Here is a 66453-nt window from a genome sequence, read left to right on the forward strand (position 1 = left end):
ATCGATTGCAAAGTCAGCTAGCATTGTATAAAATATCACTAGTATTTGATCAGTAGGTTAATATTTTTTATTTTGAATAGTACCTCTTCTGTTTTCTTCCTATATGAACCTACGCACGTACTTTGTATACGTACAAAAAGTTGGCTGCTCAATAGATTAAAGAAAGTTAATTTTCATATTTTGCGTTCTTTTTTATACCACTGAGGTGGCAACTAAGCATAGCCTACCTGGTGGTAAGTTATATTAAAAAAAATATATTAAAAATATGTGTACATATTTAAAATCCACAATCGAGATTCAACGCAACACAATTATAGGTAAATAATATCTACATACCTAATTTTTATTGCCAACATTTCGACGTGGGTTGCACTGCGTCATGGTTACAATAGAGACTATACTGAACGGCGTCTTCTTCTAGCAGCCCGCGCAATTTCTTCGATTGAAGAAATTTCAAGTAAGACTTTAGTATGACTATTTATGAAATATTTTATCTTACATGATTATATTTATTTTTTTTTTTTAACAACAAAATTACCTTTTGTACAAATTTTTTCTAACACTTTTCCTAATTTTAATTTAAAATAAATTTAACAGCGTTGGAAAAAAAGATAATTCATGAAACATTTAATCGTATTTTTAAAATTTAATTTTATTTCTTATGAGAACAAGAATTCCTAGAATTTAATATTTAATGTGTGAAATAGAATTAGTAAATATACTTGATTATATTATGAAGAACAATATTTCTTTTTTTTTTATTTTATATCTTATCACTCCTTAATCGAATGTTTGGTAGATTACCGTGAAATCTAAATTTTCTTAGTTACAGACCAAATTTCATGTGTTTGATGAAACACGTTCATGCAAAAGTCAACAAGCTGAGCCTACTTATGTAACATACTTATAGATACCCACGAGAAAGGAAGAGGTGCCTCATTCCATGCCAGGATCCCACGTATGTAAAGTAGTAAAAAAAAAGAACTAACATAATACTCATTTTAGTTCCTAAATCACTTTATAGTCCATTATTAGCTTTTAAGTAATACAAATTATGTAAAAAATTAAGATTGACTTGAATATTGAGTAGCTTTCAGATGTTATAAACTTTTTTTTAGTTTTATATATATATAATCCATGATTACATAGCTAACAAATACCAATAGACATATCTACCTGTTTTCATTTATTTTTTCTTTATAAATTCTTAACAAAACATTTATTTGTTTAAAATTTCACGACCAGAATTTTTTTCTCCATAATTACTAAAAACTAACCAATGTGGTTACGCTGTATAAGCTCTAAAAGCTGCAACATACAAACAGACGATATGCGTATGACATATTTTTGGAGTAACATACCAGATTAATAGAATTCCATGTTTTCTGAAGGAGAGCGGAAAGGTTTATAAGGCACTGCACACACTGGGCTATTTGTGGAAACGACTACATTATAATGGCCGCCACCAATCACTCAGTCAAGCTTTCTACATATGGCTTATGGTTCTATACATGTCGTCGTACTGTTACAAATACGATTTTTTTATTCTATTTGTCTTATTTTAATCTAAGACCGTATCTAGGTACTCATCCATTTATTCTTTGAGACATGAAAGTTCTACGTACTTTCAAGATTTTGCTTGACACGAAGACTGGATTATTGCGGCAGCAGTAAAATCATCTGTCAGCAATACTAAAAACTATTATTGAAATAACCAATATTAAAATTTCTAAATAATATTTGCAAAATAAAAGTTAAAAAGCAGCAACAAACAACTTTACAGGTGGCGAAATCAAAATGGTTGATTGGTGCCGTTTAGCCATTAATTAATTTATGTTAATATGAAACTCTTTAATAAAATTTATGAAAATCTCATCTAAAATTTATGATAGTGGTTATCATCGTCGACGGTCGGTTGATGTCGTCGGTGGTACGGTGTGCGGGCGCCCTTAGACAATACGATTTATTGACGCAACTAGTTCATTATACTTGACATACACACGACACGGGTTTGCTTACTTTTGATTTGCCAATAAACAATAACGGGATTGATGATTCAAAATCTGTAAATAACCATCAAAAATATTACGAACTGATATCACATGATGTGTCAATTTTTCTTGAGATATTTTAGATAATTATATGGTTATTTATTGGGTTTAATGTGAATCCATTACGCGAATTTAGCCTTTAGGTCGTTCTGCTTAAAGTCATGATTAACATAGTCATCTCAGCTTTGGCTAAAAGCGTAGAAATTTGCTGGTATTTTTACGGAGCGACTTCACTGTACCGAGGATTTGTGTATATTGTAAAGGCACGACCACATATTCCAAGAAGTCGTGGGTGGTCAATTCTTCAGATTCAAAACAGCTTTAGCATAGAGGTCTATTTGTGGCATCTATTGTATATTAAAGGTGTTTGTATATTTGATTTTTTTTTTCGTTTTAGTTTTGACAATAGTTGGTAGCATGGGCATGGCCAATTTTGACTGTTTTGCAGTTGATAGTCTGTCTGCTTGTTTGCTTGTCTTACGTTAATGTTATAATATACAAATGAATAAAGAGCCTCATTACTTAGTACTTTTACTACTATTGCAACTCTAAAAGACATCAGAGATCATAAAAAAATATATTTGACAAATAGCTTAGCTTTGTGCCGGTTTCAATTTCTAAACCTCTTAGTTACTAATTTGATTAACAATGTCCATTACATCATTAATAAAAATAAGGCCATTATCAACCGACTTCAAAAAGGAAGAGGTTCTCAATTCGGTTTTATTTTTTTATGTAAACGGATTTGGAAAATTCTTTTTTATCTGTAAGAGCATACTAACAGATTGGTAATTTAACTGATTTTGTTAGAATTAAATTTGTTTTTTTTTTTGTGGGATAAAATCTATAATTATGTTTTTTTCATTTTTCAGTTTCTTTTGCGTGTTATTTTATTTGATAACTGAACGTTCGTATGGTTGATTGATACATAATTTTTTTAAAAGTTGTGTGCGCCATGGAAATGTGCTTTACTTATGTTAGTATATATATGAAAGATAAATCACTATTTGGGAAACGCATAATCGATAACTCGTTTTTTTCTCTTCAAAGAAATAACAGGTTCAATTCACTATAACATTCGAAAAAAATCAGACTATTTCAGAACTTTCTTCATTCGGAAATAAATTAAAATTGATGATATTTGAGCAAAGATTTTTATTACTTCATAGTAATTTGTAAAGTACCTAACATGCAACTAACACTAAAAACATGCTTACTATGCAAATACAACATTGCTTATTTATTTTCAAAGATTGAAATAGAAATTATATAACAGTTAACATTATACATTCTAAAACTTCTCACGTGGCGTAGCATGGTTTCTTTAAAGGTTGTTTAATTAGATTCTAGTGCAAATCAGTGTCGTTGACAATCTTATTTATAGACAAGGATCGTAACTCTGTTCAACTAGATCGAGACAAAACATTGACCAGTCAATGTTTTATTTTGGAACTAATTTGTAATCACGTCAAATAGGTGCTAATATAAAGGTAAGATACCGTTTATGTGAAATATATTCAACGTGATCCCAATGCATTGCGTCTATTGTCATACTGCTGAATATCATTCAATATTCTGCCTCCATGTCTTTTACTCTCTAGTTTCTTATCAATATTAAAAGTTTCAAGTTGTCTCTACGAATAATTTAGTCGATGAAACTACTATTAGTAAAATAAACAGATAGCACTAAAATACATGCAATGTTATGTTTTATATACCTATAAGCTGCTGATCTCTACCTGATGAATAATTAAATGTCTTACGCAAAAAAACCGACTTCAATCGTGGCAAAACCAGTTATTAGTTAGTTTAGTTTTTAAATTAATTAAAAACTAAACTATTGGACCAATATTGGTAAAATTTTTGTGGGACCAATCAATTCAGATAAAAAAAAATTCTGTGGGACCAATTTGTAAGTATTTCAGATAAAAAATAATTTTATAAATTTGATTACAAGTGTCGGAATTATGAGATAACAAACATAGAAAATACAACCGAATTGAAACACTTATGGCTTTATCACAGTGTAAGATACAAATGGTGGACCACTGCTTTTGTCGTGACGCATTATTTTTTCCAGACATGTCCTTTGGATGACTGGTAGAATAGATATTTTTTATACTACGGTTTTACAGTCAATGCAAGTATAGATTGAACTGTTTTAACAGCCTAGACTACTAATACCTTGTACTTAAGTAATGTTAAACGATCCAGATAACACGTGCAATCACTTGAGAGCCGAAGCCATGTAAAGGGAATAAACTCCAACGAGAGGGCAGTTTAAAATAGCAAGCAATGTTATCGCTCTCGCCACCCTATTTCATTGATTAAAGTTCAATTAATACGAGAGTACCTACGGAATTCGCTTGTTTTCTTTCATGCGTTTAATCGTAAAGAAATAATATATCCGTAAGGATTTTATGTCACATTAAAATTATGGAGATTTGTTATGTTTGATATCTTACTAGTAGACTTTTTATTTTATTAGTACATTTCATTTTTATTGTTGAACATTTGTCATCCAATTATGGTATTACTTGCTTTGACTATTTTTTTATTACTATTGTATTATTACTGTACTTTTATACATAAAATCCAATGTTTTATACCCAAAATCATAGCAAATAAAATTATTATTATTACTAATCACTACTATTACTGCTTATTACCGTTACTGCTGTGTGATCCCGATATAGAATAGGCTACCCCTTCCTTTTCTATGGGTGTCTTAAAAGGCGACTAAGGTCACTTAATGGTCGAGAGATGAACTGCAGTGTCCCTCTTAAAACATCACCAAAAATCAAACTCCGATTGCCAACTCGTCTGCCTAGCGTAGTAACTACTGACAAAGCTCCGCTTTATGTGAAGGTTGATATAATAATAATAAACTGTAATTAAATCATTATAAATTTAGATTCATTTTTATCTTTTATATCCATGGGATTTCGTCATTTTCCAGGTCTATATTTATAAGAATAACAGAAGACATATCTAATGCTCAGCCAGTCCAGGATAGGCCACCCTCTTCTTGATAGAAAGAGAAACCAGGAAGTAGGTACATGTAAATTTTAATAGGACGGTCCAAGTGGTTATTAGGTAGTAAAAAAGAGCTAACGCCGCGTCTCCATCAAACAGATGTTTATACCAAAAATGTAGAGGTTGTAAGACATGAATATTCGTTAGTGTATACATCACAAAAACTATTTCTATGAAAATGTATGGCGCAATAAATACATGTTGTAAACAAAACATGTTTTGCGCGTGGCATGGTAACGAGAGCTTACAATTGGCATGTTAATAGAAATGTGATTTTCATAGGATTCTATAAACCAAACATTGACTTCGTATTCAAGAATATAAAAAAAATATTTTCAATCGAAGATGTTATTTTACCCTTTTTGTAAAATAAAAGAAATAAATGACGTGCCTGAACTACCTACACAAAGTATTCAAATATATAGTGCGATTCGTTAGCCAGTAAAATTATACTATAGTCAAATAACAAATCTAACGACTTTCATTTTTTTAAATTTATCAAAACATAAATCCTATACTTTGCATCCATAAACTTAGTTTGCTTATATGTAACACACAAACAAATATGCACATTGTGTATGTATGTGTGTATTTATACATACACTTGTAATGTACTTAAAAACATTTACTTATTCTTTTGCACATAATACTCATAAAATATGTATACAGGGCGGACTTAAAGCCTGATGACATTCTTTACCAGTCATCCTTTACATTAAATCATTACCTCTAGGCTATAAAAAGAGAACTCCCTTCTTTTTAATCGAATTAAAAAAAAGATGTTTTCAAATCGGAGGTATTTTTATGCTTGTTACCTCATAACGCTGTCAGTTATATACCGATTTGGATTTTTTTCTAAAAGAATACACTTACAGATTGATCCTGTAGAAATTTTATCAATATCGATTTAAATTTTTAGTTTTGAAATCAAAATATCTGGTTTAGCTATAATTGAACAAAATTTTTATTTATAAAACATAATCCTATTAAAGTCACATTTGTTAGTTATTATTTTTTTTTTATTTAACCGAACAACTTCCTCTTAATGTTTTTTATATATCCATCCATAACCTTATTTGCCTTTAGTCGTAACAAATTAATATAAATTTATATTTTAATAAAGCTCTACGTAACAGGCCTGCGTGTAACGTATAACACAAACAGATGTGTTTTTAAGCCTACGCTCGAGGACTACGCTTTAAGTACCTACGCTTATACCAGTGAAGAGCGCCTAGAAACAGTTATATAAACTATATAAATCTATATATTGGCGTTCTTTATTTATGTATCTATTCAATTATTTATTTTATGTTAATTTGTTTTTCTTATACCTGCAATTATATATATTTGCTCTAGTGTTAGGTACATATTTAATATATATGTAAAGGTTTGTATATAGTTAATAATTTCATTTATTAATTTGATAATAGGTACTTGTAATTATTTTCCTTAATGTTTTACTTTCTTTATTATACAATATTATCATACCTCATATTATACTCATCGTCGTTTATCCTAAGGTTGTCTTGAAAAGATTGCTTTCAGCAATAAAACCGCCTCACTGCTCTTCTACAACTGTATCGTTACATTTATTGTCTTGCTTATTCCCTATATTGTATAATGCAAATAAAGTATACTCATTTATTCATTAATAAATCGTACATCATACGTATTTCAATTGTAAAAATAATACAATGAAATACCCCATTAAAATGGGCGTTAGGCGCATTATGTGACTTTATCGTCACGATGTAATAAGGAAGCAAAATGTACCTATAAAAGATAGCAATGGATAAGGGCGTAGGTGTCATTTCTGTATCAGAGAAAGGGCAATGCTACTATACAAGTGATGAAACTATTCAATTGTCATTAAAGTGCAGAGTAGTAATAGATGAGCAGTGTTAATGAACTATGACATAGTACAATATGCTTTATTGTTATTGTGTATAACACTACCAGGATCCTGTGACTTCGACATTTTCAATTAAAATAAAAACCCTAAAATTGTTAATTCGAAATACAACCAGTACATGTATATGAATATATCAAATTTCTCCTTAATTCTGTTTCAAAGTTTGTTACGTATAAATTATTTGAATGAAATTTAGTGTACAGTTGGGCAATATAGTTTATTTATTTTTTGAAAAATTTAATTAACAATATATATAGACTTCTTTAATAAAGACTTGGGGGTCTAGCTCCCGGTTTAATTTTCCGTAGCCGCGAGTTCAATTTCCGCATAATACAAACATTTGAGACCATGAGTATGTCTGTTATACTGGTCTGAGTATTTTCTACGCATGTAATAAGTATGTATTTTTACTAAAAAATATATAAGTATATCTACCAGTTTTCCAGTAGCCATAATACAAACTTTACTTATTTTCAGACTAGATGGCGCTGTATTATATCATCATCATCATCATCATCATCATATTTGCCGTTAACTGTCTACTGCTAAATATAAACCTCCCCCATAAGAGGGGTTCACTTCATCCCTCGAACATTAAGTTCCTTTAGGCGCCCCTTACGACACCTACAGGAATGGATGTGGTGACCAATTCTCGACGTATTATGTATTCATTATGATTACATACTTTTTCCATGTTTAAGAAGGAAAAGTTGCGCTATTAAGCTAGTTCTAAATAAGGAGGACATTTCCTAAATTACCAAACGTGCTAATATGTACGACAACGAACCATTCAACTATCGTTTGACATTAACCCACGTGGACCGAAGTATTTGATCATGTTCTCAATAATGTCGAAGGCATTTCTGTACCGATAAATAAATTTCTCGAATTTTCCAAAGTTCATCGCTCTCGATGTTCAAACCACCATACTAGAATTTGGAAGACGAATACGAAATACTTTTGCGATCTGTTTTCTTATTGACAATGATGAATAGTCTTCGGCTAAGACTGATCATTCATATTAAGTACCTAGTTATTTATTAAATATTAGTTGCTTCGTCTTTACGAGGCTGTAATAATTTGTGACATTTTTTTATTCAAATTATATTTTTGATCTTTACGATTTTTTTAGTGGGTGATAATGTAATGATAACCCCACCCGCGCTATCGGTATACACCGGCAGGGCACCAGGGAAGGATAATAGGTGAAGATGAAGCAGGTCAGTTAGCCCATCGTGACGAATTCAACAAGAATTGTTCACGATGGTTTCCAGGGGGAACCACGTGGAGGTCGACCTAATAGGGTATATTGTTAGCAGTTGGGGCTATCAAACTCCATTGCTAACAATCCCTTTCCTCCCTGATTTTTACAGTTGGAATATTAAACTTAGGCCCGAACGAAAGCTATGAATTTCCATAAAGATATTATAATAGACACAAGGTCAATAAAATAGAGGCTTTACTAAATAAATAATTATAACTAAAAATAAGTATGGTTAAATTATAGACAAACTTAGAAAACGCCTAGTTAAACTATTATTTTTACTATACTATATACATTGTGACATGATGCAGTTTTACTATCTTACACTAAAAAAAGAACAAGTGATTTATTTTTTGCAGTCGAACACCCAATAATCATGTACTATCTTACATTAAAATATTTAAATCCGTAAATATTTTTGACAGCTTATCCTGTGATATACAGATGATGGCCCTTACATTTTCGAACTTAATCAAGTTATGTATTCACTGAAACAGATAAGGGTATATTTGATTCACGATATGCAAGAAATTTAATTAAATACTTTGTGATCAAATAGACATTTCCTATTAATTTAAATATAATAGCGATAAATATTAAAGTATATTCACCCCGTTACATAGATACGGATTCAAAACTTAATAATCATTTAAAGTTTCATGACCTTTGAGGCAATAAATTCAGTTACTAATATTGGAGTTTATTTATAGAAATTGAACAAAACGGGATAATTTGTAAACATTTGTAGTATGTTTTTAAGCAAATGTTTAGATACATTAAGTAATGCAACTTTCACGTGTTTACCTTCCATAAACTAATAAGACTTAGTAGGTATCAGGTGGTATATATTGATATCACACCGTGCAATCATGAAAATTGCACGATGCAGAACGTTGGCGTACCCATTAATACCATAAAAATGGATTCTAAGCCACGTGTGTCCATCGACTTCCTACAGCACGTTAATAACTTGCACCACACTTTTTAGAGGGGCTTCACAATTCGTAAGCCTTCGTCTTGCCAGTAATCGATACCTAGAACAACGTACCCATCCACTTGAAATTCCTAATACTTCGGACTATGTCTATCACTTTTGGCACCAAAACCATAGGCAAAATTGCGAGCATACTCATAAATTTACAAAATAAAACATCTTATTAGATTAATGGCTTTGCTATATCATTATTACAATAAATAAATCCATCATAACATTAAAATATAGGTAATTAGAACGGAATAGGTGAATTTATTCATTATAGCCACAGATAAGTGCTCCATCAATATCAATCGGTTTGTTTGTTTATACTGTTCCTATTTCGAGTGTCGTTTGACGCGATTACTTATTCAAATTTTAAACGATTCCACGATTTTGGATTATTTTTGGATGCATATAATAACAATTTGCTCGAGTTTGGTAGTTATCCAGAATTAGATTGGATATGGACACTTAAACGAGCGTAGGTATGTAAACGGAGATTTCCATGAATTATGCACAGATTCTGTTGAAATGTGGTAATCGTACTTCTCTCTCTTTCTACTAATAATTGAATTAAATTAATAGAGGAATTATTCAATATGATGCCTGCGGCCACTTTCTATCATCGTACAGCTCACCATCGACAGGGAGTTCACCCTCATACCTTACAACCTAAATGGTCGCGTACAACGCAGTTTCATAGATGTTTTCTCCCACGAACACTCAGGTTATGGAATGAGGTCCCTGCCGAGGTTTTCCCAAGAGACTACAGCATGGGGTTCTTCAAAAGGGGGGTAAAGAGGTTTCTTCAGGGTCGGCAAAGCACGCGTAATGCCTCTGGTATTGCAGGCGTTCATAGGCTACGGTAACCGCTTACCATCAGGTGGGCCGTATGCTTGTTTACCACCTCAGTGGTATAAAAAAAATATATGATTGTATAAAAATATAATAGATATAAAAAATATATTCACCAGTATGATTTTTTTTTAATACTAATAATTGTCTACTAACTAAACTCGGTTGAGCCCGTATCTCAGAGAATTTGGATGTCTGTTACGCAATCAACCTTTAACTAGTTGGATTAAGATAGAAGTCAGTAGTTGTGACGTTGGTAATCCTAATCATTATATAAATGGAGAATATCACTTTTCACCAGATGGATCGTCAGCTTGTTTACCATTCAAGCTGCGGTAAAGGATCAGAGCTTCGTATCATCATAATCATACCGTATCAACTGTTAACTGAAAATAAACCCTCCTCTACGGAGGGGGGAGGGGGGGGGGGGTAGTTGCCAGTAGTTGCCACGTTTAATAGGCGGGTTGGCAACCACAGTTAAACTTTGGTGATGTTTTAAGAAGGACATTGCTGTCCATCCCTTGACCATTAAGTTGCCTTAATCATCTCTTCCAACGCCAACGAAAAAGGAAGAAGAGACCCATTCTAAATTCACATGCTTATTATATTTTGTACAAAAGTCGTCCGCATAAGTATTTCAGTTACTGCTATAAAGCAACCGTGGAATATGGCACTGAAATTAGGGGATATGGAGGCATAACACCATAGTCCTCTTGAGTGGCAGTGTATAAAACACGCCATGGGTATCACAGAATATTCTTTGACGTCCATAGTTCACCATTTTAAGTTTCATGAAAAACAACTTTTTGTACCAATTGTTACGTGCAAAACCGCTGATTATATAGGTACCCATTAAACAATTCTTCGTATAGAAACTCGCTAATATAAATGATTATACATAAATATTATTTCCGTCATTTATCTTTTGTCTTACCGAGACATAGTTACATCAGGCAGATCAAGGAAGGAGTTGGTGTCGTGTCGTATCAAGAGGTGAAGAGACTCCCTGAAAATCGTAGTGAGTGGCAAGAGCTCCACCGACAGATACGATAGATAGATCTTTTGGTATTACTGGAATATTTTATATATTAAACGTCCAATAGAATGTATGGAAATATAAAATTTATTATTTAATTTCAATTTTATACAATTAAAGACAACATTTAGCCTGTGACGTCGTACGTGGTTGTAAGTGGTTTAATTTTGTCGTATCTCAAGGTTAATAAACAAGTAGACGTCACATGTCAAAAATATTCACTGTTAAATTTTGCAAGTTTTTGACAGTTTATGAGCTTCATATATAATATATTGTCGTCATCATAACATGATACGTATTATGGATTATATAACACTACTAGTAGCGATGTCACATATTGCCTGGCATAGAATGGGCCACCGTTCCGTGGGTGTCGTAAAAAGAAACTAAGGATACTTAGTGGTCTAAGGATGGGGACCAGTGTCCCCCCTCTTAAAATAACATATCACCAAAGGTTAACTGTAATGTCCAAGCGTGGCAGCTATTGGTAAATCTCTTCTTATGAGGAAAGCCAATAGCAATGGATAGTATTTTTTTATGAGTAAAAATGGAACATTAGCGAGGTACCAATGAAGGATGACAGGTGAGAATGAAAAAGCAGATCAGTTAGCCCATGGTGATGAATACACCTGGGATTCAGCACGATGGTTTCCCCAAGAGGAACAATGTAGAGGTCGACCTGAGAGAGTATATTGCTATTAATGGGGCTATTAGACCCCATTACTAACAATCCCTTCCCCCCCCCGCAGTGAATAGTTTTTTTTTAATGGGTAATAATAGTATGGTAACCCCGCCTGCGCAATTGTTATACACTGGGGGGGAGGGCACCAGAGAGGGATAATAGGTGAGAATGAAACAGGTCAGTTAGCCCACCGTGACGAAGCTAACAATAAATCAATCACGATGGTTACGAGGGGGAACCACGAGGAGGTCGACCTGAGAGGGTATATTGCTATCAACGGGGCTATTAGACCTCATTACTGACAACCCCCTTCCCCCCCTGCAGAGGATAGTTAACGTCCCATATAATAATATTAATAAAATAGGGTTGCATGTAAAGAAAACTCACAAATAAAAATTGCCAACTAAGGTTGGGGCTAACTGAAAGCAGGCAACCTAGGTACACTATACCGTTTATATCTGTAACTTTAATACTAGGCTGTGACATTACACAATTGACAACCAGTTGGTATTTGATATTTCCGCAGCCTAATAGAATACTATCTCTATTGCATAGGTAAGTTTAAATAATGAGGTTTAAATTTACTAATTCGCTGATTCAATCGGTCACACCATTTTATTATCTACATATGAACAGGAAGATTAGTACTGATGCTTATTTATAACCGAAAGCAATAAAAATCGTTTACGTTAATAACCACGAAGTCGTTAATATTAGAAAAATAATATTTAATTACTGATATCAAACACTTCGAGTGGTTAATTAAAAACACCAATGGACATATATTCCACAAAACTGAAATAAACAGAAAGATAGCGCCAGCAATAATTTTTACATATAGGTAATAAATTAGTAATAAAGTTAAAACTGTACATTAAATATTTTGGGAAATGTAGTCTATAAGTACACATTATATGCGATACTGAACTGAAAACGAAGGTTTATTTGTGTTCACATGTGTATAACTACAAGGCCTGTATGTGTGTGATATTTTTTTGTAGTATAGGAAGTAAACGAGCATTCGGCTTACCCGATGTTAATTGATTACCGTCGTCAATAGGCATTCACAACATCGGAAATAATGCAGGTCTGCTACCGGCATTTAAAAAAAGAATATGCTCTTTTCTTAAAAATTTCAATGTCGTATTTGTTCGGAAATACTGCTACTGGGAGTTGATTCTATACTTTGATTGTGCGTGAAGATAAATTTTTACAGTGCAATGACCTAAAATATACTATGAAATTCTCTATAAGTTTAAAAAATACCCGGAAATATGTTACAGCTTTACGTTTGTATAAATAATATTGTAAATAAATAATACCAGTACTCAAAATATTTTTGAAGTACAGGAAATTAATTTAAAGGCGTCCTACTTTTAATTTGTTTACCCTTAATAATAATTAAACAGGTATACATTCAAACAATGTTTCTGAATTCCTTTACATTACTTGTTATTGAAGAAACTGAAGTATTATTTTAGCGAAGTTTCTTTATAGGTAAAAATACATAATAGAACCTGTGGGTAATTGTACTAAATGATATTCTACTTAGATTGATACAGAGTAGATACAGGATAATACCACTACTAAATAATACTGGTAAAAAAGAAATCTATTGTACCGCTACTCCACTACCAACTAGCAAACCTGCCAAGTCTCTCAGGTCATCTATAAATAGTGAATACAATACATCAGAAAAATCAGTATTCCTTCGACATCCGATTTTTTAATCGGATTTGTAACTCTGCATATGAATGAAATAATCCGACGCTATTGCTATACATAGGCAGCAATCAGTAACGAATGATAACTGTGCACCAAGTCAGATCAGTTGACCCATCTTATGGAAAATTCACCAGAAATTCAGAACAATGATTTTAATAGGGACCACTTGGAAGTCGACCTCAAGTGAACATTTTTACATATTTTGATACATGAAAAAAATTTGTATAAATATCAGTATCATTATTTTCATCAAAATATATCACGGTACATATAGCAAACAGAACATGTTTATGCCATATATATGCCACATGTATTACTGAAATCGGTGGTTACCCTCAAGTCCTTGACCTCTTCTCCCCGTGGAGCCCAGGCAACCTTTTTGTCATTATGTCCTTACTGTCTTTTCGGATTTACGTCTACTTATTTATTCATTCAAGAATTATCTATAAAGTAAAATAGAATTTTCCACGCGATGACAATTTATGCAATATCTGTCAATACACTTTTGTAACAGACGTTAACAATTTAGGTAGGTATTTATTTCATACTCAAATAAAAATAAACTACGAACAATTTTTTCTTATTAGACTAGACATAAAATGCAAATATTTCTATTTCTATTTTTTTTTTCTCTAAAAAAGGTATACTAGGCATTGGTACAAGTATAAGTAATAGGTCAGTCACCTTTGCAAAGTTTCTAAGCAAGTACTTAGGCATTCACGTGTAAATGGAAATCGTAAATTAAATGAAAGTGCATAACAAAATGGCTTTAACTTCAAAGGCTATCCGTAAATTTCTGCGTACAACCATTAAATAGATATATGCATTTTTAGCATCCGTTTGAACTGAAATAAACGTTTAAAATTATCAAGGCGAATGATCATATTCGGCCTTCTGGCGCTGACCTAGACTTGTCAAAAAATAATATGGCGGCTAACGGATACGGTAGATACAATTTGGCTTCATATTGCCATTAGTCAAAGAACTAATACAGTGGCCTTAAAATTCAAGATGAACAACCAGAGACTTATCTAACGATGCCAATATTGGACTCATTATAAAACAGTTCCAGTGATTCTAATGTTTAGGTCAGTGATAAATCTTCAGACTTAATGTTTTCGGAAGTGGTATTAGTCTACATAGATGTTTGATGAGGTATTGGTATAAAAATTTCAGCTATTAGGTGCCAGTTACTAATCAGTATCATATTCGTAATATAATAGAAATGTAAATGTTATTACTGTACTTATATAAACCATTGACACTAGTTGGTCACATTCTAATACAAGTAATTCAGTAAACGAATACCTAATTCAAAATTTTGTTCAAAAAAGAAACATTGTAATATAATTTGTATGGCACCAATACTGGAGTAAATTCTATTGTTTGCAAAAAAAAATCATAATTAAGTTTTGTTCCACAAAACCGACTTCAATTGTGACAAAACCAGATCTTTTGATTTTAGAACTAAATTACTGCACCGATTTTGATAAAATTTATTTTAAAGGGATGCAAATGATATCTATTTTATCCTACAGTATCAGACATCAATGTTAAAAGCTTTATTTTTTTAAACAATTTCTCCGCCTTTTCTAGAGGAAGATTTTGTACAAAAGTCATGTGCATCTATCCCATTAGGTCTTACAGGAGTCAGCACTTTATCAGGTGAGTCATGAACTCGATTGCCATTTTGTCTCGTAACCAAATTCAACGGATAATTCAATCTGGCTACTTATTTTCCAAAAACGATGTGTTTAACTAGTGTTAGACACAACGTATATATATATAACGTATATTAATAATACTAAATATCCGATTAAAATTTTAGAACACATTACCAGAAAATAACGCCACACTTCCTAAGTGAGCTCTTATCTTTTATACTTTATATCTTCGATATTTTTTATTTAAGATTTATATTAATTTTATTATTATTTAAATGTTCTTTCAATATTTTAAATCTTTTAAGAGAATAAAAAAGTCCTTTATATGTATATGTCACAGGTTACTTCACTGTTCCGATATTTCTTCAAATATATCTATCAATAAAAAAAAATCTTGAAGACATTGGCCGGAAACGTTATGTACACAGTACTGCCATAAACTTGTCAATCCCACAAATATAATAATTATTTCTTTAAATAACATTACGTCAACGCGGCTCAATATAAATTGGCTATTAATAAAATTCAATATCTACTTATACCGCCACATCATTATTGTATCATCACTGCTATTAGTACCAGGAAAGGACATTTATTATCTTTCTTCAATTATATTACGTAAATATAAAATCTAAAAATGTATTGTAAATATACCACAAGAGATAATTTCCTGTTTTTTATAAATTGAAAATTACTTGAATAAAGGTAATTGTTCAGAAAAATAGAATTTATGTAACTAGTCTGGCCAAAACGTTTCTTTTTTCAACTTTTTCATTATTTTAAATTTGGAACACGTTTATTATTTTAAAAACTTCTTTAATTTTCACGCCATTTCACATATTTTTTCGTGTTCATTATCAAATAACAATATAGAATGGGGTGTTAAAGAAAATAGGATTGCAGTGATCGCCTTGCACAAAGCGGGTGCAAGGCGATCGTATTTCAGACACTTCAAAAGCTTGGTATCAGCCGTATGTTCGTACTATCAACAGATACAACAACACTTCCTCTGTCGAAGACCAAAAAAGATCGAAGGCAGCCGCGTGCTGTTAGAAGTGCAAAGACTGTTAATGCTGTTAAAGCCAGAATTCGTCAATACCCCATTAGGAAGCAAAAAATATTATCGCTAGAAATGAAGATTCCCGCTCTCTCTCTCTCTCTCTCTGTCGCGTAAAGATTTTCCATGAGGTGAACCAATTTTATTTTCTTATTTAAATTTTAAAATCCTGACATTTTGGTTCGACAGTCTTGGAAAGCGACACGGATTGTCACGAACTCCTGAGCTTCCGTGTGGGCTTTAATGGCTCTCAAAATTCATGGCAAACATTAAACACACGTTTTTTGTTACATAATAAATTATCTCTTAAATATGTACATGAGAATAAAAGTCGTTTATTTCAGGAACTAAAATGTGAACTGGAAGAACAAAAGTAATATTATATCTTAACCTTCTGTGTAGGCAGCGACCTTAAACCGCTAAATGCCGTCGAGGCAAAGCTTTTCTTTATGCGACTAGAAATAACAAAGCAGTTGATGGTTCGCCTGTCCGTCACCTATACTCGTAAACATGAAAAGTACCATGAGATGTTAAGAATATAAGAACATGAAAAGTACAATAAGATGTGCGACGGTTGTTATTGTAATTTTATTATACGTTCATATTGTAGTAATAAGAAAGCACATTATAAAGTTATCGCTGTTTGTTCAAAAGAGATAACAAATAAACATTTTGTAACTAAACGATACAGCGTTTTTTTTTTTAATAAAACATTAAAACTTAGGTTAGAAAGGAAGCTATTTTTAGTTAATTTAATATCGAAATATGTATATGTAAGTACTATGTAATTACTATGTAAGTACTAGTTACCTGCAAATGCGTGACGTTATATTTCAATAGTGGAATTAAAATAAGCTGTTTTAAGCATTTCAGAAAGTTTATCCTTAAACTTTACAAACAAGCATACTGCCTGTCTGATAATAAATAACAAACTATAATACTAAGCAAAATATTTATAATAAGTATATATTTGGTTAAAATATATCTAAGTACGTGTACCTATAATAACAAGACTTAATTTTGGTATATTAGCGCTGCTTATAAATTCCAAAGATAATAATGAATTGGAATCCTGCTATTATTAAAAAACATTGTACAGATATGTGTTTAAATTATATAAACATCGCTAAAAAAATTACCTTTATTCGATCAATTAGGTTAAAAATACAATTACATTGTATCCTTCTTTTTGACTTTTGTTGATTTGATCAAGTAATAACTTAATATTTTTCTTGAGGTAAATTACCACATGAGTATGTGAAAATGCCAAAAATTTTAAAACACTATCACAGTTAGCTAAACTAATATAATTACACTGTATTAGTTCGTTAGTCGAATAACACTCTCCTCGTTTGCCAATGAGGATCTGAGTCAAGACCTCGCCTTTAATCTTAATCACTAATTCACTATCGGGTCCTATCTCGTTACCCGAGGACACTGTTTATCTTTGTTTGAAATCCATCGTTAAGCGACCCGGAGAAGGTCAATTGTAATTGTCAATTCTATGTGATTGATAATTACTATTGATTGTTTACACATCCTATTATAGACATTCTCAAATGTAGTCCAGCAGGTCTACCATGAAATGAAATTCCGAAATTTCGGACTTAATTTCGTGTTTTTGTTTATACCAAAATTGGACCAATAAATGGAGTTTAACATTTCGTTCGTCAAACATCCTATCATAAAAGTCCAAAGGAACAATGTTTTAACATTTTTGATATTTCCAAATGGCATGTACTATGTAATTTTAATATCAAATTTGTGTTTCGTTTGGCTCCGAAATTTCGGAAAACATTTCATGGTAGGCCCTCAGTATTAGAGGCAATTGATGAAAATAGAAATTGATCTTTCCACTGTTTCATTGACAATCTTTTCGATCAGTCACACTGATATTTATGATAATAAATTACACGAAACTTTTTTAAAATAACAACATTATACGATATTATTATTAACGTTATATGGATTGAATACTATTTAGTAATCTCTTTATCGACAAACGATCGAGAGGATAATTCATGGACACGTCAATTGCATCTGTATCAACTTCATTTCATTTAACTTGTCAATAACTTAAACTGAAATAGACACAATGACAATTGCGAATAAGCATCTACATTAAAGAGAAAATTATTAATATCCGAGATTTGCTCACAGCATTTAACCAATCTGATTTTACAATCATTTAATTTAAAACTCATTTCGAGAAAAGTAAATGTAAATTTTATGAAATTGTGAATTAAATCAAATTAACCTTTCTGAGTGTGGTTATAAACATTTTGGATCTCTTTATGTGTCATTGACCTATCGTTTCATGTCAAAGGCTTGATTAAAATTTTAGATCAGATTTTAGAGTGAGTACCATATACGCTATATATACCTACTACTCGCTTTGTGGACCCGGCCACTCCTTCCTTTCTCTTGGACGTCGTAAGAGTCGATAACTGACCAGCAGCGTTCCTCTTTAAACATTACCAAAACCTAACTGTTGCCAATCTGCCTACCAAGCGTGGCTACTACTGACAAAACCCTCCTTATAGGGGAGGCCTATGTTCAGCAGTGGACAGATAATGGCTCATATGAAGATGAAGATATACTATTAATTTATAGAATTGAATTACTGTAAACAGACGTGAGTACAAAATTATGCAATCACCAATTATGCAAAAACCAAACTAATGAATAATTTTAATTTTAATAAGATACCAAGTGGATACAATTTCTTTATTTTTGTATGACGATTTTTCAAGATTTACAATATTTCTTAATTAAAAATATTACCTCTTAATCTTACTTAATTAGTCATAACCAAATGTATAGTATTAATTGTGAGTATAGTAAGCAGTAATTGTTTTTTGTGTATCAAAATTGTGAATTATTTTTTTATATTTGTATTTTCCCTTGTCCACGAATACAATTAAATTTTTAGGTTATCTGTTTATGGGAACGTTATACTACGTCTACGTTTATGCATAATATAAAATATTTTTTAAGAGAAACGTTAAAATTCTTATTATACTTTTAAACTGGTGTACCTAAAGTTATGATACTTTCTATGGTGTAAACTCAAAACGCTTTACTTGGTTACCTAGTACATTTCTTCGTCATCAGATTGCAAACATCATCTGTATCCAAAACTCAATTCTAGAACCTAATGTAATAAAATCATCTAAAAAACTTTGTAACTCATAGTACGTAAGCTTTCTTATATAATGGATGATAATGGAATGATAATTCAGCCTGCGCTATCGGTATACGCTGGCGAGGCACCAGGGAGAGATGATAGGTGAGGATGAAAATAGGTCAGTTAACCCATCATGACGAATTTCACAAGAATTAACCACGATGGTTCCAAGGACAACCGCGTGAAGGTTAACCGGAAGGAGTATATTGCTGGCAGTGGGACTGTTAGACCCTATTACTAACAATTCCTTTCCCCCAGTAGGTAGTAGATAATCAAACAAAAGCCAATTTTTATTTAATAATGTATTTTAGTTGTTTTTATTATTATTTTACTTTAGTTAAATTTATTAAAGACGGGTTAAGATAAGGCTGTTTGAATTGCACGAAGAAAGGAATTTTAATTCGGACATATGACATAAATGTACAGGAAATATAAAATACCAAAATAAATGAAAGCATTAACAGCAAATACGTAATATTCTCTCAAATCTTAAAATTTATTTGTGACGGGTTATATATAATACGTCAGGGAATGTTTACAAGAAATACTCGAGAAGATGACGGTAAGGGGTGGGTGTTTGTATGCGAGTATATGAGAAAGGTAATAAAACTAACGCCGCGCCGTATCGACCTTTGGCTACACTATATGCACGTCAAACTGTACTACCGAAGTATTTTGGTATCGTAATAGATATAAATAGGTCTTCATTAAAATACCTACGTCAAAAGGAAACCATTATTATACCCACAGTAATAAGTAACATTTACATGTGAAATATGTATGTCAGATATAGCTTAGTATACCAGAAAGTACAGTAATATATTAGTGCATTTTAAAGTTAACCTAACTTAAAGTATCTATCACTAGCGACCCGCTTCGGCTTCACATGATTTTTCTGAAAATAAAATAAAGCCCATCTTACTCGCTGATAATACAATGTAACTTTCTATAGGTTACCAAAGTGAGACTTTATACAAAAGTCGTTTGCTTGGACACCTCTGTCCCATTCGTGTTTCAACCGTGAAGCAGTTGTGTTTGCATGGCTGTGTTTCGGTTTGAAGGGTGAAATATGGCAGTGAATTTACAGGGCACAGAGGAATAACACCTGAGTCCTCAGGAATGGCAACGCATGGGGAGAATCATGGGCGAAACAGTATACTCTATTATCTCCATGGTACTGCTCATGACTATAGGCGGCGGTTACCACTTTCCATCAGGTGTGCCGTCAGCTTGTTTACCATTCTAAGTTGCATAAAAAATAGAAGTGAAAGAATTTTTAAAACCGAATAAATTTCTGAAACTTTGTTCCTTTTTATAATATTAATATAGATAAACAAAAAATAAAATCTTTCATCTTTATAAAATTAGGTTAGACTATAGAGAAATTTTGTACAAAAGTCGTCTGCTTTAGATTGCTCTCTCCGTTTGTAAACTGTAAGTTTGTTTACCGTTTCAAATTATAAAAAAGTCCCTTAGATTGAACACAATAATGAAACAATAATGGTATTTTATTGTTGAGTTATGTATTAACCTACCACGAGGTGAATGTAACGTTTCCAGCTCTACTGAGTAAATTTAAATACTAAGTACTTTTAAATTATTTCTAAAAAAATTTAAAAATATCGAAGGACGTTACTGTTGGCTTGTCGCAGCTTGCCATAGTGGTATGAGCATTGATAGTAAATTTTTTTTTCTATGTTTTAAAACAGCAACATCGATCATATTACATTAATAACCAACAAGAATAGGTAAACCCTATTAATTTCAAAATGATTTATCAAAATCGATTCTAAAATGGAGTATTAATATTAACAAGATAGTAAATATATTAAATGAATATAGAGGAATTAAAAACGTCTTGCTCCTTTTTTATGTAAAAATGTAATACCAACAGATTACATCAAATACATTATCAGAATTATAATCTAATATTATTTCAGGACATTTTAATATACGAGATGCAAAATCGATTTAAGCAATATTACATTCTAGTAATCAATTAATATACACGTGATATCCCATTTCAGTATGGTAGGTTTACGTAGCTCGTGGCATGACGCGTGGCTAAGTTTGTCGGGCTCGTAAACTTTTGAATTATTTTAAGAGAAATGTCTTAATCCTTACTAATAATTACTAGTATAGTATTATATTATCCACGATAATAATATCAATATATTTTTTTTATCTCTTAATGCTTTAACGGTTAAACCAAATAGGTATCTTGAAATTTGGCGTACACGTAGATTGTATTTTATCCCAATATAGATTTTTTAAAAGCATTTGCAATTTAGTTTATTCAACTTTTTTTGATAATCTATGGGGTCAATGTATTTTGACCCCATACTAGAAGTTGGTAATAATAAGAATTATAATCATTATGCATTTTAAATTAATAGAAATGATTAATCTATCGTAATTATAAATTAATCGCTCCTAACCTAACAAGCGCATTTTTCGATTTTTTTTTAACCTGGAAAATTGTATTTCATTATAATAGCAACTTATAAAATAAATATTTAAAAATAAATTCTTCTAGACAGGTTAAAGAAGATAGAAAATCATTATTGCATATTCCTTATTCACGTGGGCAAAGCCGCGAGATACGATTTGTTAAGGTATATTAACATCGGTAACCTTTAGAAAATTACTAATCGCTTTAATTAGTACGAAAACTTTACATACCTAAAAGTGCAAAATCTCTGTGGTTTCTAATAAGAGAATTTCATTGTTCATTCTTCATGCACTAATTTGTTATAGTTATTAATGTAATCCAAAAATAATTATAATATATATACTTATCCAATTATTTTAAATCACAGACGAGGTTATTAAAGTTATTTTGTTGCGATTTGTTAATATTTTTACATTTCAATGCTATGTCGTATGAGGTTTTGACTTTTATAAATACCTATTTTCTGGTAGAAAACCGGTAGTAACAAATGTCTTCCTACAAGGATAAATGTCGTTGCAAAATCCCTAATTTTTCATTAGTAATGCCATAGTAATGCACAGATCAAAACAACCGTGTCTGGCGTGCATATAGATTAGCAAAATTATGAATGGCCGAGGACAAGTTTTCTCACTGTCATGGCACATTGAGGCCGAATTATTTTCTTACTATATTTATTACTTAGTATATTTAAGATGAATAAATCATTTTATAGTTTTGTATCAAAAAAGTAAAAGCAAAATTTTTAGGTTGCAAACTCGTTCGTCAAATTTCGATGACTATTTTATTATCGATTTAAAATTTGAAATAGTTTTAAATATTGTTGACTCAGTCATAGGTGCACGTGGCAATCAAAACCAAAATTAAAACAAAGATAATAAACTAAATATAGTCTGTGACATATATTGATTAAAATATAAATAAGCTCATTTATTTGTGCAATTTGTATACTGACTCTGATATTAGTTAACCGTCAGCTTTTTGTTTGTATTATTATGTGTTAAATTGTTTCATTATTGTCTTTATTTTATATATAAAAATACTTTATAATACCAATTTGAAAACAGCCAATATCTGAATCTCAATGAGAAACATAAAAAAAAAAACTTTATTCATGTAAATTTAATTATAAGCATTTTTGAATAGTATTTTTTTTAATCTACCGCCCAGTACGGAATGTAATTTCAACTGAGAAGAACGAGCAATAAATTCAGCTCTTTCTTTTTACAAAAATAAAAATATGATAAATGAAATGAGTCCGAGCAGTCTACATCAGAATTGCATAAATTCTTTGAATCCACGGTTCAAACAACTAGGCAATAACGAACAACGCAATTTCTCATGAAATTACGCAGTATCGTAATAATACGGGTCTTTCAACTTGATTCTGCAAAGAAGTTCAATCAAACACTCTACATTTGTGGAATACTCAAAGAAACCTTGTAATGTTACTTTAATAACAATAACAAAATATAATTTACATTCAGTTCAAGTAGTTTACATAACATGCGACGTTTTAAGTTCTCTATTCTAAATAATACATATATGAACAATTTTATGAGATTAGTTGAATGGTTAACTTTTCAATTTCATATTTGCAATATTAGTAAGGATGTATACATAATAACAATGCATATGTTTGAATTATTGGAATTACCTGTAAACATTATTAATATTTTATATACAACAATGTTTCATATTTATAATACCATCAACTTACACATTTTTTTTTTATACAACTTAGAATGGCAAACAAGCTGACGGCCCACCTGATGGAAAGTGGTAACCGTCGCCTATAGACATGAGCAGTACCATGGACATAACAGAGTATACTGTTTCGCCCATGATACCCCACATGCGTTGCCATTCCTGAGGACTCAGGTGTTATTCCTCTGTACCCAGTAAATTCACGCCATATCCCACCCTTCAAACCGAAACACAGCCATGCAAACACAACTGCTTCACGGTTGAAACACTGTTATAGATTAGTGACTTACCATTGAAAATAATCCATTCATTCTATTGCCAGTGCCAGATTTCGTGCTCACGATAGGTAATCTCTTGACGTGTCAAACACATGTACAAACATACATACAAACATAACAACACATACAAACACGTGCACATTCCTAATCGATTGTCAATTCCACATAGAACTATAAAATTTATTACTAACCATAAAAGGACCATAAAACGAGAACAATTTTTTTTGTAGATATACTTTTATGTTTAAAATAAATGTTTATGAAATTACATACGTATCTATATGTGAAGAATTATATGATATGATATATCTATGATACCTAAGTAAAAATATTATACCTTGTATGAAAAAAAAATACTAAAGAATTATTATATCGTTATTAAGAATCATATCTGATTAAAATTTACTGAGCTAGCTCTTTCAAACCTAAAGAGCAATCCTTTTACTATAATTCTTATAAGTTTTATAATAAAAAATATAAAGATATAAAATTATAAAGATATGTTATCTATAGTTTAACGAGTTAATCCAACTGCATCACGAATGTTAGACATTTCCGTAACTGTTTTTCTAAACTAAATTTGTCAGATAAAACTCGATTTATATATAGAATTAAATTCTAAATTATTGTAATTACTTTTAATAAAAAGTTAATATGTTGTAAATATTCTATAGTGATGCAACAGTTTAGTGACAAGTATATTCCCCAAATTTCACAATTAATTGACCGAGTCTATTGCAGCAACGAAAACAATGCAAAACATCCTGTTTTTATGAAAAACTTAATAAATATATAAATTTCGCAACATAATGGGCGGGTTGCCATCTAGCATAACCGTAAATTCCTTAGCCCATAAACATGTAGTTTCTGGCCATTCTAGTATTTCGTTGTAGTGGTTCAACTCAATGAATGTTACAAATAAAAGCTGCGACCAAAGATCAAACAACTCGACAGTCTCGTCAAAATATCCAAATTTTTTTGACGAGACTTGGGAAATAACCTTTTCAAAGGATACATCTCTTTTAGATACATAATTTAATAATTAGATTTTAAAATAGTTTTACCTTTGCTATTGGTATGTAAATATAAAATATATACACAAACATGCAAGGTGGCCTTGTAGTCCAGGCATAGAAAGGACCACCCCTTTCTTTCCCGTGGGTGTCGTAAGAGGCGACTAAGGGAGGGCGAGGGATGGGCAGCAGCGTCGCTCTTAAAACATCTCTAAAGCCTTGGCAAACCTCCTGTCAAGCGTGGCGACTACTAGCAAAACCCCCCAAGAAGGAGGCTCATGTTCAGCAGTGGACAGTTAAAGACTGATATAGTAAGGAAAGGTGAGAATAATTGACTGTATTATTATATTACTCAAATTTCCACTATATTTATTCAATGACAGACTCGAGTGATGAATTTTAGATTTCAATGAATATGTTTTTTTACAACTAGATTTAATAACTGTATATTTTTATTTAATATCAACATATAAAATTGGTACTTTTTTTTTGATGGGTGAAAATGGTATGGTAACCCCGCCTGCGCTAACGGGATACGCTGGCGGAGCACCAGTTAAGGATGATAGATGAGAATGAAAACAAGCCAGTTAGCCCATATAAAAGTGGTACAACATCTGAAATGTTTCACACCGTTTTCCAATCATTTAAGAGACGAATATATGAACTGCACGTTGTGGTTTTGTTTACGTGATTAAGCATTAAACGTTTCCTATATATTAATCTATAATATGGTTTATCTCTCTAATAAATTTCGTTCAATCCAGTGGTATAAGGGTGATTGAGTAAAGAACATCCAAACATCTCATTTGTAATATTTCAATGGGATTATAATATTTAATATTAAAAAGATAGAATTTTATTAGAATTTCCAAACTGGGGGCCCTTTTGTCCTAAAATAGAATATGACCTGACTATAAGTCCATAACGTTTGTTGATTGTTGGCCCATATAGATCACACTAAGGATGCGCAAGCTAAAGTGGCATTAGGCTGATCACATAGCTTGACAACCGATGGGGAAGAAAGGTTCTTGAACGGCGACCCCGTACGGGTAAACGCAGTATAGGACGACCTCCCACAAATGGAGTGACGACCTATTTGAGGTCGTATTGCGTAATTGGATGGTCGAGGGAGTAATTGGATATATGTGGCTCGGGACCATTCTCTATGGCAGTCTATAGGAGAGACCTATGTTCAGCAGTGAACGGATAATGGCTGAGGTGATGATGATGAAGATGATAGATCACTCCTATTCTCTTCATCTCTCTGATTAATTTAGTTCATTAACGATATTTACTATCATCGGAAATACATTGACTGCATATAGATTTTCGCGTTTCATGGTTTATGCTCTTTAAGAGATGAAAATTATTACTATGTAAATAATATATAACGATATATTTATTATAGCAATATTTATGTATTTATATTAACTTATCGCCATTTCGACCACAAGACTCATTTGTGACGCAATAGAAGTGAAATTATTTCCGTATTACATATAATAGACGTTAAATTAATATTATTTTATAATATAAGTAAAAATTAAATATATATATTGATCACTGATGAACCATTCAATACTGTAATAAGGAATTAATTATATTTCTTGTCATAATCATACAAGCTCCTGATAGTAATAAAATATCATAGTTGAAACTGTACTGTCAGTTATTTGAATTATTAATTATACAAACTAAATAATCAACAGTGAAAATTTCAGGTCGCTCTGTTTAATATTTAATCTACTATACATCTGTAACCTCATTCGTTATATTTTGATTACATAACGCGTTAAGAGTGAACATTTTTATGAATGAATGCTCTGACATTTGTTTTCTTTTGCACATTTTTCAAATTTTATTAAAGACCTACATCCGTCCGAATTATTTTTCTTTAAGAATGTTTCTGTTAATAGTTTTGAAACTAGAGCGTGTCTAGGTAGTCTTTCGATAGTAATTTAATCTGGAAATCGAATCGAGAATGAGGTTAAACATGTTAAGTGTTTTAAATTATGTAAGCGATGATATTACACATGTGTTAGAAGTTTACGTGAAAATGTTGATTGTATAAATACAATGAGAGAAATATTTTTTTATTGGCGTCTACGTAAAGGTTTCCAAACAGCATTTTCTCATCGACTCATTCATAACAGTGTCTATTAATGAATCGACGAAGTTTGACCAAACGCATACTTATACAATACTAGTTATAACTCATAGCTTTGCCCACGTAAATTATATTGAATATACTCTCTATGTTAAATTTGAATATGGCCTATTTGTGTACCAAATCAAATCTATTCAGCCACTCAAATTCAAATACAACCCATTTTTATTTAAATAGGTTTGTTTACAAGTACTTTTAATTTGTAATTTTTTTAAATCTACTACAGTATTTGAAAAGTACTTATCTACTGAAAAGAATCTGTAAAAATTCGTCAGTCTTTTAGCATTTGTCTGTTTTTACGTTTGTCATTCAAGTAATTGTTTAGTGTGTTTTGTTTAACAAGTGCTTAAATTTATTAAAGGGTAGATCCAAAATATCCTTCGGTATCTTATTATGACGTTGACAGTAGATAAAATCTTGAGTGACCTAGCTGTGCATAGGCGCCTAATTTTTTTTTTTATAGTACTTAGATTGGCAAACAAGCTGACGGCCCACCTGATGGAAAGTGGTAATCGTCGCCTATAGACATGAGCAGTACCATGGACATAACAGTGTATACTGTTTCGCCCATGATACCCCCCATGCGTTGCCACTCCTGAGGACTCAGGTGTTATTCCTCTGTACTCAGTAAATTCACGCCATATCCTACCCTTCAAACCGAAACACAGCCATGCAAACACAGCTGCTTCACGGTTGAAACACGAATGGAACAGAGGTGCCCAAGCAATCGACTTTTGTACAAAGTCTCCCTCTAGTACGGATACTAATTATTTTTAAACTTTTTAAAACAATTTATTAGACTTATCACAAGAGACTTTGTATATGTGCATCCGTATAAAATTATAAAAATTTTGAAACCACTCCTGACTCCGATTTGAAATCTTCATACATAGGAATGATAATAGGTTCATGTCTATAAGTGACGATTACCTGAAATTTTTCATATGGTGATTTTTACTTCATTATATTAATAATAAAAAAAATGTGATAACAATAACGTTTTTTAATGTCAACGACGCGAAATGTAGGTAGGTACTTTAAAAAAATTTATTTCTCCACTTTCGTAACGTAATAATCATAATTTAAGTTTAAATTAAATATTCGACGACGCAGGAAAATTTCGGATGAATCCATCAGGAATTACAATCAAGAGCATATATATTCATAAACTGTGATGGATTTTCAAGTTAACTACATACTCATTACTCGGAATAAAAAGTTAGGACGACCATGTCCCCAAAGACCCGTCCCTTCTAAAATATATATATATGAAGGAAAAGTATCTACAATTCATAAAATATTATGAATTATTTCCGAAAAACATTTATTATTTATATGAAATTAATTGCAAATAGCGACTACGATTTAGAAAAAAATACTAAGTAGTATTTTTGATAGTTTTATTTTATATTTATAGAAAAAAATATAAAATATAAAACAACATAATAAAGTAGGTATATTTCTTTTATGTATCAAATTTCTTACTACGTGACGTCTAGTGAAGCACTGTAAACAAAGTTTTTATGAGTAAACTATTTTGTTAATAAACATCAATAGCTACCTAGATAATAAATTAGGTCAGTTTATGGCTTAGGTGCTCTTTGTGTAGTCTGCACTTATACGATAAGATTAGTGTTATGAAATTTTGTTGAAAATAAATCATATTAAACATACCCTTTGTTCATTTCATGGTGGCTTATATTATAACCTCGATGCGCAACCTAAATAGATCCGGAAGAAGTGTCTAATGGAGACTGTGATTGTGAAACAGAACTACTGAGATGTTTCGACATACGACGGAGCGGACTGAATGAATGACTCCACACTCCCATGGTTTGTTGCCAAACAAACTCAGAGCTACTCTATAAATATTAAACATAATATCACGGTAACCATATGGCTTCTGCAATAAGTTCTAAATTGGAATGATGCGGTCCTCGCTTTCGTAGAAATCGAATGAGTAACGTTCCATTACATCGACAAGTTCGTTAGGAGGTCGTTATTGTTCAGGTTATATTTCAAAGGATTTCTCTCTTCAATTACGAGGTATCTACATGAAAATGTAGGTACGTTAACAATATAAAGTAAGAATTAATTATAACGTATATATTTAATGTAAATTAATGTGAATAGAGGATTTCTCAATGTTTAATAATGTAAACAACTGAAAAGACAAATTAGACTTAGATCAGTTCAGTTGATTCATTCTTTATACCTGGAATTTATTAAATTTAAAGTCAATTTTATTTTCTGTGGAAATTATTATAACTATAGAATATTTTTCAGAATAATATTTATTATTAGCTTCATCATTTATATAGTTGCGAAATCGTTCTTGAAATTTTGTGAAGAGTCAACGAGCAAAAGACATTTCGCTATTGAAATAAGTATATACTTATTGTATATCATCATCATCATCTTCCTACCCTTATCCCAATCATTTGGGGTCGGTGTAATATGATTTTATCCATATTACAAAAAGATTTGGTTTTTAGTTTTACGACCGGCCACCTGCCTGACGTCAACCCTCTTTGGGAACCATCTGTCGACTGTTCTCGTGATAGTAAACCTAACACTCGATATGTCTAGATTTCATAAGGCATATTAGAATACTTATTGTATATATATAAATTAAATACTGACCCTTATTTTAACAACCCATTATATGGTATAACTGTTATGCACGAATTTCCCCTCATAAAAATGTAACTGTAACTTCGTTAGGTAATAGTACCATGCTGTCCAAATGATCACATTTGTTATGGGCTGTTATTACAATATTTCCTTGTTTTTTTGTTAATTAAATGTATTTTTTTCGTTTCCTTAATCGGCTCTTACAACATTCAGAGGAAAAATTAAGAAGTGATATATTCTTACATTGTATTTTCAATCTGGGTAGGTAATCATTGACTGCAATTCGAACTATTCTGGATTTTTGTATTAAAATACAGTAATAAATACAGTAATTCTGTAATATTATAAAATCGCGACTATAACCATTTATGAGACAGTCAGAAGCGTCTGTCGACTGTTCTCGTGGTAGTGAACCTAACACTCGGTATGTCTAGACTTCGTCAAGCATATTAGAATACATCCTAATCTATGCCTGAATTTATAAACAGTAAATTGACATGAAACTGTATTTGATATATTTGTATTTTTTTTTATAACATTACTATTTGTCTTAATGTCACATTCAATCCACATTTATATTTTATAGATTTTAAATTTTAGATGCCTAATTATGACGAAATATGAGGACTTATACCTATTTTTAACAATTATATACTTACCATGTTTCTTGTAAATAAATATTCATTCTACCACCACACAGAAGGACATTAGTATTACTGCATAAAATTAATACCATAATATTGCGAAAAATACATCATTATAAAATTCGTCTTTTTAACGATCATTACGTGAATAATAATTGGGATGATGAAAATATTCGTTTGATGTTTCTAGTATTGCTGGTTACTTAAAACGAGGAGAGCCGTGATGCATATAATAAATCTATGGGCGCCAGGAACGCACGCGCCGATCACTGGTCGGGCGGTGACGGATGGCTGCAACAAATGGAGAGGGCTTTGTATTTCCTTGTATAGGAATATCTTGCTTGATATATTATTATGGTTACCTTTAAGAAAATTTATTTATTTATGACTTTCTCTGTATTATCATTGTAATTATAACAAACAAATAAATGGATTATCTATAAAATAATACGTAGTATTATCTACTGATTAATTTAAATTAACCATAATTTATATTTTTCCTTGTTGTAAATATTAAGGAAATCTTATTCTTTTCATTAAATATAAGAAATTTCAAATAGAAAATATTTCTGTCTGTCTACTCCATTAAATAATAATAATAAAAAAAATACTTGATGAGATAATAGACAAATGAAACATAAATGTATATAGATAGAGAAGATATATAAGTACTAAGACATTTCAATGCATATCACAACCGTTCATAATAAAGGGTCGCGAATTGTACCGAAACTGTTCTAGTTTTCTTAAATAAAATATACGTAATTTAAATCGATAATTATTACATTAAAATATAATATGTACTTACGAAACTTTTAACTATAAAAAAGATTTCAATGAATTTATGACATGCGTTTCTCTACCTTAAAATTACAAAATATAAATAAAAAAATATCTCATAATAAATACAAAATTTAATTTCTTATTACTTTTTGGCATTAGAATACTAGTATAATAGAACATATTTTAAAATCACATTTTTATACATCTACGTTTATTAATTATTAGTTTATTACCACGTTTCTATGTCCGCCCTCTCTATCCATCTTTAAACCGTGTTCATGGTATTATATAATTATTTACTAAAGTTATACAAGTATACCAAATTTCAACTTATTTTAGCATCAGGAAATACGTGAAAAATTAATTATGAATTTTAAACCGGAAAAACACACGAACGAAACTAGTTTAAATAATAAAAACTTGTAAAAATGAATAGCTAAAGCGTATGTAATCATTATAATAAAATTTGCTAATGTCCCTGAAATTTTCTTTGAACTTCATTGCCAAACACACCAATAATTATTACTCAGGAATATTCTTTATTTCTCGGAAATTTCACGACAACATGTGCGAGATCATAACGCCATAATTCCGTGAGAGATTCCACAACGTGTTAGCTGCGTACGCGCATTCTTGGCGCAGGGCCAGGTTGCACTCCCGCCGGATGCTGCCTTCGGGAATTCAAATTTCGAACAACGACGCCGATCGGCACCCGCCAGCAAGCAATACGGATATACGCCGACTTAGCTTGCATCATGTTTAGTAAGAGTGATTTAGTAGAGTAGATACAATTAAAATTAAAATACATTATTGTGAATTCGTGACTTGTGTTAACAACCACTGTAGTAATGTAGAGTAATTAAAATAGTATTTAAAATAATTTCCTGAAGTAAAGATTGTGTTCCATATAAAAACCGACTTCTATTGGGGAAAACTCGGTTATTTCCATTTAAAAATTATACTACTGAACCAATTGTGAAAATTTCTATGTGACTAATCTGTATGTATCTATTTTCAGATAAAAAAAAATCATTTTACAACTAACAAAGTTATGAGTCAACAAACGTAAAGAAAATAAAATCGAATTGAGAAGTTTTTGAAGTCGGTTGCAAATTAGCTATTACTAATAATAATTCTCTATTAAAAACATTTTCAAATCTCCTTTTAAAATAAAGATATCAAATTAACAGTTTAGTAGCTAAGTCTAACTACACTTGACTGCAATCCGGGAATCTAAAGATGATCCCAACATAAATGTTTGAATTTCCAAATTATGTTCAGATCATTTATAGAATTGTCACTTGCTTCATTTTTTTTATGCAACTTAGAATTTCAAACAAACTGACGGCCCACCTGATGGAAAGTGGTAACCGTCGCCTACAAACATGAGTAGTACTATGGACGTAGCAGAGTATACTGTTACGCCCATGAGACCCCGATGCGTTGCCATTCCTGAGAACTAAGGTGTTATTCCTCTGTACCCTGTAAATTCACCGACATATCCCACTCTTTAAACCGAAACATAACCATGCATACACAACTGCTTCTCGGTAGAAATACAAGTGGGACAGAGGTGTCCAAGCAAATGAATTTTATACAAAGTCCCCCTCTGGTTTCTCTTTAATACTTAGAAGGTCACGCATAGTCAAGGTATGCTATGTCATAATATGTCCCATACAATCAGGGCGGAATTAGAAATTCATCAATAGTCTACTACTACCACGCTGATGTAAGCGGCATTAGTTTTTTTCTGTTGAACTAATGTATTATGCTTGGTCTCCATAGCGCCCCCTCTTTCGATGAAAAGAAGTGGTGACAAATCTCTTTATTCCATCACGTAGAAACTTACTGTAACCTATGAATATAATTCACTATTCGTATGATGATATATCTTTTTAACAACCAAAGTGACATATCCCAATCATGAATCTATACATTCACGCTTTATGAAGTCATTGAAGTTAACAAGTATGTATTTATACGTGCAATGACACATTGATCTGTAGTGCTGACTGATGCATCACTGCAACAGTGCCAGCAGTGGTCGACCTTACTTACCGAGGTTCAAGCTTTAATTAGTCGCCTCTAAGGGTGATTATTTACTTTTCTACTGTTAGGTAGGCAGACAATGAATCTATCATTGTCGAAGAAAATATAATTTCAATTACGATATTTAACCACGAAACCAAATCGGAGATCATATAACTCAAACTAAGCAGAGCTCATATTATATGGTTATTTAACAAGTAATGAACATATATCAATATTTTATATAAGATATAGTATACGCTTAGACAAATACAAAGAGACACACACGTGAATCGAAAAACATAAGAAGCTAAAAAACGCCATCGCTTACCTTTATATCTTAAAAACGCATAAGTTTTCAAAATATCAAATTTTTAATAAATAGAGAATTTATTTGCATTACTCACAGCACACAAACAATAACAAACATATACAGTAAAAATAGATAAAAGAATGCATATACAAAAAAGAACAAAGTATATAAAAACAACTGATATTATCTATGTCATAGATTTTTTGCAGTATGTCGATAAGTAGATACGTTATTCAATCAGTGAAAAATAAATATTGCTTTTGATTTGTTTACGTAACTTAACAATATTTAACTTTATTATCTTAAACAACAAATCGGTGAAAAATTAAAAGTAATTTTATGATGTAATACAAAGATAGATACATAATCTACAAAGGGCCCAACTTTTATAATTGCTAAAATTTAATTGGAGTGCCACTTGCAATAAAAAAAACAAACAATATCAGAGATACTTCAATTCAGTTCAAAGAAGTGTCTTATTATACACAGATATAGATTATTTTTAATTTGTGCAATGATACATTATCAATAAATAAACATATTTCTACTATATAATACTATATTTCTACTATACTCGTATATACTATCAAATATTATGGGTGACATCTGTTTTTTGTTTATATTCATTTATAGCACAATTAAATGAATTTTGCATGCCAGATTTTGGTGAAGAATGCGAACAGTACTTAAATATTACGTATGGTACATGCATTATAGTTGTATTAGCCATTAACTGTCTACTGCTGAACATAGCCTTCTCCATACGGGGGTTTTGCCAGTAATTGCCATGCTTGGCAGGCAGGTTGGCAACCGTAGTTTTGCTTTTGGTGATGTTTTAAGAAGGATGTTGCCACCCTTCCAACACAAGCTTCCTTAGTCGCCTCTTACGACGCCCTTGAAAAAGGATGGGGTTGCCTATTATGTCAAGATTTACACGCCATCCCTTTTACATAATATTATATAATAGGGCAATAGGACTATTCCTTCTTACTACTCATTTACTAACAATGTCCTTTACCCATCATATCTATTGAATTGTAGCTTTCATAATGTAGTAAAGCTTGTAGCCAGCTTTTTCCTTTGGAGACTCATTAATATATAATAACCTTGCAGGCCAAGGTTCCTGCATTGATGGATAGAGGTCTGTCTCATTATAAAGTAGCTTATTCATATTTATGTACAGATAAAACATATTTCACGTTATATTATCTACCTATATCTAATATAGATATATATAGAGCAAAAATTTGATTTTTATTGTAGATAAACTCAAAAACGACTCAACTGATTTTAAAAATTCTTACACTTATAAAAAGCTTTATTATCAGCAAGTAATACAGGCTGTATATTATTTTCAAAAATTTTATCTAGTCATGGAAAGCCGGGGCTGATCACTGGTAATTTATAAAATAAATGATTTTCCTCAAAAATCGCGACAAAAGATTCCTAAACTCACTGTTTTGGTAATTATTTTAATTTACATAACGGATAATCCGTTTTGAAATTGGTTCATACGTTTTTAATCCCATGGTCAGGTAAATAGAGAAGGGCTTCCAATGTCTTTGATGAATTACGCTAATTTGTATAGGGTTTACATTTTATTATAAAATTAATTCAAACCAAAAATACCCTTTGTATTAATCAAATTCAAACCATCATTACTTGTTTACAAAAGTTTTTTTAATCATAATTTTTTTAAATCTACTCCAGGGTTCGGAATCTTTTTAGAAGAACCTACAGGAAACTCAACAGTTACTCTTTTAAATCTCTGGTAACATTATTTGTATTTATTCAGATATACTATGTCTAAAATAATATGATCGTTAAAAACCCTAACACCATGCACATTTATCATTCAAATAAAAAAATCTGTGATTTGATCTACGACCACTGAGTTCGAAACGTCATTGAATCCAATCAATCATTTTCGTGTGATTGAGCAAAAAGAATAAAATTATATTTAAAAATAATTTAAAAAACAAGGCTATAATATACAGTCCTTTAGGCTCTTTGATCAGACCCCGATCACCATCTGTCAGTCAACTAGTATCGAGATAAATCTAATAAATTTTAACCATTTTCCGGTACCATCATCACACATCAGATCAGGGTTCATCATTGATGATTGATTAATGGCAATATTATGTCGTTCGACCTATATAGCTCAATCTGGTAGGTAACACAAATCAATAACCATAACAAGGGCCATTACGTGCCATCTGTTTTTAGCTTTTCCGGTCGGCCCGCTTAAATAATAAAAAGTAGGTCAAATTTAACTATTTAATTACATATGCTGGGACAGGTGAAGTTAAATAAAAAGTTATACGGGGAGAAAGGGATTGTTAGTAATGGAGCCTGAGAATCCCATTGCTAGCAATATATCCAACCAGGTCAACCTCCTCGCGGATCCCCCTGGAAACTATCATGATTAATTTCTAATGAATTCATCATGATAGGCTAACTGGCCTGTTTTCATTCTTATCTATCACCCTCTCTCTATCATTGATGCTCCGCCAGGCGGGGTTACCATTCTATTTTCACCCATCAAAAAAAAAAGGTTATAAACAATTTTCTTTACTTATACATACATTCATATATACGCATACAATACATAACCTAAAATAAAATAGTCCGTGAAATCTACAAGCTACAAGGTCATTGACTTTAGGAAAATTTATATTTATCTAACTCTAATAGTCAAATGACAATGAGCAGCCTTTGTTTGTATTGTTTTACAGACAATTAGTCTAACAGGAGACATCTGCCGGACATTAGTAACCAAGAGCATATACAATTTTGCTGTCCGCTACAGACAGTATTCAGCTTGTACGAAAACAAAACTTTCCAAATATTGAGTTACCATTAATGTTGTTAGTTATACCTATTGTTAGTATTTAGTTCAAACAGGGCATCACTATGTTGCCTGGTGGAAACAGAATGGTGTTATACTATTTATAAATATGGTAACAAGTAAATAAAGGAAATTGTATGGGCGAAAAACTTAAAGCTCAAGGGTCGGCAGAGAGAGCGGTTAACGACGACTTTCCTAGACCGGTATGCCGTTCGCAACAACTTAAATTAGTCGTACTTCTTTGATGTGCTGGTTCACCTGCCTCCTGGGGTTGCTGTCTTACTCCACGGCGCAGGTAAGGACCCTCACGGGCTCCGAATCCGGTTGTATTTAAATACAACGTGATGTCGGATACTTCACATGTCCATTACACACATATCAGTTTTTCCATTAATAGAAACTTAGTCTTATTATAAAATCTAACAAGTTGCACACAAAACCACGTCGTAGCAAACTATAAATTTCACTTAGATGTCCTTTATTATAAAATAAATACACGAAACAGAGCGTATGCTGCTAACAATCCATCATCACTTTTCGCGCCAACGCCATATTACTTTTTTTTATTATCAATCTGAACATAGTTGCGCTCAGATGCGATGCGACAGCACTCTCTTGTGTGGTAAAACGACCTTCAAGCCGTGCGATGCAACCGGTATCGGATTATCACCATTAAACTAGCCCAAACAGAAATAATTGTATTTCAATTTTATTACAACTTATCAAAATAATATATATATAAATCGACATTTATAGTAATATACATATAGTGTAGCGGTCTAACTTCTAACTTCGCCGTGTGTCTCGGCATAGAATAGACCACCCTTTCTTTTCCCGTGGGTGTTGTAGGAGGTGACTACGGGAGGGCGAGGGATGGGCAGCAACGTCCCTCTTTAAACATTTCTAAAAGCCTAACTGCGGATGCTAACCCACCTACTAAGCGTGGCAACCACTAGCAAAACTCCCTTTATGGGGAAAGCTAATATTTAGCAGTAGACAGTTAATGGCTGAAATAATAATAAAAATAGCAATCTAATATGATATTTCCTTACTTTATAATTGCAGATTCGTTTTCTAAATAAAACAAACAATAATATTCTTGAATAGGTATATCTATTCATAATGGTCTAAATTATTTCTATAGTATAATAATATATATAAAAAATATAGTTACATCATTGTTTGTTAATACTTATTAATCATCATTATTTGAAATATAAGAATCTTATCGCATTTACAATTAACGAAGATAACGTCTTATTTCGCTATCAACACTCGCAAATAATCATTCAAAAATACTGAAAGTTAATGGTTTTTTAAAACTAACAGACAATTCAGACGTTGCCAGGTTGCAGTATGAAAGCTTTTAATCTAGAATGTTGTCCATCTGTTTACCACATTTCAGACAAATCCATCCAGCCGTTCTAGCGTGATTGAATAACAAACATCCAAATATCTATACACACTTTCGCATTTCGATGATATTAGCAGGATTCAATAACAAAACTATTACATATAAGAAGTCAGGCGACAGACACGATTATATAATAGCGAAGGTAACTAGGCGTCAGGTGGTAACATGCGGTAAATGGGACATTTTCTACGAAAACTCTAACGTTCCTTTATTCATCTAGAGAATAGGTTGTCTCCGTAACATTAAACGCTGAGCAGCACGCAATGTTTCTTAGAATTTTTTTACCAATAAATTGCGCAATAAAATATTATTGTACAAAATATCTATTACAATAAAATTGCCGCTGGTGGCAATTTTATTATTTGTATTCTGAAACTGAAAATATTGAGGAATGAAGCTTTTTTTTGTGTTAGAAAGCTTAGATTTCAAATTATTCTATGAAAACTCGTTTACAAATTAAAAATTTAATATCTATATTGTGAGTAAAAATTTAAATGTTTCAATAAAAATGATGAAGATGGTAATCTTCCATGAAAGTTTATAACACTCTTTTATATTTAAGAAACATTTATAAAAATCCAAACATATTCATTAATTTTCATATTATATAGAAAACAATAAAGGGGTGGAGGTTTCCCAGTAGCTGCTATGCTTGGCAGACGGGTTGGCAATCGAAATTAGGTTTTTGGTGATAATTTAAAAAGAACGCTGCTGCCCATTCTGCAGTGGAAAGTTAACAGCTAATACGATGCCATAAGATCGATAGAAAAAAAAAATGCATAAAATATACAACCTATTATAAAAATCTAAAAACATAAATATTTCTTCATTTGTTCTATAGTCTGTACTTTTTACAAACCGTACCTGAATCTTTCTGTGCACGACGCACCTTTTTAGTTTCTTTTTTAATTTTATTAAAAAGATGTTCTTTTTTTAATTTGAAGTCTGTGTCAGTTCAGGTTTTGTTTTTGGTTCGCTTTTTTACTCCGTTGGTTTGCTATGTATTTTTTTATATAATTATATTATCTTTCTAAAACACCGTGTTTCCATACCAGCATACAGACAACGGAGTAAAAAAGCGAACCAAAAACAAAACCTAAACTGACACAGACTTCAAATTATAAAAAGAACATATTTTTAATAAAATTAAAAAAGAAACTAAAAAGGTGCGTCGTGCACACTTTCAATGTGTTTGACCAAGGTCTCTGTATATAAAACTAGCTTATCGTCAAATTTTTATCTATAATATTGTGAAAATTTGTTGACATCAAATAAATTTTTATGTGCATTATTACTTGATGCATTACTATTATATTTGCACCTTTGGCAATGCTACTATTATGGAAAAAAAATCTTTTAATATCTCTTTATCGTAGCATGGTAACAAGTATCGTGAACATGCTCATAAAACATGTAATGAAATACTTATTTTAAATACCTAAGATTATAGTTGGCCTTATTTTTACTATTTAAGAACGATTACAAAAACACATATATTGATATCGGTTCATAAAGATTAGATTTTTAAATTAATATAGTTGTAAACTTTCACTTTTGCATGTAAAATATTAATAAGACTAATGTCTCGTAATACGATGAACAAATTCATTATATATACTTATAGTATATTTACAATTTCATAATATAATGTTTATTCGCGTTTCGTATATTAGATTGTTTACAATTGCAGAGGGTTTAAAACAGTCGATGTTGGGCGGCCTTTCCCGAGGCCGCGACTGACCCGGTTGGAACATGAATTACTAATCATATGACTATGTATCCCTACAGATTTTAAAGTGCGTACAAGCTGTAATGCAAACACCTACGCTTGCATTTAATATATTGATATGCATGAGTCGAGTGTACGGCGGAGTATATAGTAATGTAACGGAAGCTCTACTATGAAACATAATGAAGCAGTTTATGGTCGAAATTTTATAAATAATCAACATTAAACGAATTAATAATAAAATCAGACTGATATATTATGAAGTATGTTCATTATAAAGCAATTAAGTTCAAAGATTAAACAGTATAATCCGACATGATTTGTAATTAAACATCCAAGATTGCTTTCAGCAATGGGCCATTTTAGTTAATTATTTATACATTTTTTATATTGTTTTATTACCACTCTTGAATATTATAAATAAAATATGCTCATTTATTTATTCATTCATTAATTTCACGTTTTATTCGGGTTCGTAATTTCGTATAAATTCAAAGTAGACAAACTGCTCATAAACTACACTAAACCTATTGTTATGGTGCAATCGAGAGATATTAATGCCTCTCAATGCCTGTGTTTGAGTATTATAATCCGCCTGTATGTTGCATGAATTCTGTAAAGATCCATACTCACGTGGTACTAACCAAGCGGGCGAGCTCCAGCATAGCGCATGACTCATTGTTTCAGTGCGCGGCCCGATACGCCTCACCTCGAACTCGTAAGCTCATATTGTGTTACACTTATTACTTTTGGGGCACGTGGCAAGCTCTAGAATGAGATTTGTCATATGTACGAAATGCTCCATTAGGAACTTCAAAAGTTATTGTTTCGGTTGACGAAGATAAATTATAGTTTGTTGTCAGTAGATATTTAAATGGATGATTTTAAATATAGCTATTTTGTTGGATTCTCATAAAAAGTAAATAGATAATATAAGATTTGGATTATTTATAGTTCCATTTATGAATTTAACCAACTTTAAAACAACTTTGATAACATTAAAATGAAACAAACTAGATAAAAATTAGTCCATTTATTAAGATTTTATGGTGCCACCCTCTTTGTCTGTATTTAAATAAAAACGTTATTTTAATTGGAAAATAAAAAACACGTAAAATCCCTATAGACGAAACAATCGTTATAGTTGGATTACTATTTCAAGTTATTTACAAAAAGTTCTTTTGCCGCGAATAACATACATACCTACTGAATATTAAGTACATAATGTAAACACTGTCTGTGATTCACTAATTTTTTTCCTATGAGTAAATAAGGTAACATAAACGTACCTGAGGTACTGCTACGCGTAACATTTCGTGCTAAATAGTTCATATGCGTAATGGTGAGTTTTATGCCTCTAGTGCTGAAATCGACAAAAATTACTAAATCTAGGAACTATAACACGCAAAAATAACAGAGATTTGGCAAACAACCAATAACTGTTTAAAATCTTTCAAAAGATTTTTATCCCCATCATATTCAATTAAATTACCTAAATGAAAAACAATTAAAAATTTAAAAAGAATTCGCTAAACATTTCTGCCTTAGATTTTTTTAAGTTAGGGCTGCATTTATTTTGGCATCCCGTTCTAGCTATGACACGAGTGGTGGTCGCCTGCCTTATAACGTATCTAAATTAAATTCCGTAATTTTACCTGCATATCCATCACCCTACTTTTGTCATATATGAGGCAAAGTAATAATCAACACAATATGGAACTGATTCGATCTTTGATAACTATATCAAAGACTTAGATTACGACATTTAAGTTGTACTTATTTTTTATAGTATACCGAAATTTATAATTTGTAAACTGTATTTAAAAGTTCAATGATGAGTACATAATATTGCTAATATTGCAATACACAAATTAATTAAAAATTAATGCTATAAACTAAACTAATAAAACTTCTGTCCCCGCGCGTACAATTCCAGTACGAACACGGACAAATGATTACGTTCAATGACTTTATCTCATTACACGTGTACAGAAAACTATTTTTATGTAATACCTGCTCAGTTCACATGTTAGTTCATTTAATTAGCTACCTGAGAAAATACTCACAGACAAAATATTACGTAGCTTACGTAACTAAGTTTTATAATTTGTTTTCTTTTTTGTTAGGTTATTGTCATCGACTATTTTACAACTACGCTTTCGAAAACAATATAAATCTAATTATTACATATTACAGTAATTAATAATGAATCCCAATTTGTCATTCCTTTTAAATATATTAAGAATTTAAAGGAAAAAAAAAGTAAAAACAGAGATAAAGACTTTTCTTAACTCTAAAAATAATTTAAGACGATTGTCACTTAAAGATAATTTTATCTGTCTTGTACACTTAAATTAAAGTTAATAATTTCCTGAATTCAGACTATGGCAATGGCAAAAGTATCCAAGTAATAGTTTGTTTGTGTCCTACTCGTGTCTCTCAAAACAGGCGCTTAATAAAAGAAAATATGACATTATTAATTGCATTTTAGAAGGTCTTTTCTCTGTCACCTCTTTTGACGAGATCTGAGGAAAATTTATTTTTTCATCTAAACGTTTGATGTATAGGGAAATCGGAATTAGATGAAAATAGTTTTTCTTTATATCTATTTAGGTTACATTATGCTAACAGACAGACAGATAATGTACAAACAGATGGATATACAGACACACAGATTGATGATAATACTAGTAATAACCTCACCTATTATAATAAGTCGCCTAAAAAGGCGACCAAAAGGTCCCAGTCAAATTATTACTGAGTTAATAGCATTTAAAGTTAATAGTAAAATTATTATTACCTTTAGACATGGTTCACAGTAACTCAAGATACGGATCCTGAGTTAAGTCAAGCAACCACAACGCACGTGTAATGGCATAGTAGATACATTTAATATCTTATCTTAGAGTGCAACAAAGTCGTCCCTAGGAACTTGTTCTATAGGTATTGCAAATCTTTATAGACTGTGGTAGCTATTTACCATTAAGCAGATTTTTTTTTATAAAAAATAGAATAATAATTAAATAATAGTAAGGATAATTGGCATATGGTCTCAGCCTAGAATAGATCACCCCTTTCCCGTGGGTGTCGTAAGAGGCAACTAACGAAGGCGAGGAATGGGCAGCAACGTTCCTCTCAAAACATCTCCAAAGCCTAACTGCGATTGCCAATCCATTGCCAAGCGTGGCAACTATTGGCAAAACCCCCCTAAGAAGAGACTTATATTTAGCAGTTGACAATTAATGGCTGATATGATGGTAATGATAATGAATGATAATAGATTTTTTTGTATAATAATAATAATAAAATTTCTATTTAAGTTTTCGTCTCTAAAATTACCTATATATATATGTTAAGAGTTTATAGACTGTCATTTCACATGTTTTCAAACAAACGTCGATTCCTTTTGCATTAAACATTTCTAAACTTACAGCGTAAATAACATCAGGCATCGGTCAATGTGTTCTTGTTATTTTCAATTAAATCGATTCCGAATACTCGGATATTCAAAATGATATTAGGCTCGACAACAATCGGTTCTTATTTCTCGGTAATTTATTTTAATATTGATAATCTGTAACAATTTCTATTATCAAAGTAGTAGTAGCCTTTTAACATTCTCAGAAGTAATACTGAGTATTATGAATGAAATTGTCGAGTGGACGTAATATTTATATATTAAATCCATAGAAGAAAAGATTACTGAGATATAAATTACAGATAACAGGAAAACATTTCACCGTTAGATTGTAATTATTAGATTTACAGATACTTCAAATCAAAAACATTCAAAAATATGATGAAAATACGTATTCATTTACAATAAAAACTGCCAAAATATCAATCTATTACCCGAATCATACTACAGTAGCTAGAATATAGATGTCAATTTGATAGAATGCTTTTATTACACCTTATATAATAAGAGTAAATATCATGGGGTACATTGATATTAAAATGTATCGGCGGATATCGGAGACATATATTGAGGGAAGCGCAGGTAAGGTTTTTGACCGCGTACTTGACATACCGTGGAGATTTCGAACCGACGTTCAACAAATTAAGATGAGGGAATTATGTTGTCAACCTGGAATTCGGCATCCACGACGGTGGACGACCCGTGGACGGGCGTAGTGCGTAGGGTTGACGGAGGTTCAATCAAGGTATCCTTCTTGTTGACTAGCACATTTAATCACTTGTTTGTAAACAACGTCGTGTACATCAAAGGTAACCTTTCCACCCACTATAGGCTAATGCGATACTTGATGGCTAGGCAAACAGTTTATCAACTTTGCTCTACTATCAGAGATTGTATCGACTATAAGAAAAGCGAGTTACCTGTGATAGACGTAAACGGAGCTTTCAATTTATACAAAAATACATTCACACAATGTACATAATATATGCCTTTCCTAAGAGGTATCCTAACCCCCCTCTCTAAAGGTATTATATATATCTAGAGGTATCTAACCTCCATTAGAAAATCTTAAATCCGCCAATGATTCTTAGCAAAAAAGAACTTAGATAACATTAGATTCAGATATCAGTTACGTAATACTTTTTTATTATTTTTAAAGTATTTATACATTTAAAATAATAGAATATTTTTTTCTATACTGTGTGATAACCCTATTAAAATTTCAGGCCACACTATATATTTCAGTGAACACGACTCAGGTAAGGGTCATAACACACTTGGCAAATATAACAACATATTATTTAAATGATTCACGAGCAATAAAACATCTCTTCTGATATTAAGTACATATACACAAAAGTTTATTTTTATTGTTAGATTATGTATAGAAAAATTACTTTTCCAATATATATATAATTTATTATTCATATTATAAAAGTATATACATTATATTTTCCAAACATGCTTTCATATAATATCTGTCTCTTTCATACTTATTTTTGGCGACGCTTTTTACTCTTTTAGGTTTATTATCCCTATTTATCAGGAAATAAGTAAACATAATATATATATATATAATAATCTTTTTTCGCGGGTAGCTGTGAAACACTAACAAGTCACGATTTTTGCTCTTATTTTTTACTAATTTTTTATTTATAAATGTTACATAATTTAATTATCTTTTATGTTCACAATTTAAGTACAGTAGTTATCTACCTGCTATAGTGTTATCTCCTTTCCTATTTCACTATTTAATTAGTTAAATTCTTATTCTATTATGGAGTCTGTACAGCAGTCATTGGAACAGTTGATGGCGCACTTTGACACAAGGATGGCGGCTTTTCAGAGCAACCTAGATAAGGCCAGCACTGCTCCAGTCACTTTGAGCACACTGTCTTCGGATTTTGCACAATTCAAGACTCTTATGACGGAATCATTAATAAGCCTTCAACAGCAGGTGCATGTTCTTGCACAGCAACAGGATCGCCTAGAGATGCACAATCGTCGCAAAATTTTATTGCTACATGGAGTTCGTGTCGATGATGAGGGTGACTTGACGACGGTGGTCTCCGGCATTCTCACTGAGAGGCTTAAGGTGCCCGTTTCACCAGATAACATAAGCCGTACTCATCGAATGGGCGGCTTATCTCAAGGGAAACTCCGGCCTATTCTGGTCAAATTTCGTCGTACAGAGGTGAGAAATAGTGTCTGGTCTGCGAAGACTGCACTTAAAAACAGTGGCATTACACTGTCTGAATTTCTGACTAAAACGAGGCACGACATCTTTATGAAAGCACGGAAACACTTTGGTGTCACGAAATGCTGGACACGAAATGGCGTCGTGGTGATCATTGGTCCTGATGGTAAGAGGCATCGAGTCAGTTCCATTGCCGAAGTTAGTCAGCTTATCAACGTTTTGCCGATTTCTGCTGGGGGCGTTGTTTCCATATCCACAAACACCTCGGTCGCCTTGAAGACGTCGGATTCGGCTGGTGCAGGTTCTTCGCGTTCTAAACGTGTTGTGAAGAAGTGAGCTGTTTTGTATGAACTAGTGTGATGGTTTTGGTGGCAATATTAATTTTTGTGGGTATGTAACATTCGCTTTTTTTCTTCAAATTTGTAAAGGTTAATGCTTTATTAATTATTGTTTTTTTAGAATAGGTATGCAAATAAAATAACTACATTTGCCATTATATTATGATATTTTTATTTTATAACAACGACACTAACTTAGTTATAACAAATTAGACTGGCATTTTTATTAATGTTCCTTAACATGGATAGGTGATACCCACATATAATTCTTAATGTAAATATGTGTGTGTGTTTGTTTATGTGTGTATATGTAGGTATAGATATTTTTACTGATATGTTTTACAGCTCTGGATGTTAGGCCTTTTAAGCTCAATTAGATTTGTAAGTTTTAATGTTGCCACCAAAAACGAAACCAAATGTTTTATGCTTTACGATTGTTGTTGTTATTATTATTGTTTTTTTTAGTGCAGACTCTCTTTGTTCAATTCAAATGATATTATTTTTGTATTTTTCAATTTTACAATTAGTCCACTACTGGCAGGTAGATGCATTGAAGTTTTATCTGTTTGTATAAAGATATTTTTGTTTTGGATTTATATATATATATATATTTTAGTATTATTTTGTACACAAACATACATGGTTTTAGATTCCGATTCTGATGAATTATTTCATTCAGTTTCTTCTTCCTCTAGCGATGAAAGTTTCCGTAGTTTGCCTATTCCTTTAGAAGAAATATTAAAGACTACATTCTCTTCTTCCACTAAAAACTTTAATACCGTCCACATAAACGCCCAAAGTATTCCTGCACATTATACAGACTTGATATCGTCTTTCAATGTAAATACCCTCCATGCTATATTTATTTCGGAGACATGGCTAAAGCCCTGTCTTCCTTCTACCTCCTACTCCTTACCAGGTTTCAACTTAATTCGCTGCGATCGCACCGGTAGGGTTGGTGGTGGTGTTGCTATATATCTTCGTTCTGATATCCCCTATGCTATTATCAACTCTTCTCTAAGTACTAATTCTTCCTGTATTTCTGAATACCTTTTCCTCGAAGTAACCCTCGCCCATTCCAAGGTTCTGCTAGGAGTTTTCTATAGTCCATCCTCCTCTACTGATTATTTTTCCTCCCTTGAAAACCTGTTAGAGAACCTTATCCCTTCCTATAGTCACACTATCATTATGGGAGACTTTAATACATGCCTTCACAAAAATGACCTGCGTGCGAATCGTCTTAAGTCTCTAGCCAATGCTTGCAATCTAGAGATCCTACCCCTTCAAGCTACCCACTTCTTTCCTAACTATAACCCTTCCTTGCTTGATTTGATTTTAGTCTCATCACCTGACCATGTTGCCAAACACGGCCAATATCCTGCAGATGCATTCTCGTTCCATAACCTCATTTATTTGTCATATAAAATTCGTCCTCCCAAAGTTAAACGGAAAATCGTTATGCAGCGCAATTTTAGTGGTATTGACATTGACCGATTACGACAAGATGCTGCGGAATGTGATTGGTTGAGTATTGGCACAGCAGCTAACATTAATGAGCAAGTGGAATTTTTGGTCATGGGATGTCCTCTCTATTAATCTGTCCGATTATGGAGTAAGGGCATACGGGTACGCAACCCCGGCCTCCATAGCTACTACAGTTACAAAACCTTTGTCCTCTCCGTAGCTGTAGTATCCCCCATTTTTCCTATAGTTCCTTTCCACTTATCACCTCCTTTCCTTATAACCTATTCCTTTCCCAATGTAACCTATTTCCTTTTCCTATCCGATGTTAAGAAGAGCAGTTCTTTTTCAAAATGATAAGAGAAATTAAAACGCAACTACCCCAGGAGGGTACCGGCACTGCCGGAGAATCCGTCCCTGAGTGCAACTCAGGCAGTCCCATCGTATCTGGGGGGGACAAATTTCTCATCGACGGCGATGCGTTATGCCACGGGTCACGTCATGTCTCCCCTGTTTCCCCAAATGGCAAAAAGAGGGCAAAGGAATGCCAAATTGCAACGATGAATGTTTGTGGAGGTATGGATAGTAAAATAGACGAAGTATGTGAGATGATGAGTGAAAGAAGAATTGATGTATTAGGAGTAAGTGAAACAAAAAAGAAAGGCTGCTCTATTACTACTTATGACCGATATACTGGGTACTGGTCCGGAGTTAATGACTCTGAAAGAAGCAGCCAAGGAGTGGGAGTTATTTTGTCAGAGAGAATGAATGCATCTGTTAAAGAATTTGAATTTGTAAGTCCTAGACTCCTCTGGATACGACTGAAAGTTGGTTTGACCCGTATTTTTCTCCTTTGCGCTTATGCCCCGGATATGTCCAAGCCACCAAAGGTCAGAGAGGATTTCTGGGATAGTGTAAGAGAGATTATGACTAAATGTAAGGAGAATGAAAGAATTATTTTGATAAGTGATTTTAATGGCTGGGTGGGAATCCGTCGCGATGGATATGAAAGGAATTTAGGAATGTTTGGAGATAAAAGAGTGAATGAAAATGGTGAAAGTTTATTAGAAGTATGCCTGGAGAGAAATCTGGTGGTGACTAATACTTTGTTTAGTCACAAACTGATTCATATGTATACATGGCAAAGGCAAACTGAGAGAAGTATGATTGATTTTGTAATTGTGGATGAACGATTGAGAGCGAAAGTGAAGGATACAAGAGTCTATCGTGGTACGAATGTCGGAACCGATCACTTTTTGGTAATATCGAGAATAGGTGGCTTATTCAATAAATGGCGACATCGTCCACGTGTTCGTATGTCAGAAATAGAAAGAGTAAGAGTAGAGAGACTGACAGAAGAACAGGTTCGAAATCAGTATCAAGAAAGATTGAATGAAAGATTTAGAGAGCTACTGAAGAAAGATAACTATGAGATAGAAGAATTTTGGAAGGAATTTAAATGCGGAATCTTTGATATAGCTACTCAAGTTTGTGGTGTAAGTAAGAGGAAGGATGTTAAGATGAGAATGAATGTATGGTGGGATGGCGAAGTGAAAGAAATGGTGGCTCTAAAGAAAAAGGCATGGATGGATTTGTTAGCTACCAGAGCTAATAAGAGAATGCAAGGTAATGTAAGTGACATTGAAAAAATTGCAAAAGAGAAGTATGATGTAATGAAAAAGAAAGTTAAAGAATTAGTAAGCAAAAAGAAAGAGGAATGTAAGGATGAGTATGAAAGGAAATTCTCTAGAAATTTTCGAGCTAATCAAAAGCTTTTCTGGCATTTAGTTCGAACAGCTAGAGGTAAAAAGAGAGATCCGAAAATGGGCGTGATAAGGGATATGGATGGTAATGTTATCACGGAACAAAAGGAAGTCTTAGATCATTGGAAGAGATATTTTGAAAGTTTATTTGAACGTGGAAGTGAAAGAAAGAATGTTGAAAATGAAATAATGGACGAAGAAGTTGACAGTGAAAGTGATATAAGTATGGATGAAGTAATGAATGCAATGAAGATTATGAAATTTGGTAAAGCAGCGGGATTCGATAGAATATCTGCCGAAATGCTTAAAGAAGGTGGAGAAATCATTGTAAACCTGCTGTGTCTGCTGTTCAATAAATGTTGGCGGTCCGGTTGTGTTCCAGGTGACTGGAGCAAAGCTGTTATTGTGCCACTATATAAAGGCAGCGGGTCACAGCAGGAGTGCAAAAATTTCCGCGGAATAAGCCTTCTTAGTGTTGTAGGCAAATTGTATGCTAGGATTTTGATTAAAAGAGTGATGAATGAGACGGAAAGTAAAATTTGGGATGTGCAAGCAGGGTTTCGAAAGGGTATGGGATGTACGGATCAAGTCTTTTCCTTAAGGTGCATAACAGAGAAAACCTTAGCTCAACATCAGAAGGTTTTCTGCGCCTTCATTGACCTTGAAAAGGCTTATGATAGAGTGGAGAGGAATGAACTGTGGTCAACACTGGCAATGTATGGGGTGAGCAGCCATTTGATACGGGCTTTGAAATCTTTATATAAGGATTCAAATGCCTGTGTCAGAATAAATGGAGTCTATACAGACTGGTTTGGCATTGAACGCGGTGTTAGACAGGGCTGTGTAGCGTCTCCTTGGCTGTTCAACCTATTTATGGACAGTTGCTTGACCGATTTGAAAGGATCTAATTGTGGATTCAGGATGAATGAGTCTCTGTTTAAGACTCTTTTATACGCCGACGACCAAGTACTTTTTGCATCGTCGGAGTATGAATTACAACAAATGGTGACTATAATGAATGAAGCGTATGCAAGAAAAAGTATGAAAATAAATGCGAAGAAGACGAAGGTAATGGTTTTTGAGAGGAATGAAAGTTTAACGGCATGCCAGATTATGATAGGAGATGAAAAAGTAGAGCAAGTGAGTGAGTTTCTATATTTAGGTTCTTTGTTTACGAGGGATGGGAAGTGTGACAGAGATATTGAGAGGAGAGTAAAAGCGGGAAACAGTGTTAACGGTGCACTGCTCTCGATTATGTCAAGTAAAAATGTATCGAGCAAAGCTCGCCTTGCTATAATTCAAGGAGTACTGACACCAACACTCATGTATGGAAGCGAATCGTGGGTATGGCAGAAGAAGCATGAAAGTAAGATAAATGCTGTACAGATGAGAGCTTTGAGAAGTATGTGTGGTATTACTTTAAAAGATAGAGTAAGAAACAGTGTGATTAGAGAGAAGTGTGAACTGAAAGACGATGTAGTGACAAAAATTGAAAAAGGAATGTTGCGTTGGTTTGGTCATTTGGAGAGGATGGATGAAAGAAGAATTACGAAAGAGATTTATCGAGCAAGAATGAATGGAGATGTCGGTAGGGGCCGCCCTAGACGGACGTATGTCGACCAAATAGGCGACGTGCTGAAGAAGGGCCAAATTAAAAGTACCCGTAACCGACGAGCGTGTATGGCAAGATTGATGAATGTGGAAGAAGCGAAAGAGGTTTGTTTGAATCGAAGCATTTGGCGTTCCATTGTTTCTGCCTACCCTAATGGGAGACAGGCGTGACAGATATGTATGTATGGAATTATTTAATAAATTGATTTTAGAACTGTATGATAAACATGCTCCGATACGGCCAGTCAGGGTTAAGCATTTACCTGCACCTTGGCTTACAGATAAAATCAAGTCCATAATACAGAAGAAAAATATTGCTAAAGCTAAATTTAAGTCGGCTCCAGACAGATACCGTGATGATTACATCAGTGCTAGGAATCTCTGCAATAGGATGTGTAGGGAGGCTCAACGACGCCACATCCATAAATCTGTAGAGAATGGTGATCCAGCAAAAGTTTGGAAATTTCTCAGGTCATTAGGGGTTGGTAAAAATCGTAACGATAATCCCGTTAATCTTGATATTGAAAATCTTAATAATCATTTCTGTCCTTCTTCTGTCATAGATAGTAATGAAAAATCTAAGACATTGAATTATCTTTCATCCACGTCTACCCCTGATTGTACTCCTTTTATCTTTGATCAATTGACCGATTGTGATGTTGAGAGGAGTTTGCTTTCTATATCATCAAATGCCGTTGGCACCGATAGCATTAGTCGTAATATGATCTTACCTATCCTTGATATCCTTTTACCTACCATCACCTTACTTTTCAACAATTCCCTATCCTCTGGTATCTTTCCCTCAGTATGGAAAACAGCATTCATCATTCCTTTACCTAAAATAAAAATTCCTTCCTCGTTCTCAGATTATCGTCCGATTTCCATACTTCCCTTTCTATCCAAAGCCCTAGAACGCCTTGTCCAACTAAAATTTAACTCTTACTTAACTAGAAATAATCTTTTAAATCCTTTTCAATCTGGTTTCCGCCCTGGTCATAGTACGACGACTGCTCTTATTAAAATCACAGACGATATCCGCTTTGGCATGGAGAATTCTCAATTAACTGTCCTAACGTTATTGGATTTTAGCAACGCCTTTAATACTGTTGATTTTGATATTTTATTAGAATTGTTGGCCTCTCTCAACATATCTCCAGTGGCAATTGACTGGTTTCGTAGCTACCTGTTTGGACGTCAGCAGCGCATTCGTATTGATGACGTTTTGTCTTCTTGGTGCCATACGTCTGCTGGCGTACCGCAGGGTGGCGTCTTATCTCCTCTTCTTTTTGCCTTATTTATTAGCACTATCTCTTCTAAACTTCAGTCTTCCTACCACCTTTATGCAGATGATCTCCAAATTTATTCTCTGGCCCCTCTCGCTGATATCGCTTTAGCAATATCTACTGTTAACACTGATCTTACACATATATCAGCCTGGAGTAAATCTTATGGTCTTGTTGTAAACCCTTCAAAGACACAAGCCATCATTATAGGTAGCCCCAGGCTTATTTCAAAAATTTCCTTGGAGAGTCTCTCGCCTCTGATTTTTGATGGAGTTCTAATAGATTACAAAAAAAAAGTAAAAAATCTTGGCATTATCTTTGACAGTACTTTATCGTGGTCTCCGCAAATTTCAGAGGTTAGCAAAAAAATTTTTGCTGTTACTAGCGCCTTGAATAGATTACGCAATTTCCTTCCTGTTACCACCAAAATTGCGCTTGCACACTCCTTACTCCTGCCCATTCTTGACTATGCCGACTCCTGTTATTTAGACCTTACTGAAGAGCAATTAAACAAGCTTGAGCGTCTTCAAAATTTATGTATTCGCTTCATATTTGGTCTTCGCAAGTATGATCACATTTCTCAATTTCGTACTCAACTCAAGTGGCTCCCTATCCGTTTTCGTCGTAATTTACATATCCTATCTCTCCTTTACGCGATTCTTTTTAACCCCATTGTTCCTGATTATCTTAAAGACCGATTTGTGTTTCTTAGTGAGGCCAATGGCCAAACTTCACGCAGTGTCAATAATCTCCGTCTCAAATTTCCAACTCACTCCACTTCCTTTTATTCCAATTCCTTTACTGTACAGGCAGTTCGCCTGTGGAACTCACTACCTACCTCTATTCGGTGCGCTCAATCTCTCGCTAGTTTCAAAACCTCTGTTAAAGCCCATTATCTCTCCCTTTTAAGTAACTATTTTTTCCCATGTTCTATCTTCATCTTCCAGTGTCACTCTCTCCTGTTGTATGTGTACTTTTAAGTTTGTGTATGTTTATGTATGTATTTGTTTATATATATATATATATGTATATACATGTATATGTATATATCTTTGTATATATTTGTTTATATATAATTAGTACTAATATAATAGTGCGCCACCTACCCTTTATTTTTCTTTGTTTTCTCAATGTTCTCTACCCAAAGGTTGTCTGGAAGAGATTGCTTAGCGATAAGACCGCCTTTTGTATCATTTCTTATTACAGTTAAATGTGTTTACTATTCTATAAATGGTGCAATAAAGTGTACATAAATAAATAAATAATAATCGCTCTTTTCAACTTAAAAATTTAAAAAGAAGAGTTATCAATGCTGTTGATTTTTTTTTTCATTTTAGTTCCAGGATATCGTAAATAGCAAATGTGGGCGTAGAGTTCAAAACACTAGTGCATGAAAAATAATTTTTATTTAAATAAGACGCAGTTATAGTAAATTATACTCGTACCTTATTAATAGAGATAGACTTGACTAATAAGGAAACGTTGAGAGGTTGTAATTATGATGAATTCTTATAATTCCTAATATTAAGATTCTCAGTAGCCAAATATACATACTGACAACTAATACATTTACGCATACGTGTGTGTAGACATCAAATAATAAATAAAAATAACTTTATTTACAGATAATAGACATTTAGGTCCAGTTCACTGGTCTCATTTTTCAAATTCCACATGTACTTTAATCTTGTATATTGATTGCTGAGCATTTACTAAATTCATAAAATTCATTTATTGCTATTATACATGTCAGTAAGTCATGTTTGTTAAAGGATGCAAATATGCATCTACTTTGTTATTGCAATTCATTCATGCTCGCATACAAAACATTTTATTGGCAAAACAAGTTGCTACTGACTGTATGTAAAGCTCCTCGTTAATTTGAGTTTATTGCGCATTAATAAACTAAATGCTTGTTTATTTTTACTGCTATTAGACTGTGTGTATACTGAGCTATAACGTTGAGTTTTGATTTTTACTGATCTCTAAATGAAATAAACAGAAATACCTTTTTCATTCAATATTTAAAGCAAGAATAATTTCTTTTTTCGGCACGCAGAGCCCAGTTTTCTCCCATTTCCAAGAGAAATCTCTAGAACTCTTTCTTTGTGTAATGAAAGAACTTGAAAGAAATGTAACTTTTTCTTATTCTTTCTGCTTTTTTGTAATGCCTTTGTCATTGAAGGTCGCACTATACCGTAGTGTTTTAATACTCAGTGTAAATTTATCTTGCGCTCATAAACATGTAAAATATGATTGAATGACTGAAATAACACACATTTCAATACTAAATTTAATGAAACGCCTACAAAAAGATGTTTTCAGAAATACATAAATACTGTTGTTGTAAGACATTAAAAATTCACATATAAAGCGTACTGCATATAATAACAAACAGAAAAATCAAAATCAAAATCCTAATATGTGGAAGACACAGGAAATCATAATGTATTTTGCCATCAACAGGATGCCCTTGCCCTATACAGAACATCTAGTAAGACAACATTCATTCATCTCTCGTCCATTTGGCTGATGACAAATGACTAATAGTGCCATTGAAGCAAATCTTCGCTTACCTGGAAGAATCATTTTTCACCACGAGACGTGTCCGCGTGATTCAGACACCAGTGGAAGCCCGTGGGCGACACATCAATGTTATTTTTAAGCGAGATGTGTTTGTGAATTTGTGAAACAAAAAGCTAATATTAGCGGGCACCATTTTAATATTGACGGCGTGCGCGGGGACTTTGTCGTGTGTACAGATTTGACCATTAACGATTATGCCTAATTTAGATTGAATAATTTGTATCTAAATAATTTAAGTATACTTTAATTAAGTATATCATTTTAGTTAATTCAAATCACATAATAGGAGTACTGATAAATTCGTGATATCTACAGTTTGTAATGGTAATTTAAAATTTGTCAGATATAACAATAGACTTGATGACATTTGCTACATTTAAATTTTTTTAAATATACATAATTAAAGACACGATAGTAAGATAATTTATGGTTTTAGTCCCAATTATATAATTTATATTGAAATTATGTTTTTTATTTATAAAATGTCACTTTTATTTATAAAATGTTGAATTGTCATGATGATTAAATATATAAATCACTGTTAATTTTAGATTTCCTTTCATTACGGAAATAAAAGTTTCTTTACTATTTAATAGCATTCAGAATGAATTATAACGTCTGAATCTATTTTAGTTTCATTCACATTGGTGTACAAAATTATATACATATATCATTCCAAATTTTATAAAGTGAATTTGATAATATTTGACTAAAAATGCTCTATCTGCTTTTAGTCTTGACTGGTAAGAGAGGACTTAAGTAAGACAAACTTGAATAGATTTATCAGATATTAATGTAGGTAATACGATACTGCATATTATCTAATATAGGAGGGAAAGAGATTGTTATTAATAGATACTAACGACCCTACTATCAGGTTCCCCCTGGAAATCATCGTGGTTAATTCTAGTTGAATTCATCACGATGGGTCACATGCTGAGCTGCTTTCATCCTAACCTATCATCATCCCTCGCTGAGGCCCCGCCAGTGTATATATGCACAAGCGGGGCTCCTATCCCATTTTCTCCCATTAACAAAATATCTTTTTTTATATAACCTAAAATAGCAAACAAACTGACGGCTCACCTGATGGAAAATGGTAACCATTGTCTATGAACATGGACAGTACCATGGACATAACAGAGACATACTGTGTCGCCTATGATACCCTTTATGTTTTACTATTCCTATTCCATTTACATATCCGCCAAATCTGTGAAGGGTTTCAGTCATCTTTTCAGTGGTAGATATTACTTTAAAATTACTATTGCGTACTTTATTAAGCCTTAACATAGGTTTTACTCATTCTGTTTTCTTTTTGTATTCACCGCCTTTTTACAATCACAAGTACACTGGTTTTCCGCAAAGGAACAAGAAATACTGCATTACTCAACCACTAGATAAAATAATCATTCCACCAACTATAAAATATATTCTCTTGAATTATAAAAAGTAATTTCGTTTCGAACGACACGTCACTATCTATTGTACAATCTTTAAATAAAACGTATCTCAGTACGACGTACATCTATGTATTCGTATTATTAGCTGAGTAATTCAAAAATAAAGTGTCTACTTACCATCTTTTCAATTGCAAAAAAATATGCTTGTTATGCTTTATTTCCCATAATCCTAATAAAAAAATCAAACTCCATAATTAATTGTGTTGACAATCGGATATCACATAGTATTCTCGTTTTATGGATAAAAAATACTACAAAACTACTACAGAGTTAGCAAATAAGCATACAGCCCGTCTGATGATAAACGATTACCAGTAGCCTATGAACACCTGCAACACCTGGAGTTGTGATACTCCAGGAGCGTTGCCAATCCTGATGAAACCATACTACGACCCATTTGAATAATAATATCTTTAAGATTACCTCAGCCGAGAGCTCAACCAAAAAAATCTCTTAGTCAATCTAGATAAAGTTCTTTTTTTTGTTTGCACTCTACAAAGATATTTGTTACACAATTAATAATACTAAATAAGTATTTGTAAACTTAAATAATACCTCATAAATATTGAATTAGAATGTATACAATTAAATACAGAAATTTACAGTGCGTGATACCGGCATAGAACAGGCCACCTCCTTTCTTTTCCGTGGGTGTCGTAAGAGGCGACTAAGTGAGGGAGAGGTATGGGCAGTAGCCACCCACTTAAAACATTTCCAAACCTCTTAAAACAGCGGTTGCCAATCCGCCTGCCAAGCATGGCAACTACTGGCAACATCCCCTCCCAAAATAGGGAGGGGGTGTTGCCAGTAGTCCACTTCTGAACGTAATCGTTCAGAAGTGGACAGTTCAAGATTGATATGACGATGACGATGAGTTACAAAGAGTAATTGGAGTAGAGAAAGAGAAGATGCATATTTTATCTGTAAATTACGTCACCTTCTAGTATCCTATCCAATTAATAGTATAGTTCGTTTATTATATATTATTATAATTAGTTAATTAATTACTTAGGACTGAATTTAAATCAAACGTGGTACACAAATTGACTATGTTCCACTTTGATATATATAATACCTTTTACCTTAATTTATACAGGTAAAGCTACAAGTTACATATAGTAAATATTTAATTGTCATTTAGCATTCCATATCTTGGAGTAATGTCCTATAATTAGTCATAGTATGATTATTTATTATCATAAGACTATATATCTTGGACGTGACCCAAATGTTAACCACGTATTGCACCTGAAACCGACTCTGTGTCATTACAATCACTCATTCATATCCTGTTGGATTCTGATACCTTTTAACAAGAAAATTTTAGGCTTAATAATACAAATAGCTCGTAAATATTAGCTATACGTATCTATTGAAACATTTCTTATACTTGACCGAAATGAAAAATACTAAAATCAAATCTGAGCTAAATCTATTTTTCTTTTATTGTGTCATTGAGAACAATAACAATCGTTGTTCATAATTGTGTCACTATCTCTCTGAGTAATGACAGAAACATTTTAGTGTTTCTTAAATGAAGAATATACTTTAGTATATTCTTCATATAAAATAAGCTAAAGATTTATCTTTCGCCTATTTTGCATATTTCTTACTTCTTTATAAGTCATTTCCTACTATTTATATTAAGGAAGTTTATGAATTATGGCTTTCCTCGCTTTCTCCAAATATGAATCTAGTTAGAATCTAGGTACAATAATATTTCTGCTGTCAAATATCAGTAACGTTACTGGCTATATATCTTTTATACTCCGAGATAAATAGAGAAAAATATAAAAAAGAAAATTTATTTAAGTCGTAATTTATAACGTCTTTACTCGATTAATATTTCATTTCATCACAGGTCAACGGTAAAGGGATTTTGAGAAGAACGTAAATGACATTTGATAATAATATTTTATTTTATGTGACAAATACAATAAAAAAAATGTTTTATTTAATTTAAAAACGTACGTTACCTAATGTAATAGATTGCAATATTTGCAGTTCAAGATAATAATGCCTTTAATAGTTACTTAGACAAGCAAGATAAACGAAAAGCATTCTCGGTCTACTTCTTAGTCGTAACAAAATAAATCGCCCAACACAACATTGAAAAATAACATAATGATATGTCAAATAACTAATAAAGTCCCATCCAAAACATAATCACGTTTGTGTTTGCACACAATATTTGCAACATTAGTTACTGTTGATGCCATGATCAACATAAACGTCGTTATATGTCAACGATGAAATAACAATTTGGCATGCAAAAAAAAAAAATATTACTTTGATGGTGAAGTTCATAAACTGTCTAGGCCATTAACACAAATACCGATTAGGTATTTCACATTTAAAAGAAACCAACTATAGATACTACAGATTAATATACAAATATTGTAAAGAATGATTATTTTCGATCCAATTTAACCCAAATCCTGGAAAGCCATCCATCAATATGCTAACTTAGTAATTTCTCTAACTTTCAAATACAAACAATCTTAATTCTAAATATTTATTAATCATAAAATTTTAATTAATACTATGTATTGTGGTCAACAGAAACCAGAGTCAATACACATAAAAACCAATATTTACACTTAAAGGACGCATATTCAATTACTTTTTTTTCTGTCTAAGCATAATTGAAGCATTTTATACTAAGTATGTATCTATGTCATGTGGTCCTGATATAGAATGTGCCGCCCCTTCTTTTCCTGTGACTGTCATAAGGGACGACTAATAGACAAGAGATAGGCAGGAGCGTCCCTCTTAAAACATCACCAAAACCTACGATTGCCAACTCTCCCACCAAGCGCGTCTACTACTGGCAACCTGGAGGGGTTCACACATTATCACACACACCTTTATGAGTGATACCTACGTTCGGCAGTAGTTAGTTAAAGATTTTTTTTTTATGGGTAAAAATGGTATGGTAACCCCGCCTGCGCTAACGGAATACGCTGGCGGAGCACCAGTGAAGGGTGATAGATGAGAATGAAAACAGGCCAGTTAGCCCATTATGATGAATTCATCAGAAATTAACCATGATAGTTTCCAGGGGGAACCGCGAGAAGGTCGACCTGGTTGGGTATATTGCTAGCAATGGGATTCTCAGTCTCCATTACTAACAATCCCTTTTCCCCCCTAGTTAGTTAAAGTTTGACATGATGATAATGATGACAATGTACTCTTTTTGTATATCTATAAGTAAATACAGTTAACTATAATGTCAAATAAATGCTTAAGTATAACAATCGACATTTGACCGTACAAGTATGTGTACGTAAGTAACACTCCAAGGTGAAAGCAATCTATAACTGGGTATAATATGGGCTACCATTATTATCAAGGTAACAATAAAATACCATTATTTTATGTCTCATGTTGTGTGTACAAGGAAACAACTCGTCCGCCCTTGATCACAATATTCTGTCTTTAACTATTATGAAAGGAATGGAAAATACAAGAAAGGCATTTTTATCGTCTTAGCGAATAATGAAAACTCAAAGTGTTTTGATGTTAAGGAAATTATTAAGCGACGCCATATAAAATGGGAACATGTCACTATACTAAACATTTCCGTGTACATTCTTAACTTTATGTACATTAGAGATTAGCCTGTTTAAAAGCAGATTTAATTTGTTTTAAAAGTGATATATTAATCCGACTTATATAGTTCTCAAATACCATGATTTCTTATTTAACCGTTACAAAAACTAAATTATTACTGGTGACAACGATAGACTCATCATCTGCCATATTGGATTCAAATTCTAATATTCTTTAAATAATGTGAAATGGACTAATGTGAAATGTATTTACCAGGGGGAGACTTTGTACAAAAGTGGTTTGCTTGGACACCTTTGTCCCATTCGTGTTTCTACTATTAAGCAGTTGTGTTTGCATAGCTGTGTTTCGATTTGAAGGGTGAGATATGGTAGTGAATTTACAGGGTACAGAGGAATAACACCTTAGTCCTCAGGAATGACAACGCATGGAAATACCTCCCATGGGCAAAACAGTATACTCTGTTATGTCCATGGTACTGCTCATGTCTATAGGCGACGGTTACCACTTTCCATTAGGTAGGCCGTCAGCTTGTTTGCCATTGCATAAAAAAAATGTATTATTTTGTAGATACGATATGATGTCTATACCTTAACAAATGTTTTACAAAAAAAAATTAAAATTAATTTTCTTATTGTATGACCTAATCAGTTACTTTGTTTGATTTTTAGTACATACGTATTATTTAATATATAATACATAATGTAGTAGTTTATCGCTTGCCCGCATTTCTCTTTGTTTTGTATAATATATCTATATATGTATTCAGTCTCAAATAGAACCTAGCAACTCGCCCCGGCTTCACACGGGTAGATAAAAACATAATATATAACCTATGTTAGTCGCTGATAATGTAGCTTACTATAGGTAAAAAAAAATTAAAATCTGTTTAGTACTAAAAGTAGTTTTTTTTTTTTACTATTTATTTTTATAAACAAAGAAACATACAAGAAATTATAAGTAGGTATAATATAATAATAGATAGATAGATAGATACTCTTTATTGTTTCCTCCAAAATTTTACAATAGTAAACTTATTATAAATATAAATAATTACAAGAATAATATTAGTAGGTATAGATTTCCCTCCCTAAATTAAGAAATACTACACCATGTATATTCTATTTCAAAATATCAGGTCACTACACGACTGAAAATTACTATGAAATAGACTTAGATCAATAACATTTATGTATAGATAGAGTATCACTTTACAAAAGGTTTAACGAAAACAGCCCAAAATTTTTATTTTCTAATTAAAATTGTGTCGTAGAGTAAACCACGCATAGACTTGTGCGATTCTTCAGTGTAAATGGATACTAAAATACTATAGTTATTACTGTCTACAGAAAACACATTGCTTTGTTTAAAAAAAAAATACGCATCAGCTAACAGTTAATGACCGTTTTTTGGGACTTTTTTGACATTCTACGCTCCATCTAGAAGCATAAATATCAAAGACTATTCAATTTATATTTGTACAAGAATAAGAGTATCGACTTATGTTACAATCCTTGACCGTACGTTTCGATTTTTGGTCAGAGAATATTAATATCGGGAACCCGATGACAACCGAAGGCCGATATTAAAACACCTCGAAATAACTTCCTCCATCCTGTTAGTGGGACAAAGTCTTTGTACTAAAGGAAAACTGTCCATATTTATGCAAAATATATTCCACATAAGTGCTAAATTTTGTTAATGTTTTTAGTTAAATTTACCACTTATGATTGAAGAGCAATTTACTTTGTCAAATAAGCAAAGATGATATTTCGAGTTATAAGCAAACGAGTATTTAATACAGCGCTTTGTCATAAATAAAATTGTTTCCCAGTAATTTTATAAGTAACTTATTTTATATAATCTGGTTCAGTTTAATTGGAAAACATTAGTAGAATTTTCAAGGAAATCATTTATGCCCTATATAAAAGCATTAGCAATGTATCCAATTGAAGTTATTAGTGAGTCAGGACTAACTAACAATACAAATAATGAATCCGATTAGGTACTGTCTGAGCGTATTTTCAGAAATTCTTATATACGTATATAGGTATATACATTTCTAGAAACATTAGAATACCAACAAATAACAACAAACAACAAAACATTAGATTACCAAGAATTTAAAACATTAGTGTTTTGATATTTACCCAAGTTCATAATTACATTACATACATCATTAAAATTTTCTCAAATTATTATACATATATAAATGACCTCGTTACAATTTTATTAGTTATAATAATAAACACTGTTTAAATAAAATAATTAGGTTATATTTCGATATTTTCTGTTACAGCCACGAGCTATTTCAAAAAATAAAAATGTAATTTTATTAAGCAACGTTACAGACTGTCTACTAATTTTTGTATGAGAGTGGCATCCTCTGCCAGAAGTTACTAGGCCACATCTGTTATACAAGAAAGTTGCAGATGTGTTATAGTTTAAAAGACAAAATCCTAATATGAATTAGGATTTTGTTTTTTAAAGTTTTAGGCTGGGATTCGATGTCCGAGAGCAGGAGTCCATAGTGAAATATTGTCGTAAAACCTATTATAAAATTAAATATCCAATATAGCTCTTAACATTGGACAAACACCACAACACCAATATTCATAAATGGCATCTAAATATATCACATGGAGTGCTCTCAACAGCGCGCGACGGCGGGCGGCGGCCGCACTTAACGTCGCCAATGTACCGCAAAGTACTTCAGTTAATTATGATACGTACTATCATAATTAAATATCATATTATACATAAAAACAAAATACCACACACCGGCTAATTACTAAATTTCTTAAACCATAACGCCCTATACACTTAAAAATTATTTTTCAGAACACGCAATTATAACAGATTTATAACATTCTTAATGGCATTAACAACCAATAAGAAAAGGTTTTCACGCCACATATACGTATAAAGAGAGAAATTAATTTAAAGTTACATACTTTGAATAGTTTTCTCTATTTACCTATAAGCTCTCAATGGCATCTCTTTCACTTCCGTAAGCACAATTGCGTGCCGGAATTCAATGTATTACAAGTCTTCCTAACTGGACGTTTTTGTGCATTTATTTTAACTAGCCTGTGAACTGTATTACCTCAGCTACAGATAATTTCAAGAGTACGTACAGGCCCAAAATATTGTAAGTAACTACTAGGTATTATTATGTAACTATAAGGTATATTTTGCCACAGTATTAATTGCATGATGTTAAAAAAAAATTTTCGAATACCCCACCATAAAAACTTTTAAAAATTCTTACAAGAACAAAACGAAATCAGATAAGCAATATACAAATAGGTATTCTAGGTTAAAATAAACTAACAATTAAAAAATCAATGGATAAATAATTATAATAATCTTTCCCTGTATTTGGATTACATAATATACATACAAACATACAAAACATTTTCAATATAATATTGTAATAATTGTATAAAAATGTATGATTTCGCGTTTATAAAATCATTACGACTTGAGTTTATATTTTGTTCGATATATATATCTAATAATTTCATGTAAAGTTTTTCAATCTACATTATTGAAATGTATATTAAAATAAACAGTTTCAAAGCTATCTAAAATATTTAAATATTTAAAACAATATTCATGATGTTTCAGTGAATATTGTTATTGATGCAGTCTCGTCATTTTTTTAACTTCTCGTCACTTTAGTTTTAGTCTACTATCCAAACTGTTGAATGACATTTTGTCGAACGAGCTAAATAATTTGCAAAGCACACTCGCCAACTCATTATTGTTGAAAAATAGCATAGAGAAAATAATGTTAAACTGTTACTACCAGCTTTAATATCTATGAAAGCATCTTATCCTCACCGGCAGCTAATAAAGTCAATCAGCAAAACGGTTACTGATATCAGTGAAAACAAGGTCAATAATAAACAAGCTTTATTGGCGAAATAACACGGCCTATTCCTTAAACAATAAATAACCGAATGTGGATATCCCGGACACGATGACATTAATGTCCGTGGGGAAGCGACACGCAATCCACCATTCTAGCTATTCATTACAGAAAACGTGTCAAACTTACAGAGATTGCGTGATCCCCGGGTCAAATGTATTATGCTTCAATTTAGGTATCGGGGTGGTAGGTTAATGTAATCTGTGGAGAATCCGATTTAGCCCAGTTTCTGGACGCTAACTTATAATTAACTGAAGTTCATAAGGTAGCTAGCAACATTGTGAAAATAAATAAAGTCTTGTCCCGGTCATTTTGTTCTGTCTCGTTACACTTGGTAACACCAACACACTAATTTTATATACGCGTATATATATAACCTACAACTATCCATACTACACTACTATCCATAAAAAGGTTTTCAGGGTTCATGTGTGTATGGATGTAAGTTTCTTTATTCCATCATCATCTTATCATCTTCCTACCCTTATCCCAATTTATTTGGGGTCGGTGTAATATGTTTTTTTTTTTTATTATCCATATTACAAAAAGATTTGGCTTATAGTTTTACGACCTGCCGTCTGCCTGACGTCAACGCTCTTTGGGAATGCATTTGTTGGTGGTTTCTGCCACCTACGGCTTGGAGGAAAGGATTGAGGTAAAAAGGAAGTATATTTATTCCATCAAATTTTGTTACAATCCATACATCGTCCCAAGTAATACTAGCTATAAATTTACAATTGACTTCAAAAATAAGAAGGTTTTCAATTCGTTTGTAATTCTGTCAGTTATAAACCGATTTGGAATTTTCTTATATCTGAAAAATATACTTACAGATTGGGTCTAATAAAATTTTCATCGAAATCTGTTCAATAATTTAGTTTTTAAATCAAAATAACTGGTTTTGCCACAATTGAAGTATTTTTTGTAAAATGCAATCTAAGTTTGAATTTTTTTTTTAAGAAAATCGTGTATTTTTATTTCCTAAACAATATATACTTGTTATACCTACAAATAAAAATTCAGTTTTAATCAAGAACAAGCAACCGATTTCGTTTTACTCAAACATCCATGTTGATTTCCAATAACCTTTATGGCCCTGTACTGAGATATGCATTGCTTTGTCAGCCGTATGAGGAAACTCAATCTCTGTCAGCGAACTTCCAGATATACTTCTAGTAGCTTACTAGAAATATATCCAGAATTCCGTTTCAAGATAGAATCGGGGGAATGCTAGGCGTAATATATGGGAAGTCTTATACAATAAATTAGACTAACAAAACCAGTCAAGTGGGAGTTGAACTAACACGGAGGTTTTGTACATAAATATGAAATAAAAATACTTTTATTATATTTGTTACATGAAACAATTACACGAACAGTTCTTATTGTTGATGCTACAATTTGGGAGTCAGAAACTTTGTTTTATTTTTCTAATATTCATATATACAATTATTTTTATATTAACAAAAATTTTTGTGGATTTACAACTTTTGAAAAAAACACAATGTTTTGACAAACGGACAAACGGATAAATGGACAAAATCGCATCACACCTCCATCGCAGCACACAAAAGTACCTTTTTGATACGGAACACAAAAAAATATATTGATATTCTGTTAATAGGTAGATACAGTATTTACATTTACAGTACAGTATTTTTAAATTGAACTATTTCAAATATTGTTGTAATATCAACATGTACTTGCAATATGATATTAATGATATTATAATAATACAGGTAAATATAAAAATATAGATATTTTTACTAATATTATTTTTCATTTAACTCTTTTCATCATAATATGGATGCCTGGCTATTTGAAAAAAAAGTATCAACTTAAAAAAGTTACCTGAATTTATTGTACTAATTCCAATAAAAAACTTATCTATTTAATTTCCCAAGTTGGCAACAAAAAAAAATAGATCCTCATTTCAGCTATTGTTCTATTTTAAACTTGTTAAAGTTTGGAAATATCAGTAGAGCAAGTTTTAAAAAAGAATTTATAAAAAAATAAAGTACGCCGTTATTAATCGTTTTCTTTGTACTTCCACAGAATACTTAATAATATGACTAAACCTTTAATTATTATATTAATAGCTTTTCCTGGAACTTCGACCACGTGACCAGGAAATGTAGATTACCCGGGATAAAAAGCCTATATCCTCATCCATCCATTTCAAATAGTACGTGTATACCAAACTTAACAAATGGCACGTTATTCATTAAGGCAACAAGAGATAACCAACTCACTGTCACATTCATAACATAAGTATCCAAGGATACCTTGTAATGACAATTTTAGGAACGTTTCAGGAGCGTTTTAAAAAAATGCTATCAGCATTATTGTTAACCGTTACTGCTATATAACTGTTAACGTAATGTTAACAGTATTTATCTAACGGAACAACACTGTACCAAAACGTAATTATAATAAATAACTCTGCTCGCGCGTAATTTATCTTCTACTAGAATTAGATTATCACTACCTAGTGAAATGTACTTAAATATATTTTTGTAGGTCATGTTATTTATATATCCATATCTACTAGGTGATGGAGGTGACTACTACATGGGCTGACCACATCAAAACAGCCACACAGCAGTCTATTGTGGAATGTTCTCGCTCGGCTGTGAGCAGAAGTAGATGGAGACGTATTGCGAGGACCTCAATCGCGAAAGAGGGCCTCATCGACGATCCACTGTCATTTTGAAAACCACGACCACTCTGTCAAGAGTGTACGACTGAAGAGAGGGATCTACTAGGTATATATTAATATATTAAAATATTAAGCCTATTACAGGATAGACGAATTCATAGATGACAACATATCAAGTAAATAATTAGTTTATTAGCATACAACGTTATAATTTTATTTTCTCATTGCTTTCTTGATTTAATTGATTAATTTTAGAAATATGAAAGCGTAGCGGTTTTTTGTATTAATTGCCGCATGCATTCTTATGTAAAATGTGAATACTATAACTATCAGATGGCAATTGTGAGTAGCTTTGACGTGGTCTAGTGTTTTGAGTAGTCATGCTCACTAAAATGTCCAGACTTGTGGCGGCGTGGTGGGCCGGGTCATTGGGCTCCCTAAAATATGGTCGAGCGCAGTGATGGCTGGCTCATCCGTCATACTCGTGAACGGGTGCTGCTTGTAGGGACTGGTCTGCTCTAATCACTATGACTGACTTATTAATTGTTTAACCAGTTGGTTATGTATTCAATTTTTTTTTTCTTTTTGAGTATTTAATTGAATTAGTGCTAATTGGTGGTTTGTATTCACACAATTAAACTTAAAAATGTAAAATAATAATAAAATTATTTAAAAGAGCATCACGCAAGTTTCTTGCTCGTTCTTCTTGTGATGA

The 66453-nt window shown here is 32.2% G+C and overlaps 1 protein-coding gene and 1 long non-coding RNA gene across 3 annotated transcripts; one reads left to right on the top strand and one right to left on the bottom strand.

The window, feature by feature from the left end:
• Window positions 1-1668: 1668 nt before the first annotated feature.
• On the bottom strand, window positions 1669-33576 carry LOC128202426 (uncharacterized). 2 transcript variants are annotated; one of them, XR_008253771.1, is made up of 3 exons: window positions 33480-33576; window positions 30353-30628; window positions 1669-2063 (listed from the first exon to the last, which is right to left on the bottom strand). It is a non-coding gene; the product is annotated as an uncharacterized LOC128202426 (long non-coding RNA). The 2 variants fall into 2 exon arrangements; XR_008253772.1 differs by lacking the exon at window positions 1669-2063 and adding an exon at window positions 28528-29109.
• Window positions 33577-44470: 10894 nt separating this feature from the next.
• On the top strand, window positions 44471-46218 carry LOC128202411 (uncharacterized). The gene has a single exon (XM_052902657.1). The coding sequence runs from the start codon at window positions 44651-44653 to the stop codon at window positions 45404-45406; it is 756 nt and encodes a 251-aa protein (XP_052758617.1). The 5' UTR covers window positions 44471-44650; the 3' UTR covers window positions 45407-46218.
• The last annotated feature ends 20235 nt before the right edge of the window (window positions 46219-66453 follow it).

Source organism: Galleria mellonella, unplaced genomic scaffold (assembly GCF_026898425.1).
Source record: "Galleria mellonella isolate WM207_F2 unplaced genomic scaffold, CSIRO_AGI_GalMel_v1 utg93, whole genome shotgun sequence".
Classification (NCBI taxonomy): Eukaryota; Metazoa; Arthropoda; class Insecta; order Lepidoptera; family Pyralidae; genus Galleria; species Galleria mellonella.

Coding starts and splice junctions, on each gene's coding strand:
- LOC128202411 (XM_052902657.1), top strand. CDS start 44,651: ATGGAGTCTGTACAGCAGTCATTGGAACAGTTGATGGCGCACTTTGAC.